The sequence below is a fragment of the Phallusia mammillata genome, chromosome 2, assembly GCF_965637545.1.
Source record: "Phallusia mammillata chromosome 2, kaPhaMamm4.hap1.1, whole genome shotgun sequence".
NCBI lineage: Eukaryota > Metazoa > Chordata > Ascidiacea > Phlebobranchia > Ascidiidae > Phallusia > Phallusia mammillata.
Genome location: NC_137253.1, coordinates 18,306,643 through 18,378,731, shown reverse-complemented (window position 1 = coordinate 18,378,731; position 72,089 = coordinate 18,306,643). Strand labels below are relative to the sequence as shown.

The window sequence follows — 72,089 nt, the reverse complement described above, 5'->3', positions numbered from 1 at the left end:
TGTTTCGAATGCCGACGATTCGATAAGTGAAATGAGTTTAGTTGAAATGACTTCAGGTGAACCCATGGCAAAACTTACAACTTTCGATGTTGTGTTGGTGGTTAAGTGATCTGTAAAAAGCTCCAACTTTTCGTAGTCGGAAACAACATGATACACGGTTTCATAGTATCCACTTCCAGTAGTCAAATCTGCGTCACTAACCAATATGCCCGACATTTCTGTGGTGAATTGAACAATATATCTTTGCCCACCGATAGTACTCGTCGTTTCATAACCAAACATCTCTTGAGTCATTCCGACAATTTTATCAAGTTTTTGCGATGGTGCAGTAGTAATGATTTTATTGGTAGCTAATGCTGAACCTTCAACGGTTGTTGATGTTTTTGTTGGTTCAGATTTGGATGTTGACGCGGGAATTTTTCGAGAAATGGCTGATGTTACATCTTTAATATCTTCTGAAGTTGAAGCTGCAGTTCCAACAGATGTGGAAATGTTATCAACAGCCAATCCGCTTCCGGTGGTTAATGCTTCTTCAAAATATTTTGTTTTGAACAATCCAGGGAGTTTTTTCGTCGTGGCAGTAACTTCTTTTGGTAAAGTAATGTTTATGGAATAAGATGTCTTTAAAGTTTCATCACGTTTCTTTGTGGTGATGGTTGGTAAAATTTGTGAGATGATTTCTTTAGTTGTTTCGAATGCCGACGATTCGATAAGTGAAATGGGTTTAGTTGAAATGACTTCAGGTAAACCCATGGCAAAACTTACAACTTTCGATGTTGTGTTGGTGGTTAAGTGATCTGTAAAAAGCTCCAACTTTTCGTAGTCGGAAACAACATGATACACGGTTTCATAGTATCCACTTCCAGTAGTCAAATCTGCGTCACTAACCAATATGCCCGACATTTCTGTGGTGAATTGAACAATATATCTTTGCCCACCAATAGTACTCGTTGTTTCATAACTAAACATCTCTTGAGTCATTCCGACAATTTTATCAAGTTTTTGCGATGGTGCAGCAGTAATGATTTTATTGGTAGCTAATGCTGAACCTTCAACGGTTGTTGATGTTTTTGTTGGTTCAGATTTGGGTGATGACGCGGGAATTTTTCGAGAAATGGCTGATGTTACATCTTTAATATCTTCTGAAGTTGAAGCTGCAGTTCCAACAGATGTGGAAATGTCATCAACAGCCAATCCGCTTCCGGTGGTTAATGCTTCTTCGAAATATTTTGTTTTGAACAATCCAGGGAATTTTTTCGTCGTGGCAGTAACTTCTTTTGTTAAAGTAATGTTTATGGAATAAGATGTCTTTAAAGTTTCATCACGTTTCTTTGTGGTGATGGTTGGTAAAATTTGTGAGATAATTTCTTTAGTTGTTTCGAATGCCGACGATTCGATAAGTGAAATGAGTTTAGTTGAAATGACTTCAGGTGAACCCATGGCAAAACTTACAACTTTCGATGTTGTGTTGGTGGTTAAGTGATCTGTAAAAAGCTCCAACTTTTCGTAGTCGGAAACAACATGATACACGGTTTCATAGTATCCACTTCCAGTAGTCAAATCTGCGTCACTAACCAATATGCCCGACATTTCTGTGGTGAATTGAACAATATATCTTTGCCCACCGATAGTACTCGTCGTTTCATAACCAAACATCTCTTGAGTCATTCCGACAATTTTATCAAGTTTTTGCGATGGTGCAGTAGTAATGATTTTATTGGTAGCTAATGCTGAACCTTCAACGGTTGTTGATGTTTTTGTTGGTTCAGATTTGGATGTTGACGCGGGAATTTTTCGAGAAATGGCTGATGTTACATCTTTAATATCTTCTGAAGTTGAAGCTGCAGTTCCAACAGATGTGGAAATGTTATCAACAGCCAATCCGCTTCCGGTGGTTAATGCTTCTTCAAAATATTTTGTTTTGAACAATCCAGGGAGTTTTTTCGTCGTGGCAGTAACTTCTTTTGGTAAAGTAATGTTTATGGAATAAGATGTCTTTAAAGTTTCATCACGTTTCTTTGTGGTGATGGTTGGTAAAATTTGTGAGATGATTTCTTTAGTTGTTTCGAATGCCGACGATTCGATAAGTGAAATGGGTTTAGTTGAAATGACTTCAGGTAAACCCATGGCAAAACTTACAACTTTCGATGTTGTGTTGGTGGTTAAGTGATCTGTAAAAAGCTCCAACTTTTCGTAGTCGGAAACAACATGATACACGGTTTCATAGTATCCACTTCCAGTAGTCAAATCTGCGTCACTAACCAATATGCCCGACATTTCTGTGGTGAATTGAACAATATATCTTTGCCCACCAATAGTACTCGTTGTTTCATAACTAAACATCTCTTGAGTCATTCCGACAATTTTATCAAGTTTTTGCGATGGTGCAGCAGTAATGATTTTATTGGTAGCTAATGCTGAACCTTCAACGGTTGTTGATGTTTTTGTTGGTTCAGATTTGGGTGATGACGCGGGAATTTTTCGAGAAATGGCTGATGTTACATCTTTAATATCTTCTGAAGTTGAAGCTGCAGTTCCAACAGATGTGGAAATGTCATCAACAGCCAATCCGCTTCCGGTGGTTAATGCTTCTTCGAAATATTTTGTTTTGAACAATCCAGGGAATTTTTTCGTCGTGGCAGTAACTTCTTTTGTTAAAGTAATGTTTATGGAATAAGATGTCTTTAAAGTTTCATCACGTTTCTTTGTGGTGATGGTTGGTAAAATTTGTGAGATAATTTCTTTAGTTGTTTCGAATGCCGACGATTCGATAAGTGAAATGAGTTTAGTTGAAATGACTTCAGGTGAACCCATGGCAAAACTTACAACTTTCGATGTTGTGTTGGTGGTTAAGTGATCTGTAAAAAGCTCCAACTTTTCGTAGTCGGAAACAACATGATACACGGTTTCATAGTATCCACTTCCTGTAGTCAAATCTGCGTCACTAACCAATATGCCCGACATTTCTGTGGTGAATTGAACAATATATCTTTGCCCACCGATAGTACTCGTCGTTTCATAACCAAACATCTCTTGAGTCATTCCGACAATTTTATCAAGTTTTTGCGATGGTGCAGTGGTAATGATTTTATTGGTAGCTAATGCTGAACCTTCAACGGTTGTTGATGTTTTTGTTGGTTCAGATTTGGGTGTTGACGCGGGAATTTTTCGAGAAATGGCTGATGTTACATCTTTAATATCTTCTGAAGTTGAAGCTGCAGTTCCAACAGATGTGGAAATGTCATCAACAGCCAATCCGCTTCCGGTGGTTAATGCTTCTTCGAAATATTTTGTTTTGAACAATCCAGGCAGTTTTTTCGTCGTGGCAGTAACTTCTTTTGTTAAAGTAATGTTTATGGAATAAGATGTCTTTAAAGTTTCATCACGTTTCTTTGTGGTGATGGTTGGTAAAATTTGTGAGATAATTTCTTTAGTTGTTTCGAATGCCGACGATTCGATAAGTGAAATGGGTTTAGTTGAAATGACTTCAGGTGAACCCATGGCAAAACTTACAACTTTCGATGTTGTGTTGGTGGTTAAGTGATCTGTAAAAAGCTCCAACTTTTCGTAGTCGGAAACAACATGATACACGGTTTCATAGTATCCACTTCCAGTAGTCAAATCTGCGTCACTAACCAATATGCCCGACATTTCTGTGGTGAATTGAACAATATATCTTTGCCCACCGATAGTACTCGTCGTTTCATAACCAAACATCTCTTGAGTCATTCCGACAATTTTATCAAGTTTTTGCGATGGTGCAGTAGTAATGATTTTATTGGTAGCTAATGCTGAACCTTCAACGGTTGTTGATGTTTTTGTTGGTTCAGATTTGGATGTTGACGCGGGAATTTTTCGAGAAATGGCTGATGTTACATCTTTAATATCTTCTGAAGTTGAAGCTGCAGTTCCAACAGATGTGAAAATGTTATCAACAGCCAATCCGCTTCCGGTGGTTAATGCTTCTTCGAAATATTTTGTTTTGAACAATCCAGGGAGTTTTTTCGTCGTGGCAGTAACTTCTTTTGGTAAAGTAATGTTTATGGAATAAGATGTCTTTAAAGTTTCATCACGTTTCTTTGTGGTGATGGTTGGTAAAATTTGTGAGATAATTTCTTTAGTTGTTTCGAATGCCGACGATTCGATAAGTGAAATGGGTTTAGTTGAAATGACTTCAGGTGAACCCATGGCAAAACTTACAACTTTCGATGTTGTGTTGGTGGTTAAGTGATCTGTAAAAAGCTCCAACTTTTCGTAGTCGGAAACAACATGATACACGGTTTCATAGTATCCACTTCCAGTAGTCAAATCTGCGTCACTAACCAATATGCCCGACATTTCTGTGGTGAATTGAACAATATATCTTTGCCCACCGATAGTACTCGTCGTTTCATAACCAAACATCTCTTGAGTCATTCCGACAATTTTATCAAGTTTTTGCGATGGTGCAGTAGTAATGATTTTATTGGTAGCTAATGCTGAACCTTCAACGGTTGTTGATGTTTTTGTTGGTTCAGATTTGGATGTTGACGCGGGAATTTTTCGAGAAATGGCTGATGTTACATCTTTAATATCTTCTGAAGTTGAAGCTGCAGTTCCAACAGATGTGAAAATGTTATCAACAGCCAAACCGCTTCCGGTGGTTAATGCTTCTTCGAAATATTTTGTTTTGAACAATCCAGGCAGTTTTTTCGTCGTGGCAGTAACTTCTTTTGTTAAAGTAATGTTTATGGAATAAGATGTCTTTAAAGTTTCATCACGTTTCTTTGTGGTGATGGTTGGTAAAATTTGTGAGATAATTTCTTTAGTTGTTTCGAATGCCGACGATTCGATAAGTGAAATGGGTTTAGTTGAAATGACTTCGGGTGAACCCATAGCAAAACTTACAACTTTCGATGTTGTGTTGGTGGTTAAGTGATCTGTAAAAAGCTCCAACTTTTCGTAGTCGGAAACAACATGATACACGGTTTCATAGTATCCACTTCCTGTAGTCAAATCTGCGTCACTAACCAATATGCCCGACATTTCTGTGGTGAATTGAACAATATATCTTTGCCCACCGATAGTACTCGTCGTTTCATAACCAAACATCTCTTGAGTCATTCCGACAATTTTATCAAGTTTTTGCGATGGTGCAGTGGTAATGATTTTATTGGTATCTAATGCTGAACCTTCAACGGTTGTTGATGTTTTTGTTGGTTCAGATTTGGATGTTGACGCGGGAATTTTTCGAGAAATGGCTGATGTTACATCTTTAATATCTTCTGAAGTTGAAGCTGCAGTTCCAACAGATGTGAAAATGTTATCAACAGCCAAACCGCTTCCGGTGGTTAATGCTTCTTCGAAATATTTTGTTTTGAACAATCCAGGCAGTTTTTTCGTCGTGGCAGTAACTTCTTTTGTTAAAGTAATGTTTATGGAATAAGATGTCTTTAAAGTTTCATCACGTTTCTTTGTGGTGATGGTTGGTAAAAATTGTGAGATAATTTCTTTAGTTGTTTCGAATGCCGACGATTCGATAAGTGAAATGGGTTTAGTTGAAATGACTTCGGGTGAACCCATAGCAAAACTTACAACTTTCGATGTTGTGTTGGTGGTTAAGTGATCTGTAAAAAGCTCCAACTTTTCGTAGTCGGAAATAACATGATACACGGTTTCATAGTATCCACTTCCAGTAGTCAAATCTGCGTCACTAACCAATATGCCCGACATTTCTGTGGTGAATTGAACAATATATCTTTGCCCACCGATAGTACTCGTCGTTTCATAACCAAACATCTCTTGAGTCATTCCGACAATTTTATCAAGTTTTTGCGATGGTGCAGTGGTAATGATTTTATTGGTAGCTAATGCTGAACCTTCAACGGTTGTTGATGTTTTTGTTGGTTCAGATTTGGGTGTTGACGCGGGAATTTTTCGAGAAATGGCTGATGTTACATCTTTAATATCTTCTGAAGTTGAAGCTGCAGTTCCAACAGATGTGGAAATGTCATCAACAGCCAATCCGCTTCCGGTGGTTAATGCTTCTTCGAAATATTTTGTTTTGAACAATCCAGGGAGTTTTTTCGTCGTGGCAGTAACTTCTTTTGTTAAAGTAATGTTTATGGAATAAGATGTCTTTAAAGTTTCATCACGTATCATTGTGGTGATGGTTGGTAAAATTTGTGAGATAATTTCTTTAGTTGTTTCGAATGCCGACGATTCGATAAGTGAAATGGGTTTAGTTGAAATGACTTCAGGTAAACCCATGGCAAAACTTACAACTTTCGATGTTGTGTTGGTGGTTAAGTGATCTGTAAAAAGCTCCAACTTTTCGTAGTCGGAAACAACATGATACACGGTTTCATAGTATCGACTTCCAGTAGTCAAATCTGCGTCACTAACCAATATGCCCGACATTTCTGTGGTGAATTGAACAATATATCTTTGCCCACCGATAGTACTCGTCGTTTCATAACCAAACATCTCTTGAGTCATTCCGACAATTTTATCAAGTTTTTGCGATGGTGCAGTAGTAATGATTTTATTGGTAGCTAATGCTGAATCTTCAACGGTTGTTGATGTTTTTGTTGGTTCAGATTTGGGTGTTGACGCGGGAATTTTTCGAGAAATGGCTGATGTTACATCTTTAATATCTTCTGAAGTTGAAGCTGCAGTTCCAACAGATGTGGAAATGTCATCAACAGCTAATCCGCTTCCGGTGGTTAATGCTTCTTCGAAATATTTTGTTTTGAACAATCCAGGCAGTTTTTTCGTCGTGGCAGTAACTTCTTTTGTTAAAGTAATGTTTATGGAATAAGATGTCTTTAAAGTTTCATCACGTTTCTTTGTGGTGATGGTTGGTAAAATTTGTGAGATAATTTCTTTAGTTGTTTCGAATGCCGACGATTCGATAAGTGAAATGGGTTTAGTTGAAATGACTTCAGGTGAACCCATGGCAAAACTTACAACTTTCGATGTTGTGTTGGTGGTTAAGTGATCTGTAAAAAGCTCCAACTTTTCGTAGTCGGAAACAACATGATACACGGTTTCATAGTATCCACTTCCTGTAGTCAAATTTGCGTCACTAACCAATATGCCCGACATTTCTGTGGTGAATTGAACAATATATCTTTGCCCACCGATAGTACTCGTCGTTTCATAACCAAACATCTCTTGAGTCATTCCGACAATTTTATCAAGTTTTTGCGATGGTGCAGTGGTAATGATTTTATTGGTAGCTAATGCTGAACCTTCAACGGTTGTTGATGTTTTTGTTGGTTCAGATTTGGATGTTGACGCGGGAATTTTTCGAGAAATGACTGATGTTACATCTTTAATATCTTCTGAAGTTGGAGCTGCAGTTCCATCAGATGTGGAAATGTCATCAACAGCCAATCCGCTTCCGGTGGTTAATCCTTCTTCAAAATATTTTGTTTTGAACAATCCAGGCAGTTTTTTCGTCGTGGCAGTAATTTCTTTTGGTAAAGTAATGTTTATGGAATAAGATGTCTTTAAAGTTTCATCACGTTTCTTTGTGGTGATGGTTGGTAAAAATTGTGAGATAATTTCTTTAGTTGTTTCGAATGCCGACGATTCGATAAGTGAAATGGGTTTAGTTGAAATGACTTCGGGTGAACCCATAGCAAAACTTACAACTTTCGATGTTGTGTTGGTGGTTAAGTGATCTGTAAAAAGCTCCAACTTTTCGTAGTCGGAAACAACATGATACACGGTTTCATAGTATCCACTTCCTGTAGTCAAATCTGCGTCACTAACCAATATGCCCGACATTTCTGTGGTGAATTGAACAATATATCTTTGCCCACCGATAGTACTCGTCGTTTCATAACCAAACATCTCTTGAGTCATTCCGACAATTTTATCAAGTTTTTGCGATGGTGCAGTGGTAATGATTTTATTGGTAGCTAATGCTGAACCTTCAACGGTTGTTGATGTTTTTGTTGGTTCAGATTTGGATGTTGACGCGGGAATTTTTCGAGAAATGGCTGATGTTACATCTTTAATATCTTCTGAAGTTGAAGCTGCAGTTCCAACAGATGTGGAAATGTCATCAACAGCCAATCCGCTTCCGGTGGTTAATGCTTCTTCGAAATATTTTGTTTTGAACAATCCAGGGAGTTTTTTCGTCGTGGCAGTAACTTCTTTTGGTAAAGTAATGTTTATGGAATAAGATGTCTTTAAAGTTTCATCACGTTTCTTTGTGGTGATGGTTGGTAAAATTTGTGAGATAATTTCTTTAGTTGTTTCGAATGCCGACGATTCGATAAGTGAAATGGGTTTAGTTGAAATGACTTCAGGTAAACCCATGGCAAAACTTACAACTTTCGATGTTGTGTTGGTGGTTAAGTGATCTGTAAAAAGCTCCAACTTTTCGTAGTCGGAAATAACATGATACACGGTTTCATAGTATCGACTTCCAGTAGTCAAATCTGCGTCACTAACCAATATGCCCGACATTTCTGTGGTGAATTGAACAATATATCTTTGCCCACCAATAGTACTCGTTGTTTCATAACTAAACATCTCTTGAGTCATTCCGACAATTTTATCAAGTTTTTGCGATGGTGCAGCAGTAATGATTTTATTGGTAGCTAATGCTGAACCTTCAACGGTTGTTGATGTTTTTGTTGGTTCAGATTTGGGTGTTGACGCGGGAATTTTTCGAGAAATGGCTGATGTTACATCTTTAATATCTTCTGAAGTTGAAGCTGCAGTTCCAACAGATGTGGAAATGTCATCAACAGCCAATCCGCTTCCGGTGGTTAATGCTTCTTCGAAATATTTTGTTTTGAACAATCCAGGCAGTTTTTTCGTCGTGGCAGTAACTTCTTTTGTTAAAGTAATGTTTATGGAATAAGATGTCTTTAAAGTTTCATCACGTTTCTTTGTGGTGATGGTTGGTAAAATTTGTGAGATAATTTCTTTAGTTGTTTCGAATGCCGACGATTCGATAAGTGAAATGGGTTTAGTTGAAATGACTTCAGGTGAACCCATGGAAAAACTTACAACTTTCGATGTTGTGTTGGTGGTTAAGTGATCTGTAAAAAGCTCCAACTTTTCGTAGTCGGAAACAACATGATACACGGTTTCATAGTATCGACTTCCAGTAGTCAAATCTGCGTCACTAACCAATATGCCCGACATTTCTGTGGTGAATTGAACAATATATCTTTGCCCACCGATAGTACTCGTCGTTTCATAACCAAACATCTCTTGAGTCATTCCGACAATTTTATCAAGTTTTTGCGATGGTGCAGTAGTAATGATTTTATTGGTAGCTAATGCTGAACCTTCAACGGTTGTTGATGTTTTTGTTGGTTCAGATTTGGGTGTTGACGCGGGAATTTTTCGAGAAATGGCTGATGTTACATCTTTAATATCTTCTGAAGTTGAAGCTGCAGTTCCAACAGATGTGGAAATGTCATCAACAGCCAATCCGCTTCCGGTGGTTAATCCTTCTACAAAATATTTTGTTTTGAACAATCCAGGGAGTTTTTTCGTCGTGGCAGTAATTTCTTTTGGTAAAGTAATGTTTATGGAATAAGATGTCTTTAAAGTTTCATCACGTTTCTTTGTGGTGATGGTTGGTAAAAATTGTGAGATAATTTCTTTGGTTGTTTCGAATGCCGACGATTCGATAAGTGAAATGGGTTTAGTTGAAATGACTTCGGGTGAACCCATAGCAAAACTTACAACTTTCGATGTTGTGTTGGTGGTTAAGTGATCTGTAAAAAGCTCCAACTTTTCGTAGTCGGAAATAACATGATACACGGTTTCATAGTATCCACTTCCTGTAGTCAAATCTGCGTCACTAACCAATATGCCCGACATTTCTGTGGTGAATTGAACAATATATCTTTGCCCACCGATAGTACTCGTCGTTTCATAACCAAACATCTCTTGAGTCATTCCGACAATTTTATCAAGTTTTTGCGATGGTGCAGTGGTAATGATTTTGTTGGTAGCTAATGCTGAACCTTCAACGGTTGTTGATGTTTTTGTTGGTTCAGATTTGGATGTTGACGCGGGAATTTTTCGAGAAATGGCTGATGTTACATCTTTAATATCTTCTGAAGTTGAAGCTGCAGTTCCAACAGATGTGGAAATGTTATCAACAGCCAATCCGCTTCCGGTGGTTAATGCTTCTTCGAAATATTTTGTTTTGAACAATCCAGGGAGTTTTTTCGTCGTGGCAGTAACTTCTTTTGGTAAAGTAATGTTTATGGAATAAGATGTCTTTAAAGTTTCATCACGTTTCTTTGTGGTGATGGTTGGTAAAATTTGTGAGATAATTTCTTTAGTTGTTTCGAATGCCGACGATTCGATAAGTGAAATGGGTTTAGTTGAAATGACTTCAGGTGAACCCATGGCAAAACTTACAACTTTCGATGTTGTGTTGGTGGTTAAGTGATCTGTAAAAAGCTCCAACTTTTCGTAGTCGGAAACAACATGATACACGGTTTCATAGTATCGACTTCCAGTAGTCAAATCTGCGTCACTAACCAATATGCCCGACATTTCTGTGGTGAATTGAACAATATATCTTTGCCCACCAATAGTACTCGTTGTTTCATAACTAAACATCTCTTGAGTCATTCCGACAATTTTATCAAGTTTTTGCGATGGTGCAGCAGTAATGATTTTATTGGTAGCTAATGCTGAACCTTCAACGGTTGTTGATGTTTTTGTTGGTTCAGATTTGGGTGTTGACGCGGGAATTTTTCGAGAAATGGCTGATGTTACATCTTTAATATCTTCTGAAGTTGAAGCTGCAGTTCCAACAGATGTGGAAATGTCATCAACAGCCAATCCGCTTCCGGTGGTTAATGCTTCTTCGAAATATTTTGTTTTGAACAATCCAGGCAGTTTTTTCGTCGTGGCAGTAACTTCTTTTGTTAAAGTAATGTTTATGGAATAAGATGTCTTTAAAGTTTCATCACGTTTCTTTGTGGTGATGGTTGGTAAAATTTGTGAGATAATTTCTTTAGTTGTTTCGAATGCCGACGATTCGATAAGTGAAATGGGTTTAGTTGAAATGACTTCAGGTGAACCCATGGAAAAACTTACAACTTTCGATGTTGTGTTGGTGGTTAAGTGATCTGTAAAAAGCTCCAACTTTTCGTAGTCGGAAACAACATGATACACGGTTTCATAGTATCCACTTCCAGTAGTCAAATCTGCGTCACTAACCAATATGCCCGACATTTCTGTGGTGAATTGAACAATATATCTTTGCCCACCGATAGTACTCGTCGTTTCATAACCAAACATCTCTTGAGTCATTCCGACAATTTTATCAAGTTTTTGCGATGGTGCAGTAGTAATGATTTTATTGGTAGCTAATGCTGAACCTTCAACGGTTGTTGATGTTTTTGTTGGTTCAGATTTGGGTGTTGACGCGGGAATTTTTCGAGAAATGGCTGATGTTACATCTTTAATATCTTCTGAAGTTGAAGCTGCAGTTCCAACAGATGTGGAAATGTCATCAACAGCCAATCCGCTTCCGGTGGTTAATCCTTCTACAAAATATTTTGTTTTGAACAATCCAGGGAGTTTTTTCGTCGTGGCAGTAATTTCTTTTGGTAAAGTAATGTTTATGGAATAAGATGTCTTTAAAGTTTCATCACGTTTCTTTGTGGTGATGGTTGGTAAAAATTGTGAGATAATTTCTTTGGTTGTTTCGAATGCCGACGATTCGATAAGTGAAATGGGTTTAGTTGAAATGACTTCGGGTGAACCCATAGCAAAACTTACAACTTTCGATGTTGTGTTGGTGGTTAAGTGATCTGTAAAAAGCTCCAACTTTTCGTAGTCGGAAATAACATGATACACGGTTTCATAGTATCCACTTCCTGTAGTCAAATCTGCGTCACTAACCAATATGCCCGACATTTCTGTGGTGAATTGAACAATATATCTTTGCCCACCGATAGTACTCGTCGTTTCATAACCAAACATCTCTTGAGTCATTCCGACAATTTTATCAAGTTTTTGCGATGGTGCAGTGGTAATGATTTTGTTGGTAGCTAATGCTGAACCTTCAACGGTTGTTGATGTTTTTGTTGGTTCAGATTTGGATGTTGACGCGGGAATTTTTCGAGAAATGGCTGATGTTACATCTTTAATATCTTCTGAAGTTGAAGCTGCAGTTCCAACAGATGTGGAAATGTTATCAACAGCCAATCCGCTTCCGGTGGTTAATGCTTCTTCGAAATATTTTGTTTTGAACAATCCAGGGAGTTTTTTCGTCGTGGCAGTAACTTCTTTTGGTAAAGTAATGTTTATGGAATAAGATGTCTTTAAAGTTTCATCACGTTTCTTTGTGGTGATGGTTGGTAAAATTTGTGAGATAATTTCTTTAGTTGTTTCGAATGCCGACGATTCGATAAGTGAAATGGGTTTAGTTGAAATGACTTCAGGTGAACCCATGGCAAAACTTACAACTTTCGATGTTGTGTTGGTGGTTAAGTGATCTGTAAAAAGCTCCAACTTTTCGTAGTCGGAAACAACATGATACACGGTTTCACAGTATCGACTTCCAGTAGTCAAATCTGCGTCACTAACCAATATGCCCGACATTTCTGTGGTGAATTGAACAATATATCTTTGCCCACCAATAGTACTCGTTGTTTCATAACTAAACATCTCTTGAGTCATTCCGACAATTTTATCAAGTTTTTGCGATGGTGCAGTGGTAATGATTTTATTGGTAGCTAATGCTGAACCTTCAACGGTTGTTGATGTTTTTGTTGGTTCAGATTTGGGTGTTGACGCGGGAATTTTTCGAGAAATGGCTGATGTTACATCTTTAATATCTTCTGAAGTTGAAGCTGCAGTTCCAACAGATGTGGAAATGTCATCAACAGCCAATCCGCTTCCGGTGGTTAATGCTTCTTCGAAATATTTTGTTTTGAACAATCCAGGCAGTTTTTTCGTCGTGGCAGTAACTTCTTTTGGTAAAGTAATGTTTATGGAATAAGATGTCTTCAAAGTTTCATCACGTTTCTTTGTGGTGATGGTTGGTAAAAATTGTGAGATAATTTCTTTAGTTGTTTCGAATGCCGACGATTCGATAAGTGAAATGGGTTTAGTTGAAATGACTTCAGGTAAACCCATGGCAAAACTTACAACTTTCGATGTTGTGTTGGTGGTTAAGTGATCTGTAAAAAGCTCCAACTTTTCGTAGTCGGAAACAACATGATACACGGTTTCATAGTATCGACTTCCAGTAGTCAAATCTGCGTCACTAACCAATATGCCCGACATTACTGTGGTGAATTGAACAATATATCTTTGCCCACCAATAGTACTCGTTGTTTCATAACTAAACATCTCTTGAGTCATTCCGACAATTTTATCAAGTTTTTGCGATGGTGCAGCAGTAATGATTTTATTGGTAGCTAATGCTGAACCTTCAACGGTTGTTGATGTTTTTGTTGGTTCAGATTTGGGTGTTGACGCGGGAATTTTTCGAGAAATGGCTGATGTTACATCTTTAATATCTTCTGAGGTTGAAGCTGCAGTTCCAACAGATGTGGAAATGTCATCAACAGCCAATCCGCTTCCGGTGGTTAATGCTTCTTCGAAATATTTTGTTTTGAACAATCCAGGGAGTTTTTTCGTCGTGGCAGTAACTTCTTTTGTTAAAGTAATGTTTATGGAATAAGATGTCTTTAAAGTTTCATCACGTTTCTTTGTGGTGATGGTTGGTAAAATTTGTGAGATAATTTCTTTAGTTGTTTCGAATGCCGACGATTCGATAAGTGAAATGGGTTTAGTTGAAATGACTTCAGGTGAACCCATGGAAAAACTTACAACTTTCGATGTTGTGTTGGTGGTTAAGTGATCTGTAAAAAGCTCCAACTTTTCGTAGTCGGAAACAACATGATACACGGTTTCATAGTATCCACTTCCAGTAGTCAAATCTGCGTCACTAACCAATATGCCCGACATTTCTGTGGTGAATTGAACAATATATCTTTGCCCACCGATAGTACTCGTCGTTTCATAACCAAACATCTCTTGAGTCATTCCGACAATTTTATCAAGTTTTTGCGATGGTGCAGTAGTAATGAATTTATTGGTAGCTAATGCTGAACCTTCAACGGTTGTTGATGTTTTTGTTGGTTCAGATTTGGGTGTTGACGCGGGAATTTTTCGAGAAATGGCTGATGTTACATCTTTAATATCTTCTGAAGTTGAAGCTGCAGTTCCAACAGATGTGGAAATGTCATCAACAGCCAATCCGCTTCCGGTGGTTAATGCTTCTTCGAAATATTTTGTTTTGAACAATCCAGGCAGTTTTTTCGTCGTGGCAGTAACTTCTTTTGGTAAAGTAATGTTTATGGAATAAGATGTCTTCAAAGTTTCATCACGTTTCTTTGTGGTGATGGTTGGTAAAAATTGTGAGATAATTTCTTTAGTTGTTTCGAATGCCGACGATTCGATAAGTGAAATGGGTTTAGTTGAAATGACTTCAGGTAAACCCATGGCAAAACTTACAACTTTCGATGTTGTGTTGGTGGTTAAGTGATCTGTAAAAAGCTCCAACTTTTCGTAGTCGGAAACAACATGATACACGATTTCATAGTATCGACTTCCAGTAGTCAAATCTGCGTCACTAACCAATATGCCCGACATTTCTGTGGTGAATTGAACAATATATCTTTGCCCACCAATAGTACTCGTTGTTTCATAACTAAACATCTCTTGAGTCATTCCGACAATTTTATCAAGTTTTTGCGATGGTGCAGCCGTAATGATTTTATTGGTAGCTAATGCTGAACCTTCAACGGTTGTTGATGTTTTTGTTGGTTCAGATTTGGATGTTGACGCGGGAATTTTTCGAGAAATGGCTGATGTTACATCTTTAATATCTTCTGAAGTTGAAGCTGCAGTTCCAACAGATGTGGAAATGTCATCAACAGCCAATCCGCTTCCGGTGGTTAATGCTTCTTCGAAATATTTTGTTTTGAACAATCCAGGGAGTTTTTTCGTCGTGGCAGTAACTTCTTTTGGTAAAGTAATGTTTATGGAATAAGATGTCTTCAAAGTTTCATCACGTTTCTTTGTGGTGATGGTTGGTAAAGTTTGTGAGATAATTTCTTTAGTTGTTTCGAATGCCGACGATTCGATAAGTGAAATGGGTTTAGTTGAAATGACTTCAGGTAAACCCATGGCAAAACTTACAACTTTCGATGTTGTGTTGGTGGTTAAGTGATCTGTAAAAAGCTCCAACTTTTCGTAGTCGGAAACAACATGATACACGGTTTCATAGTATCCACTTCTAGTAGTCAAATCTGCGTCACTAACCAATATGCCCGACATTTCTGTGGTGAATTGAACAATATATCTTTGCCCACCGATAGTACTCGTCGTTTCATAACTAAACATCTCTTGAGTCATTCCGACAATTTTATCAAGTTTTTGCGATGGTGCAGTAGTAATGATTTTATTGGTAGCTAATGCTGAACCTTCAACGGTTGTTGATGTTTTTGTTGGTTCAGATTTGGATGTTGACGCGGGAATTTTTCGAGAAATGGCTGATGTTACATCTTTAATATCTTCTGAGGTTGAAGCTGCAGTTCCAACAGATGTGAAAATGTTATCAACAGCCAATCCGCTTCCGGTGGTTAATGCTTCTTCGAAATATTTTGTTTTGAACAATCCAGGCAGTTTTTTCGTCGTGGCAGTAACTTCTTTTGTTAAAGTAATGTTTATGGAATAAGATGTCTTTAAAGTTTCATCACGTTTCTTTGTGGTGATGGTTGGTAAAATTTGTGAGATAATTTCTTTAGTTGTTTCGAATGCCGACGATTCGATAAGTGAAATGGGTTTAGTTGAAATGACTTCAGGTGAACCCATAGCAAAACTTACAACTTTCGATGTTGTGTTGGTGGTTAAGTGATCTGTAAAAAGCTCCAACTTTTCGTAGTCGGAAACAACATGATACACGGTTTCATAGTATCCACTTCCAGTAGTCAAATCTGCGTCACTAACCAATATGCCCGACATTTCTGTGGTGAATTGAACAATATATCTTTGCCCACCAATAGTACTCGTCGTTTCATAACTAAACATCTCTTGAGTCGTTCCGACAATTTTATCAAGTTTTTGCGATGGTGCAGTAGTAATGATTTTATTGGTAGCTAATGCTGAACCTTCAACGGTTGTTGATGTTTTTGTTGGTTCAGATTTGGATGTTGACGCGGGAATTTTTCGAGAAATGACTGATGTTACATCTTTAATATCTTCTGAAGTTGAAGCTGCAGTTCCAACAGATGTGAAAATGTTATCAACAGCCAATCCGCTTCCGGTGGTTAATGCTTCTTCGAAATATTTTGTTTTGAACAATCCAGGGAGTTTTTTCGTCGTGGCAGTAACTTCTTTTGTTAAAGTAATGTTTATGGAATAAGATGTCTTTAAAGTTTCATCACGTTTCTTTGTGGTGATGGTTGGTAAAAATTGTGAGATAATTTCTTTAGTTGTTTCGAATGCCGACGATTCGATAAGTGAAATGGGTTTAGTTGAAATGACTTCAGGTGAACCCATGGAAAAACTTACAACTTTCGATGTTGTGTTGGTGGTTAAGTGATCTGTAAAAAGCTCCAGCTTTTCGTAGTCGGAAACAACATGATACACGGTTTCATAGTATTCACTTCCAGTCGTCAAATCTGCGTCACTAACCAATATGCCCGACATTTCTGTGGTGAATTGAACAATATATCTTTGCCCACCAATAGTACTCGTTGTTTCATAACTGAACATCTCTTGTGTCATTCCGACAATTTTATCAAGTTTTTGCGATGGTGCAGTAGTAATGATTTTATTGGTAGCTAATGCTGAACCTTCAACGGTTGCTGATGTTTTTGTTGGTTCAGATTTGGGTGTTGACGCGGGAAATTTTCGAGAAATGGCTGATGTTACATCTTTAATATCTTCTGAGGTTGAAGCTGCAGTTCCAACAGATGTGGAAATGTCATCAACAGCCAATCCGCTTCCGGTGGTTAATGCTTCTTCGAAATATTTTGTTTTGAACAATCCAGGGAGTTTTTTCGTCGTGGCAGTAATTTCTTTTGTTAAAGTAATGTTTATGGAATAAGATGTTTTTAAAATTTCATCACGTTTCTTTGTGGTGATGGTTGGTAAAATTTGTGAGATAATTTCTTTAGTTGTTTCGAATGCCGACGATTCGATAAGTGAAATGGGTTTGGTCGGATTTACTGTTGATCCTTCAACAGTTGTTATAATTTTTGTTGTTTCAGATTTGGATGTTGATGCTTTTCGAGAACTGAATGATGTGATATCTTCCGTCGTTAATGCGGAAGGCACAACAGGTTTTCTTCGTTTTTGAAATAGCGATATGATAGTGATGTTTTCAGTTCTTGTTTCTGCTGAACTTTTACTGGTTAATGGTGATGGTTTATTGGTACTGCTGTACCGATAAGAGGGTGAAATGAAAAACGTTTTGCTGTCTGTTTTTGCTTTTAGTGGCTCAGTTGTTATGGTGTTGTTCCCAAAAATCGATTCACTTCCGGTGGCTAAAAGATTTTTTAGAGTTTTTTTGTTCAAAAACGTTTTTGCAATCTCTGTGGCATCTGAATCTTCTTTTGATATGATTGTTTTAGGATTTTTTGTAATTTGCCAATAGTTTTCAACAGTTGTTAACGTTTTCGCTTTTGGCTGTTCCGTCGCGCGAGAGGCACGTGAATCTATTGGGATTATTTTTGTTAAACTTTTTCTCTGCATGTTGTTACTGGAATGAGCAACCTTGTAGATCTTCGTGGTGTTTGACATGAACTGGGAAAAAGAAATAACCGAAGTTTTAAAGTTGTTTCCGGCATGTTTATATGTATCAAAACGTGTTATCGGTGACGGAGTGTGTAGAGTTGTTGGATCGTCTCCGATATACTGACTGAATGAAGGTGGATAAGCCGTCGGAAATACTGCATTGGTTTGTGGAATAAAAAAGATCACAGAAGTTGAGAGATCATGTGTTTTTATTCCATCTTTAGTTGAAAGTGAGTCATCTGCAATATTTGAAATCCAAAATTGTGTCTTGGTTTCAGTGGAATGCTCTTCTTTTTGTGACAAATTGACAGAGAAGTTATTTCTTGAACTTTGGACGACTTTCTTGGTGTTTGTTGATGTTTCTGCTTTCGTATGATGTACTGATTGCGGAGCTAAGGATTCACCAACTAAACTTCCATTTCCTAATATTTGCGTCGGTATTGTTTGGGGGGAAACTTTAAATCTGTAAGCAGTCGTTTGAGCCAAAATGGATCGGCCGGACCAAGTAGTAGATATTTTGTTGTCAGAAACTACTTCCATGGCCTCAGTAGGAAATGAAAAAAAGTCATGCGTAGTGTTTCGATAATTATAATTACTAATTGTTGCAACTAATTTGCTTCCAATAGATGAGCGCATTTTTAACGTTTTGGTAAGTGACTGAAGTGTAAGAATATCGCCAATGACATTGGAGCTTTTAATGCGTTCTTGAGTAATGCTGAGAAAACTTGAGACAAATGGCTTGTTTTCGTGAGTTGATTGCAGTGTTTCCTGTAAAATAGGTTTTGTGACAAAAGACAAACTTGAAAAATATTCAATTATTGTGACAACTGGATTTATAGTTACAACGTTAAAATCAGAAATCGCATAAGAAATCAGTACTTTATCAGAAGCAGAAGCTGATAATGTAGAAGAAAAGTATTTTGTTGTTTTACCAGTTGTTTGCTGTACAGTCACTATCGTTGGTTGGGTTTGATTTTGTATTACAATGCTCGTTTGTAAAGTCATTGCTTCCATTGTCATCAGCGATTTTTTATCATTCAATTGCGTTTGGTAGGCTGCTGTTTTCATTGTTACGTGTTGTGATAATTTATATTCTGTAAATGTACCAAGATGAAATGCAGCTTTGGACTTATGTACTAACATATCAGTAGAGAATGAACCTGGCCCAGCAGATACTTCCTGGTTTGTTCCAAAAAGCACGAAGTTGTTTATTGGCTGGCTCTCTGCTTTACCCGAATACGATTGAGGTATATCACCAGTTTTAGAAACAGCTTCATGTGTGAACATCTTTCCAATATCAAGGAATTGTACTGAGGTTGATATAATTTCTTCACTTTCTGTCCTACTTCTAAGTGTTTGTTTCATATTTCTCGACACAGTACATGGAATAGATCCAAGTAGACATAACGAATCCGTGATTACCAATACTGTAGTTTCATCATACGAACGTATTGTGGAAAGCCACGAGGGGTGAATAGATTTTGTTGTTGAAAAGTATACTACTTTACAACCTTGAAGTTTGATTTTTTCTCCATGTTTGTACACTAATTTGCTCAAAAGATTTGGATCTACAATTTTTGAACACTCGTCCAAAGTAAATTCTAAACTCGTTTTTGTGTGTGTTGTAGTGGTCATTTGTTGGGTTGAAACAAATGATAATGAACCTAATGAGGTCAATGTCATTAACTTGTAGGTTTGTCCAGTAGTTGCATGGACATTGTCGGAATGAAGTAACGAAGACAATTTATCTGTTAAGGTAAATGTAAATCTTTTGACTGAAGTGGATATTACTCTGCTTTTTATCGTTGAAGGAGTAACAGTAGATAGGATATGATCGATGGTAACGTTTTTCCACAATTTTACTTGACGTTGCGTTGTTGTGTGTGCAATTGTTTTCTCAAATTTTCCTACAAATCGCAAAAACAAAATTATTTCTAACAGTATTAAGACTTGTTTTAAACACAAACTCGTAGTAAATTGAATATGTAATTTTGTTCAAAATTGGAGCACAGATAAAGCGTTTTAGTGAGCAAATGGGTATTTCATAATACAAATATGGAGTACATCTTGTAAACAAAACACACAACAAAACCACTGACCGACATTCAGGACCACAAGACCGCTGCTTCTTTGAACTCCAACCCTAACTTCGCAGACATATGTACCAGAATCGGAAAGTTTTAACCGTTCAATAACCAACGAAGCATTTCCCTCTTTGGGTGATAAGGATACACGGTTCCTTAATTCGCAAATATTGACAACATTTATTTGTTGTCAAAGGTAATCTAAGCAAAAACTACGTCGGCTTGTGTAATACAATCTTACCTGTATGAACCAAAACTTTGATCGATAATCCATTCTTTTCTTAAAACTTTTGTTCGGATTTGTTGTTTGTTAATTTTATGCCACTCAACACGCTTAGAATAAAAAGGAAGTTTTGTTTTGGGTCTTCGAAAAGAACACGGCAGAAGAACTTGACCATGTTCCACTCCCCTTTGTGGACTTTTTGTCTTTACTTGAAATCTGTAGTTTTGTCCACACAAATCGGGAAATCTTCCACAATTGAAAGGAAAGATGCACACCTAAAAACATTTTGGACTTAACAACATTAACCGAGCTTCTTGGCACATGTCGCAAAGTTGACATGAGCATGTGAGCTCGTTGGTAAGTACGCTTATAAACAAAAAAAGCTGAAGGACTAGAACTTATAGATTGCTATAAAAGCCTGCATTGATTTACCATCCCAAAACTGCTAAAATTCATTTAGTTTAGAATCTAAAATTGAAAATAATTTTTTATCGCTAAGAAGAATTCATTTTCAATTTTAGTCTATGCCTTTTCAAACATTTAGTTCGGCCAGTGCTCCGCAACCGGTGTGCCGCGGCAAACTGGTGTGCCGCAAGACGATGCTGGGTGTGCCGCCGGTGTGGCCCGCGAACTAACTTTTAAATTTTAGGGCAGGAACTTAGTAAATTTTAGGGCAGGAACTTAGAAGGCCGAATGGTCCGGCGCGCCTGACGCACATACAGACATAAAAAAAAACCTGATCGGGATTCGTCCCCGGGAGAGTCCTGGGTTCGAACCCCGTGAAGAAAAAAAAAAAAACTTTTAAATTTTAGGGCAGGAACTTGGCCGAATGGTCTGGCGCGCCTGACCCATATACAGACATAAAAAACCCTGATCGGGATTCGTCCCCGGGAGGTTCCTGGGTTCGAACACCGTGAAAAAAACAAAAAAAAAACTTTTAAATTTTAGGTGTTTACCTCAGGTAGAATACCCTGTCAGACCACTGATTTAAAGAAACGATCATTCTTTATTAGTAATAGCTAGAAATAAATGCGACGTTTTAGTCGTATGATGGAAATAGTCCCTCCTGTTGAAAGTCAGCAATTTCAATTGTTGCATCATATTTTTCAGTTGTTTCGTCATTGTATGGCATTGTTTTCACACATAGCAGTTTATTGCACTTGTTTTTTAGTTTGCTACACTGTATATCTGTTTCTTGCATTACAAATGTTTGATGTACATGAAATGGCATAAACGCACAACATTTTTAAGCACATAATACTTTTGTTCATATTACTTTTACAAAAAAGTTCCAATAGTACGGCCCATTATTAACGTAAAAATGTTTTTGGCCCCAAAAAAGTTTAAGACCCCGGGCTTAATGCTTTTTTTAATCTTTCGAAATATTTCAAATCGCATTTTTGGTTCGGGTGTGCCGCCGAACATTGAAAGCTTGTATGGTGCGACGTGCGTGAAAAAAGGTTGCGGAGCACTGAGTTACGCGGACTCATTTTCGTCTGTTTCGTAATACTTTTGAATGGTATGTTACGTACACACAATATACGTGCATACTTTGACAAATATTATACAGGCATAACATTAGTTTGTTTTTTCGTGGCCGGTTTAAAACCATTGCGCGAAAATGGCACCATTCTGTTAAATGAGGAAGTCAATTAACGCACCGAAAACCTTTTTCACAAAGCAAGAAATAGTAGAACATCTGGTACCACGCCACTGTCGGTCGTCGTATGGTGTCTCAGAACCTTCATAATAACGTTGTAATCGCATCGTTTATTTTCAACCCCAAAACGAGAAAACAAGCCTGAAAAACCGCACATTTTGAAAAGACCTAAATATACGAGCGCGCATATTAGTGGAAAGATTTCAGGCCTTAGTTTTAAATAAAAATACCGGGCCTAAACCCGACCGAGCTTAAAATTTATTGCAATTTTTCATGGCGAATTTTTGACAGTTTGATCACTATACATTTGGCCAGGGGTGCACAACCATTTTGTTATGACGGCCGCATTGTAAGTTCTTATTTCACCAACGGCCGCCAGTGTGTTCTTGGTTTTGTTTATAAATTATTGATGTAAAGAAACGGGTTTGTCTCAAATATGTATATATACCATCTAATGACAACTGATCAGCCCAGATTAATTTATAACCTGATGTGCAGCTTGATTTGAACAGTCTGACGATCGGTCTTAACTGCATATGACGTTATCATCTATATTGTGACGCTTATGGTGCCTGCTTTTTCGCTTTGTTTGCTTATAATAGGCTTACAAAAAGTCTGACGCATATGGCTTCTGGGCTGTTAATATTTTCTCCAGCCCCACATAAACTATTCAAAGGGTTGTTAAGTTTACATGTTCACGGCCGCATAATTTCGTCCCTGCCGCCACAAGTTCTGCACTCCTGCCGTAAGCCATGGTTCAACTAGAACAGGGGTGCACAACCTTTTCGCTATGACGGCCTCATCGCAGATACTTATTTCACTAATGACCGCCAAGCGTTTGCTCGTTTTTGAATATTACTTGTAAAGAAAATGATTTATCTCATATATATAGATACCATCTAATTGCGCCTGAAAGTTCAATTAAATTTCTAACTTTATGCATAAATTAGGCAGAACGGTTTACATAGCGATTAGTGTTAACTGTTTATGACGTCATCACATATATTGTAACGCTTGCGGCTCCTGCTTTTTCTCATTGTTTGCACACAAAACATCTAACGCATATGCCTTTTAGGCTGACTTTACTTGTTCCCGTCTCACAAAATCTTATTAGGTCTGTTTCGAAATTCATTGAATTGGCAAGAGTTTTATTCACGTCACGGCACGTATTTTGATATACAAGTCAACGGGCGCATAAAATCGTCTCTGCGGCCGCAAGTTGTGCACCCCTGAACTATACTAGAACATATGCCGCCGTGCCATCTTTTGTTTTAAAATTTACTCGCATGTCAATTTCGGTTCGGAATTATTTTCTACGGTGGCCCACAAGTGCAATTCAACAACTTTTTGGCAGACATTTATTTTTCAGTGCAAACATTTATTTTTCGATGCAAACATTTATTTTTCAGTGCAACATTTATTTTTCAGTGCAAACATTTTTATTTCAGTGCAAACATTTATATTTTAGTGCAAAATTTATTTTTCGATGCAACCTTTTTTAAGCAAACAATTATGGCTCCATCACCTAAGACTTACACGGCGTGTCAAAAATTGCAAAATGACATAACAGGCGTTGTGCAAGCTACAGTCGGAGCTTAAGGATGCCGTCAAAAACTACACGCCGGCTTAGCCCTCGCTCACTAAGACCCTGCTTAGTTTGTTAAGTCATCGCTTAATCAGGCTTTGCCCGGGCCAAGTGTGCTAAGCGATGGCTTAGTGCGGTGTTTCTCAACCTTTCGTAGATCGTGGCCCCCTTCAAGTAACCTTCAGGACCTGTGTCCCCACTAAGTAACCCCTTAGGACCTGGTGACCCCTGCACAAAATAAACGCAGATAAAAAACTCACTTAAATTAAAGTCCAGGATTTATAGGGATAGTAATAAATTTCTAAAAATCAGAAAAACGGCATAAATATTAAGACATGGGCCATGCGTACCTTAATACGGACAGTGCTCACGTTTCACAAATTGCTATGGCCATGAAATTAGGTAAAATCCCGAATCCTAAAAATAGGTAACGGCAAATCAACTTCTTAGTTCCAGAATCGTTAAAGTTTATTGTTGCCAATAAATTCAGCCTTAATCACATCAAATAAAGTAGGTTCGGTACTTGGTGGCCCCAATGTGTCACGAAGACGGAGTGGCAAATTGTTGATGAAATCAAAAATACGAATGAACATCCACATGTGATAAATCCAAAGTCAAAACATTTGTAACATATCCTTAATTCTGTGCATTGCGAAAGAAAGGGGTTACGCCACGACGGAAAAATGACTTAATCACTGACGTAGTTCATTGAACAGGGGCTAAGTTTAAGCGGGTTAAGTCTGGGCTTAGCGAGCTAAACAAGGTCAACCAATCGCTTAACAAAATCAACACGGGCTAAGTAAGGGCTATGTGGACAGATTGGGAGCGGGCTAAGCTGGCTGTGGGAGCGAAGCGGGAGTACAGTTTAGGCGTAACCGGGAGGAAGAAGGTTTCTAAAGGACTACTTACTAATAGGGCGCAAATAAAAGCGATTTTTTAATTGAATTTTCGGGATTTGAATTAAATATAGGCTATGTGTCGGTACTTCACTTTGACAATATGAAGCAAAATAGCAAAATACTTCACTTTGGCATTATAAAGCAAAATAGTTCGATGTGACGGACAATTTAATTTTTTTGAGAAGTTAACACAAGGGGTAGTTGAAGTATTGGACCTTTATTTTAAACTAAACAATAATAGGAAGTGTGATGCACATTGCTTGACAATGAAGCCTATTAGCAAGCTTTAATTAAAAACAACACAACATTTTGCATGCCCTACAGTGCAGCGGCTAAGACAAACAACTCCAGCGTTTTGGTCTTTGGCATGGTGTACAGAGAGTAGGCTAGAGACAGAATGTAAATGTGGACAAGTGCAAAAAAACAATTCATCTTAACTTTAAATGCACAACATACTTGTTATTATAATTTTTACTAACCATAGAAAATACTCAATTGTTTAGTGGCCAAGGTTTACAACCAATTGCCTGTGTAATGTACAGGTTTATCACGTTTCCACAATTTTACAAATTTTGACACACCCTTTTCGACACAATGGAACACCAAAAAAAGTTTCCTAAAAAAAAAATTTCACTAAACAAATTTTTTGCACTGAAAAAATAAATGTTTGCATCGAAAAATAAATTTTGCACTAAACAAAATGTTTGCATCGAAAAATAAATGTTTGCACTGAAAAATAAATGTTTGCATCGAAAAATAAATGTTTGCACTGAAAATAAAATGTTTGCATCGAAAAATAAATATTTGCACTGAAAAATAAATGTCTGCCAAAAAGTTGTTGAATTGCACTTGTGGACCACCGTAATTTTCTAAACCTGTCATAGTTCGGTTCGCAATTGTTTGACTTTGCGCATGTAAATCTTCACTACAGTTTGTAGTCAAACTCACGAATTGTGTACTATTCTTACCCTTTGCCTTTTTTCCCAGACAAAACCGAAGCTTGTCTAATACTTCTAGTGATACATCGCCATCTAGTGATACATCGTACCTTCCTCTAATGTTTTGGCTCACTCCGAATATACAGTCAGTAGACTTTATCAAACTTTAAAACGACCCGACCTATTAAATGTTCCGAAAATAGTCGTGTCGTCCAATGCAACAAAGCTGTAGTTTACGATACTCCAGAAACGTTTCATTAATTTAGCACAAAGCAGAAATAGTTAGTAGCGGGGCTTTTGTTTTGTAGAGGCAAAGATCGGTTGATTTAATGTTTCGTTAGTCACGAGCTATAGGACTTGAACCAAACTAAGTAAAGTTACATGCATCACAAATAGACAATGTTTTGTTAAATCTTCTTCACTTTAACGAACATTTTTGCACTATTTACGAAAGCTAATCCAAAAAAAAAACATTATATACATTTTACATAGCAAAATGGTTCCGAATTCGAACAACAGGTTTTTTTCAGCCAATCACAACAGCGGAAGTCTGCGGGTTGTCGTTACGTCACGTCTAGGTTGCTAAGTGGTGACTTTAACTTCACTATTGTCGACGGTTCAAAGTTCTTTGTCAGTTTTGATTTAAAAATACGTTTTGCGGGTCAGAACAAGATAAAGACTGATGCATTTGGGATGTTTGAACTGAAGGTAATGCAAATTAGGTTATGAAATATGAATAGCAGTAAATTATCATTTTTATTGAATGTAAAATGGCTTCTGTGCAATATATACTTTATGAATTGGAAATTATACACTTATAACTTTTATTAAGTCTGAAATAGCTTTTGTGCAAAATATTTTCTCTTTTAAATGGTATGTGTTTGTTTAGGATAGCAATACATCCCTTTCAATCAATCAATGTCGATTTTTTGCAATGCATATGATGAGCAATGCACAGCAAAGAAGTTTGGATGGCATAATAAAAGCGTATTGTGCCACATTGTCTCTAGTGCAAGCACCTATCAACGCAATTTATCACATTATGCATGTGTTACGAATAATATTACTAATTCCTTTATTGCACTGTTTTGTCACTCGTTTCGTTTATTGTTTTGTTACTATATGTTGTTCGCTTTTCATAATATTATTGATTGGTTTACTGCACCGTTTGGTTACTGTTTTGATTTGTTGTTCCATCAACATACGGTCATACGCTATTCATTTCCGATATGTTACGAATAATATTATATTTGTTCATTTGTTGTTTGTACAGGCACTACGTTTGTTTGTTGTTACGTAACTGTATGTTATGCATCTTCTTTGTTTTTGTTTCACCTTTGGTTTTGTTTTACTTAGTTATAACAGTCTTTTATTTTATTGTTTTTCTTCTTCGTTTCAAATGCAACCCACCGCGCTGCCTTGGCATTCCAGCGCGTTGCTCTAATTATAAACACCCTCCGGACTCTTCTCAATTAGCCTTTCGAACAACTTCGCCGAAATGATAATGAAGAAAATTGTCAATAAGCGTTACGCATCACTGCGTGCTGTTTCCAAAATTTGTTTTTACATTTTAAAAAAAAAAGGAAACGTAGACGTGGTCCAGGTACGTAGGCCTACTAATCGACATTGTGAGGTATGGGAGAAAACATCCCATACACAAACGTATAGATAGGGTGTACTACAACGTGTTTATAATAATGCCCATACAATGCATATACAGCATTAGTGTCCAATGTTCAGAACAAAATATAAATACATTCCGCGCCTAATATTTTTCTATAAATTGGCACAGATGTGTGTTAGAGCAAGTAGTTTCAACTCGTAAAGCCCAATTTGTGGTCTCTTTTCGTATTTGCCAACGAAATGACTTTTACCGATGTATGGTCGCAAATGTCGCTCACACATAAACGTATATACAGTATAGTGTCCAATGTTCAGAACAAAATAAAAATACATTCCGCGCCTAATATTTTTCTATAAATTGGCACAGATGTGTGTTAGAGCAAGTAGTTTCAACTCGTAAAGCCCAATTTATGGTCTCTTTTTGTATTTGCCAACGAAATGACTTTTACCGATATGTATGGTCGCAAATGTCGCTCACACATAAACGCATACAGTATAGTGTCCAATGTTCAGAACAAAATAAAAATACATTCCGCGCCTAATATTTTTCTATAAATTGGCACAGATGTGTGGTAGAGCAAGTAGTTTCAACTTGGAAAGCCCAATTTATGGTCGTCCAATCAAACAGCGGTTTACGAAGCATTTGTTGTGATGGCGATTGTTACGAATTTTGCACGAGGGGGCATGATGATTCATGATCCAACTTAGTCCTCACTTGCTACTGAATGCTTTGGTAAGTGGAGGTATTTTAAGTTTCTTATGTACATATTTTTTAAATTATCTATGTTAGTGTTTTAATCTGAAAGTTTTTTTTTTGTTTGGTTTTAAATTTTGTGTTATGAATTAAGCGTTACTGGTATTACATTTGAACCACGCCAGTTGTGTTTCATATGACGCACTTTCATCTAGGTTACCGTATTTGTTGATAAACAATCCCCGACAAATTTCCTTCAGTTGTGTCAACCTTTTTTTAAACCAAACACTTCTATTACGGAATAAATTTGGAATATTGGACGGCGACATGAGAAAACCTTAGATACGATACTCTAATCCAGGGGTGTCCAACACGTGGCACGCGTGCCAAAAGTGGCACGCAGAGCATTTAAAAATGGCACGCAAGTTTTTGCACATTCAGATGGTAAACATTAGGATTTGTCAGGCAATTAATATTTTTCAATTGCTTCTTTTTGGCCTTTATTCTAACTTCAGTATCAAGGTTACACAAATCCACTAATTAAATTAGTCGTTTTTAGACTCGATCCGTCTACTTTTAGGCGCATGAAACTGTCGAATTCCGAATAATCCAGACCTTTACGCTGTCGTATTATATTCCATGTTATGGATTCTGCGCTTTAAGCGACATGTTATGCTATAAAAGGTTTCTGGAGTATCATAAACAAGTTTACTCGCGTTCGACAACATATTTTTTCTACCGTTAAAACGTTTAAGACATGGTTTGGAAAAAGTACCAAACGTTGGCACGCGAGTATATTTTAAAACCTAGATTGGCACGGCGGTGCTTTCAAGTTGAACACCCCTGCTCTAATCCTTGTCAATTACCTTTCTACTTAGGCTTCTGTTTAGTTGACTACATTAGACTGAACTCACTACTCTCACTATCCTTCAAACAATCAGCACATATATCAGGGATCGCCAACCTTTACCACTGTATTAGGACCAATTTCACATAGTAAAACCAGTTAAAAAACACTGGGAGCTACAAGGATGTTTTAAATTTGAAATAAAATGCCACTGTAAAAATGTTTTTATGTCTCACGACATTCGACTTTTTGTTGTTATTTGCTTGACTTAGCAAACCATTTTCGTCAGCAGTGAAAGCAAATGAAACTTTTCACGTAGCATTGAACGCTGTGTTTTCTTTAGACGAGGGTTTTTATTTCTGTATTGAACACGTATTGTTAGACAACCAGTAACAAACAGGTATTGTTACGCGCGCACACACTACAAAACAAAACAGTAACCTTGTGTGTTAACATGCGCGCCGCCAGTTTACATCGTTACGTTTCATGGTTGCTCTACCACACATATGTGCCAATTTGTAGAAAAATATTAAGCGCGGAATGTATTTTTATTTTGTTCTGAACATTGGACACTATACTGTATATACGTTTATGTGTGAGCGACATTTGCGACCATACATCGGTAAAAGTCATTTCGTTGGCAAATACGAAAAGAGACCATAAATTGGGCTTTGCAAGTTGAAACTACTTGCTCTAACACACATCTGTGCCAATTTATAGAAAAACATTAGGCGCGGAATGTATTTTTATTTTGTTCTGGACATTGGACACTATACTGTATGTGTGAGCGACATTTGCGACCATACATCGGTAAAAGTCATTTCGTTGGCAAATACGAAAAGAGACCATAAATTGGGCTTTACGAGTTGAAACTACTTGCTCTAACACACATCTGTGCCAATTTATAGAAAAATATTAGGCGCGGAATGTATTTTTATTTTGTTCTGAACATTGGACACTATACTGTATATACGTTTATGTGTGAGCGACATTTGCGACCATACATCGGTAAAAGTCATTTCGTTGGCAAATACGAAAAGAGACCATAAATTGGGCTTTGCAAGTTGAAACTACTTGCTCTAACACACATCTGTGCCAATTTATAGAAAAACATTAGGCGCGGAATGTATTTTTATTTTGGGGCATCACTATAAACACGTTGTAGTATACCCTATCTATACGTTTGTATATGGGATGTTTTCTCCCATATCTCACAATGTCGATTAGTAGGCCTACGTACCTGGACCACGTCTACGTTTCCTTTTTTTTTTTTTAAATTGAAAAAATATTTTGGAAACAACACGCAGTGATGCGTAACGCTTATGACAATTTTCTTACTTATCATTTCGGCGAAATGAAAATGGAATTGTGGCAGGCTCCCTAACGTGAGGGCTGTGAAAACTGCGATTCGGCAGACTTGGTTGGTCGGCCTTGGAGTAACGTGCTGATTTGCTTGTGATTACTTTTGGTACTTATTTGTCTGTTTTTTTATAGTGCTTTTAAGTGTAGCTTTAGCCCATTGTGTTTTCTAAAACCGTGCGTATTTTAGTCCGCTTTTATAACAAGAACAAAGGCCGGATTGTTTATTCGTTACTGTGTTGCAGAAGTGTTAAGAGTAGCGCGCGGTCTATTCATGAGAAAAATTACTTTGAGCGTTTTTCTTATGAGATTGAAATAATAAATATTTTTACCAAAAAATTTTGTACAGAATAACTACCACCTAAAACAGTCATGCAGCAGTCTTAGAAATTTGATTTCCTTATCTCACCTTATGTGAGCAGATTTTTCTCAGTTATTTAATCTTTTCTTGTTTACACTAGTTTTGGTTTGATTTATTTGCAATCCCATGAATGGATCCACAAATAGTATAAAAGCCCCTTCCACGAAGGGGACACATATTGTTTTTGTCCGTATTTTTTTTTCTGTTTAACGCTGGTTTGTGAGATGCGTTTGGTCAAGAAAGAGTGCTTTAAATTTATTCAAATTTTCAGAGATGTTACTTAATAATCCAAATTTGATCCTCCTGAAGTTTCACCCCAATTGACCCAGCGGTTCGCATATTTCCAAAATGTTTCCGAATTCGAACAACAGGTTTTTTTTATTTGACAAAAATGTCGTTCAACTGGTGTTAATGTTAAACAAAAACACTAGTTGTTTCCATCCATAACTTGTATTTTCGCTGACGTTTCGTCCACCAGAACGGTAAGACTTCTTCAGAGCAATGAATGACGAATGCAAGCAACTAGCCAATCACAACAGCGGAAACCTGCGGGTTGTCGTTACGTCACGTCTAGGTTGCTAAGTGGTGACTGGTGACTTTAACTTCACTAATGTCGACGGTTCGAAGTTTTTTCAGTTTTGATTTAAAAAAGTTTTTGATTTAAAAATACGTTTTGCGGGCCAGAACAAGATAAAGACTGATGCAGTTGGGTTGTTTGAACTGAAGGTAATGCTCATTAGGTTATGAATAGCAGTAAATTATAATTTTATTTGAATGCAAAATGACTTCTGTGCAATATATGCTTTATGAATGGTAAATTATACACTTATAATTTTTATTAAGTCTGAAATAGCTTTTGTGCAAAATATTTTCCCTCTTAAATGGTATGTGTTTGTTTAGGATAACACACATCCCTTTCAATCAATCAATGTCTTTTTATGGGACACATATTGTTTTTGTCCGTATTTTTTTTTTCTTTCTGTCTAACGCTGGTTTGTGAGACGCGTTTGGTCAAGAAAGAATGCTTTAAATTTATTTAAATTTACAGAGATGTTATTTAATAATCCAAATTTGATCCTCCTGAAGTTTGACCCCGATTGACCCAGCGGTTGACCCACAGGCCCCCAAAACGTAAATTTTTTAAAACGGCTGTACTGACTAAAGTACAGCATCTTGGAGTTTCATGCTTTGTTGTTTGGTGCAATGTATGGTTTTTTTAAAGAATTTTGTATCTTTTTTTCGGATTCACCCAATTTTCACACTTTAAAACCCTGAAATAATCGGTTTTAGTTTTTAGGCCAGAAAAACAAGCCCTATGATACAGAAATATTTTAAAATTTTAACAATTGTTTAAGCAGGGTATTCGTTTAGTATTTAAAATTTTGCCAGTTACCTTTACAACCCGCAATATGTGTACGCTATCAGTCAGATATAAGTCCCAAGGGAGGAATTCACTGGTTTACGATTAAGGCGGCAGAGCGGGAGTGCTCAGCTTGACGTCCGGACAGACGTTTTACGAGACAGTCGTTTGGGTGATTAGAAATCAGCTGTTTTTTGTGTGTGTGCAGCAATGCTGTGTCATTTTATTCAGTTATCACGCGCATTTTCAGTTTTGGCGAAGGTTTTACACCTAAGACGTAATTTAAACTCGATAAACGTACTTCGGTTTCGTTTATGTCAGGCAAAACGTTGTTAATCAACATAAATATGAAAAAATAAACTTATCTTTTTCGAACGCCGCGATAAGGTCTTTAAATTCTCTTTGTCAGCTTGGCCGTCGCATGACCACGGGTCACTAAAGGTCAACTTGTAGGCATTACAACACAGTTAAGAATTTTTCGTCATAACGTATCTTCTTTATTTTTGACAAATCAATTCAATAATCAGTACTTAAAACATGTATAAATTAGGCTTAACGGTATTGTTGAACACTGAGGACTGCATGCTGTTAAAAACAGTGTAAAAAGGTCATTAAACAAAGTTTGCGAAACAAAGTTAAGTGAAAAACAAGTTGTTATGTATACCTTTGTAGCAAACGACTTTTTATATAGTGTCTAATATAACAGTTAAGGCTTTCTAGGAAAATTTATGTTTTAAAACTGAACTTGAACGGCAATATCAAGTCAAAGCAAGAGATTAAATTGAAAGTATTTTTCCCGTTCTTTTTCACCGATTTTTTGTAATTATATGGCAATAATGATGCAAAAAGAATACGGACAAAAACTTTTAAAGTTAAGTTAATGCTTTTATCTACAAAATCTCAAAATAACCGCAACATAGGTTTACCGTAAATCCGCATCAACGCGCGTGTGGGGACCCATTCGTTTTTGCTTGCAAAAACAATCATATATATAGATAAAATTGCGTACAGTAGAGTAAGTTGGTAAATGTCGTATAGAATATATAAAATGGAAGTATATCAGAAAGCCACTTTCTAGTTTCAGAACAATTCACATCGATAACAAAAAGACAGATTTTCGATTATTTTTGTACGGTATTACTTGGCTTCAGGCGTATAAAACATAGAAACTTGTTGTCAAATAATACCATTGCATTGCTTAAACACAGAGCTTTTACACTTTTTATCAGTGTGGGATATAATTTTAGTACAGTAAGATTCAGACAAACCTATACTATTCAGATACATTGCTTTTATCTTAAACTTTAAACACACAAACAGTGGTCGGCAACCGCCGGTCCGCGACCTGGTACGGGGCCGCGAGGAGTTCGTTACCGGGCCTTTTACTCTTCCAGATTTGATGCGTTAAAACATTTTGCCTATGTATCCCGAGGATGATGAACTAATTTATGCGTTTTTATTGCTAAATAAGCTTATTTGTTTTTATTTTGTAGGCCGGTCCGCGATAAAATTTTAGTTTAAAAAACGGTCTGCATTAATAAAGGCCGACCCCTGTGTATAAAAGTAAAGATTTTTTTCAAGACTTGTTTGGCAAATATGAGAAAGTGATCAGTGCTTTATTTGTGACGCAAAATTAGATATTATATATTATTATATCATAAGATTTTTTTTTAATGTGCGCGGCATCAAACGCATCGGTGGCCACACGACTACATATCTTCGGTAAACTGCCGAGTGGTTTGTTTGTCTCATCCACTTTAACTGCCTAATACTATCGGCAGTTTGGAAGCTACATTATTAATTCTAACGTCAGGTAAATACGTTACTTGTTTTTCACTGCATTTTCCAAAAGGTGCACATTCCCAATCCTTTTTGCAACGTTTCCGAAGTCGACGCACTGTAAAAAGCAACAAACACTTGCATATGCGGAGATTTAAAAGCAATTTACAATGTGCCAGTCAAAAACAATGTCATTTGATGAGAGTGACATAATTTTTCATCAAACATTAACAGTTTTGAAACAAATTACAACTCAAAACTGCCAAAATGGTTGAAGAAAAATTACATCGAGGGGTGACTAAACACAGTAACATTTTTACCTCTTGTTGCACAGCAAGATCGTCGGTTGTCCTCAACCAGCAGCAGAAACGCCACAAGATACAGACAGAAAAAACAGCCCATAGAATGACTGCATCTTTGATGAAAAATCAGCGTCATTGCGCAACAAAAAACAAAATACTAGTTGCATGAACAGACTAAACATGATCTGATCGAAAGGTCCCTCCAATTAGCTTATATACCTTGATTTGTTTAATCAGTAAATATTATAGTTTGGCGACAAAGTTCGCATATGTGCGTGTAAACTCGCACATTGGTGTAAATCGAGGCATGGTCTTATTTAAACAAAAAATTGGTGTTATGCAGCGAACTATATTATTTAACAAAGCAGAGACTGGGCTGCGCGCGTTTTGTGCAAACGGAAATGTGTGTTCAATTATAGAAATGTTTTTAGAGAACTTTACAGGTATTTACAGTTACGGCTGGTATCATGGTTAGGCTTAAGTATTATTAACCGTACCCAAACTCGTTGTTCCGTAATTATGATATCTCTTTACCCTCCAAGTGCAGTGCTTTTTAAATTGTGAAAGGCACTCTTAAACTAGCCACCCTAATTATTCCATGACATCGATATCGGCGACTACCATGTATGGGTTGGCAAAGGCCATTTCATATGAAGCTGCTGTCAAAAGTTATACTCCTGGTTTTTAAGGGCCTGGAGCTAGTTCTGCAAAAGAATTAACTTAATTAATGATTCGACTCCTTGGTGGTAATTTTTATAATGGTCCTAGGCATTTTTATCGAGATATCGCGGTCTCAAATATATACATTGTTGAAGCTAAGTGTATATAATATAAATCCCGAAAAACAAAAGTTTGTGTTAACAATTCAAAGATAGATGTATTCTTACAAAGTTTTATCTAGTTTTGCATTAACACCCCGCTCACATTGGTAAAATCGTGAGCAAACAATCGCTTTATTCTTTATCTATAGTAATTAAACAATAAAGCATTTCCGAAACTAGAAGATTAATGTACATTCCGTGCAAAGTATTGCCAATTTAGTATTTTAATTCCAAAAAGATGGTTTACTAGAACTATAATCAAACTGCGGTCCCGTCGCTTGTCGGACCCCAGTTTGGAGCCGGTATCACGCCAGCCGCATATTTAGTTAATTTTCGGTAAGTGGCGCAGAGAGCTTAATTATTAATTTTGCAGCTAAAGTGGGGTAGAGTTGGGTAGTAAGTTCTTACAAATTTTACATTAGAATGTAAGCTAATAGCCCTTACCGTCAGCATATTTGGATAGATTTCCATTTTTTCACGGGGTTTGAACCCAGGACACTCCCGGGGACGAAACCCGATCAAGTTTTTTTATGTCTGTGTATGGGTCAGGCGCGCCAGACCATTCGGCCAAGTTCCTGCCCGCATATCTGGATATATACCGTTTTTAAATGCGTTTAGTGCGCTTTGCGCCACCTATCGAAAATTAGCTAAATGTGCGGCTGATGTGAGTTATGCTGTTAGTAGACTTTCCGGAACCGCTAGTATCATCTAATCATCGATTCATTTAATCATATTTTGCCACAATAAATCGACATTAGCAATTGCTTAATGACAATGCAACACATTCAAAAGTAATGGTTGTTACAAGACGACACTGTAGTGGTGCGCTTCCATAACATCACAAAACTCAAGCAAAAAGGGAAAAGCAGCGAACAGGTGCGTTGAGCGAAACCTATCATTAAATAAAAGGATTTTTAAACAGGTTTTGTCTGTAATGTGATGTCTGGTGTATTAATATTTTGTGCATTTTTATACATTTTTTAAATGTATTTTGTATTTGGAATCAATTTTCGGCATCACAAAATACAGCCTCAACTATGAAAAGGGTTAAAATTATCTACTCTTCATGTGTCTAAACATTGGAAATACTTTACTCTTTACGTTTTTTTCAAATTATAATTCTTCCCCAAAACTGCATCCGGTACCACATTTTTAGTCACTTGAGCAATTTCCTTTTTTTTAGTTTGCGCCTTTCAGCCCGAATGGGACAAATAAACCAAGTTTTAACCGTCACCATAAATATTTTATTTTGACGACTCACAAATAATGAAGGCAATGTTGATCGAAAAGGTATTTTTGGTTGGTTTTGCAAATTAGATTTGGAAAAACTGTAAACACAGAATTCACAAAATACAGTTGCCTTGGATAGCAAGAAACGCTTAATATGTGCAACGAAGTAAAATATTTTTTAATTTGCAGGCTATTTTTTAGATCACATGAGTGGCCGGCAACCGCCGGTCCACGAGGAGTTCGTTACCGGGCCGTATACTTTTTCAAGTTTCAAAAAAACAAAAAAACACTTAAAAACATTTAGCCCATGTATCCCAGGAAAGATCAACTAATTTAAGCGTTTTCGTTGCTAATTATTTGTGTTTTTTTTGAAGGCCGGTCCACAATAAAATTTCAGTTTCAAAAACGGTCTGCAGTAAAAAGAGATTGCCGACCCCTGGGTTATAGTAAGTAAACAAATATTTAAATTTGTTGGTTTAGGAATTAATTAAGTTTCTAAACAATTAATCTTTAATTACTTTATACCTGATTGTTTTAATTTACGAAAAGCTAAATAAAGGTTTAACAGTTTTTTTTCAAAACAGCACTGCTGACGATTTAAGTTTCGAGCCGTTGTAGATTTTGTAAATAAACAACCACTTAGTAACTATTGCTATAATTACATGACAAAAATATGACAACACAGTTTCTTTATTTCGAGGCTCTGAGTTAAAATCGTACCGTTGAAATTATACAATTTTGAAACAAATTCTTTGCCTCATGACATACAGAAAATATCAATAATCAACAGAAAATATACCTTGTCCAAAAAGCTTAATGTTTGAGCAAAAGTGTCCGTCGTACTACGTAGGTATTCAATCAAGCACTCATACGACGTGGGGACTCCAGGGATGTCCCACGCGTTTTGAGAAGGTCACACTTTTTTAGACAAATTAGTTAGTGTAAAACACCCACATAAAAGTAACCTTGATGGTCCGAGAATTGTTGCAATAGCCCCTTTTATGACTATAAGAATGCGTTAATCTGCGTTACAAATAAGATTATACTGTTCTCATAAGTTGGATTTGTATTTTTAAGCGGTAGAGGTTAAGAAAGCTCGTTTCGTTTTGCTTTGGACCTCACCCATGTATTTATGGATATAAATGCATGTCACTGAATGACCAGAATGTGGGTCGAAATAACCAGGGTTGTAGTTTTATCAAAGATCAAAAATTCATCAAAATCAAAAATTCACCAAAATCAAAAATTCATTAAAATTGGTATTCAATGCTCATTATCCAATCAGCGTAGTTCGGGACAGAAATTGTTTAAACCACCAGCACTGTTGGATTAACGCTGCACATTTTGTACAAAATAACTTCTAGCCAGAAACGATTATTCTATAAAAAAGGTAATAGCCAACTATTTTTTGCAGTCGACCTCAACCTAGCAATTATTTTGTTTAGGCAGACATTTCCATAAAGAACAAAAAGTTTTTTACGTAATAAATGCTATAACTAGATCAGCGGTTCTCAACCAGCATTTTGATTGGGCCACAGATCAATCAATAGGAAAGCCTTTTTTAAGAATTTTCTTCTATTCACTGTCACTACACTCAATTTTACAAGAATAATGGCTTGGGGAGGAATTAAGAAGGAATGTAAATTAATTTAAATTATTCTATTTATGGTATACTTTTAATTTCTGCAACCCCGTATGTTTATGATGTAATAAACTACTTTGTGATAGAGATGTACCGAATATTCGGTTTGCCGAATTTATTCGGTTTGCCGAATTTATTCGGCCGAATCGGTCATTTTTGCAAAGATTCGGTTTCGGCCGAAAAATTTGTTGCGATTCGGTTTCGGCCTTTTACGAACACAAATTTAAAGCATTAAACATGTCTTTTCTGCTCATTAAGGTACCACGGAATCTTTCAAAAGCCCAAACATAACGAAAATCGCATCAATTTTTATCTTTTTCAACACATTATCGTTTTTCCCACTGTAGTCAAAAAATTAGTAATTCATTGTCAGGTTGCCAATCATGCTTGAGGCAATTTTAAACCCCACAGAACTGAAATGAGGACGAAACACGACTATTCTGCACTAGTTGCCTGGTAGATAAACATTTTTTCATGTCTAACGCGTAGCGTACGACTTCGCGTGACGTCATAATTGATTCGGTTGATTCGGCCGAATTTATTCGGCAAAACCGCCGAATATTCGGTTTCGGCCGAATCGAAATTTAACCGATTCGGTACATCACTACTTTGTGATTACAATAAAGTCAGATAATAGCAGCATATTCATTGTCCAATTACTTGGTCATAACTGAAAGTGCTTGATTAAAGGGAAAGTGCTGTTTTATAAATTTTTTTGCATTAAGTTATTTTAAACTTATAATCTGTTTGAAATATGGTCTGCAGTTTTTTGGGGGGTTGAACCTATTTTGTTTTGTTTTTTCTCGAAACGAAAGAAAAAAGGTTGAGAACCACTGAACTAGATGCACCGAAGGTTCCGTTCGCAGAAATATTTTTGTCAATGTTTCGGTTTCGACCAAACCGGTTATAAATATTTGTGGTGGTTTAAATTCAATGCCTAAGTTTGTTTTTGTACGTATACTGTTCATAAACTTATATTTAATCAATGTCGTTATTAGAACATTGTTTCCCAACCTTTTTATGCTTGGTCAACACCAACAAGAATTTTGTTCGCAGAATATTCGATAAAGTAAAAACACAAAAAAATCGTGAAAATAAATTCATTTGCAACTTTTATAAATGTCCCTACTTTTCATAAAAATACATCCAAGTGGGGTTTATTCTTACACTGTAGCCTTTTAGCAGACTTAAATATTTCGTGGAAAACTTGTCAACTTTTCACGGGTCACGGCACATTGCTGGTGGTGCTATTTTGTTCAGCTCGCACAGTTCTATTGTAGAAGCTTCTTTGGGGTGTATTAAATTAATCCAATTGCATTACCAACATAAGGTTTAGTTAATTTAGTTTATAACATCTAACAGAAAATAGTTTTTGGGTTGCTGATTTACGCTCATTTTAAGCTGTGGACGCAAATGATTTAATACTTATAAATGCATTTGAGTTTTCACTGGCAAATAAACGGATCAGCAATTTGCTTTATCACAAGAAATGTTAGTTCATCTACAATCAATCAAATCACTTTACATTATTCGCAAATCAGTGTTTTGTAAAACATTTTCCGCACTCTGCAGGGATATAGATTATGCCAAACAGGAAACAAAAAAACAAGTAACGCTAACAGAACTTTCCAAGAAAGGTTGTCGTGTGCCTTTAAATCCCCTGTAAGATCAGTAATTTCTGACAGCCATATGGAAAAATCGCTCAAAAAAACTTTGTTGACTTAACTATATCTTGGTGTGTTTATTGTTATTATAACTGTAAACGAGGATAGTACACGTTTCTAAGATTAGAATTTCGGTGTGACGATTTTAATTAGAAATTATAAGACAGCTATTTCTAAGATTCCAAATTAGCAGTAACACTCAAGTGGCCCGCGCAATCATTCGTAAACCGCATGTGGCCCTTTGGCCAAAAAGGTTGGACACCCCTGTCCTAAAACGTTTCTATTTGGTTACCTAATGAATGCCTGTTTACAAGAAGAAAACATGGTTGATATTACCCTCATGCTTGTGAAGTCGACGATGAAGTTAGTACTGTTAATAATACTAACATCCCCGCCGTCAACATAAATTTAAGGGTTTCATTACATGGCAAATTCTTTGACAAACGTTTATCTGTGCCCTCTCTCTCTGTTGGTTACGATAAACTCACTTGCTAACTTACATACAAGAGCGCAGCAACACAGGAAGCAAATGTTCTCTCACAGTAACTAGCGCAGACTGGCACCAACTGATCAACTGCCACGTCAAACTACTCATTAAATTTTCTGACATGCTTTATCTCAGCGTACCTTCGATTATGGTTTTACGCACAGAACAAGAAATAATAATTATATCCGAACGGCCGAATGACAAAATGCCGACACTTCAATTAGGCCAAGTGTTCTTTTGCCTCAAGGCTTAGAGGAAGCTAAGCGAGGATGTGGATGTCTTCATATACCTATTACTTAATGTTTAAAGTTTGGGACAGTCCGCTAAAAAATATTTGTTTTGTTTTAAAATTTTACTTTGCTAGTTGTTTGTGCATTACGCAGCCATTATTACTGAAAAAAATGTCAATGAAATTATTGCAACTGCTTCAGAACAAAAGCTAAACATCATTGACCTCATGTTATTTCAGTACATAAGCTTATACCCGTACTATAAAGCGGAATTAAGATGCAAAGTATGTGAAAAAAACTTGACATATATTACTTCAATCACGTTGCAATTGGTGTAAAGCTACACAAAATACTCTTTCTTTATTGTTTAGTAAAATCTATTGCTCTATATCTATGATATTTCGCGTTGTTTGCTGTGCGACTTCACGGGACGCGGAGGCTAAGAGCTATCATTGCAATTTATAACGTTCGACCCATAAGTTAATCAGGAAACTTTCAAAAGAAGTCGCTTAGCCCAATTCAGACCCTGTTTAAAATTTTGGCGCTGTTAGAAACAAAGAATGTGACAATGGAACATGTCCACTAGAACAGTGGTTCCCAACCTATGGGTCGCGACCCAAAGTTGGGTCGCCTGAACATTCTGTTGGGTCGCTTGTTTTAGTGACAATTACAGCATCTACTTTTTGACGCCTCGTAGCATTACTTTTATATTACCCAGGGCTTCAAATTGTTGCCCAATAATAACTTCATCACAACTTGTCGTGATAATGGTTAAAACTGTTTGTGACGTCATAAAGTGATGTGTTAGCTCACAGTAGAGCGTTGTCTGGCTAATAATGCCTCGATTCAGCTCCAAGTTCGGAATAAATGGAAATGTTTGGTCGTAAAAAACAATAGCGTTTGTTCGTTATAAGCAGGGTTGCCATCGACTTGAAACCAAAAATAAGGACAACCGAAAAATTAAATTTTTATGCGAAATAAAACAAACGTTTTTGAACAAACGCCGTGACATATCATATGCAATATTTTGGCAGAAACGATCTGTTCCAGCCACTCCTTGTTCGTAAAAAATACTTCGTGCATCTCGCAACAGCTCAGATCTAGGTTTACTTTTACTTGTAGCAGGGATTTGACCAGTAATTGTTGAAAATAAGACAAAAGAAGGACTCAAGTCAAAAATAAGGACATTTCTTAGAAATAAGGACAATGAACTTTTCTAAGACATAGCCCTTGAAAATAAGGACAAATCTTAGAAATAAGGACGGTATGGCAACCCTGGTTATAAGGTTATTGATTTGCTAGCGTAGTAATTTTCAAAAAGCTTTCCTAACTTACAGACAAAAATGCAGCTAAAGTAGCATGTCCATGGGTCGCGAGAAACCACAAAACTAAATTTTGGTAAGTATTTGGGTCGCGTTAAAAAAAGGTTGGGAACCACTGCACTAGAAAGTACACGCCACTTTTTACACAGCGGTGGCTCGGTAAGTAGATGGTGAATCCGAAAAGTTTACTGTTGCTGTATAGTTGCAATATTTGCATTTATGGGACATACAGTGTTAAATTAAACGTGCGGAACATATGAATACTGAAACACCACCAAAAGTTCGGCGATGTAAAAGTATGGTCCCCCCTTCCCTCAATGCCTTATGCACGTAGCAAGTTTGCTTAAGGGTCCAGCCCATGTAAATATCAGAAAAAAAATATTATTTCTTTAACATAAGGTAAACTAGTACCCTGCATACCATCAAAATCTAATTACCGCGGTTGATGGGTTGATATAATTTTACAGAATCATTTTTTTCTATTTCATCGCTTAAGGCCCGTTTACACTATGCGTATCGCCCTCGCTCAAACCTACGTAAGTTTGTTTGTTTCATTTTTTCTGTCTGGTTTCGTGCTTGACTGATTTCGGCCGTTCAAGCCTCGTAGAAATGAGCGAGCGATCGCCTGCCGAGCGTTTTTCTGCGTATCAAGCTGCTTGAACCTGCGCAAACGGTTTGTGTTATCGCTGTGTGTGGGTTTCTGATTTGTAAAAGTTGGTTCATTTGCCAAAAATAAATGATGACATGCTATTTGCCTTCAATTTAAGTATTTATTACATGGTTATGATTGCATGTTGTGTTTTATTGTGTTTAAATATTGTAATTAATTGCATTTAAAATGTACATTTACCCTAGCACAGCGGACTACATGTTATAGAAACATGAAAGTGAGATAAAATGTCACCAATTTATACAACAACATCCAGAACAATCCTGTATGATTACCAAGATGCAAAATCATATTTACTAACAAAATATGATTTAATTTAGATTGATACAAAGCTTTTTCGATCTAAAATGGGTAACAATAAATTTAGGTGGTGATTTATGGTCATCGACATTTGCTGTGAGTTAAAAATACGTCTTCTATATTATTTAGTAAGCTTAGGTACGCACCGATAATCGCAGTGTAAACGGAAGGGGTCGCAAGGTAAGGTTAGGTTAGGCGCCGCTAAGCATAGTGTAAACGGGCCTTTAATCAGAAGCAAGCGCCGACTTCTGACAGAAACTATAAGAAACACAAAATTCCAATTATTATTTGCAAGTAGCGCCAAACGATAAAGGCAATGCTGTTAATAACATTTCCACATAAATTTTTTTAGAGGTAAAGGGACCTAGAACCTTATCGGTGGTTCTAGGATGGATGAATTGCCGAAAGAACCATTTCACCTGTCCTTTTGACGCTGCAAAAGGTTAGTCGTCACATGGCAAACAAACTCTGGTCGCTAAAGAAACGCTTGTCGCGCGAAGCCTCATCAAGGGCCAAGTTCGTCAAGAATATACAAAATTACATCGCAGAAGAGATCGCGAAATAGAAGGTTGCGAAGTTCGAAATTTACCATTTTTCGGATGCGCGATGTGACATCAAATATTGGAATAAAGACTCCAATCTATTGGCGGTGCCCGCAAAACGGGCCCCTAAGCAACTTTTACGGGCCCCAAAGTGACTGCGGAACCAGGTTTAAAAGCCGCTATTCATTGGCACACAGCAAACTCTGAGGTGTTTCTCGAAAGAGTCCAAAGTGTGTGGTAAAGTTCTAAATCGAGTTGGCGAAATACTACAGGTGCAGGAACTGACCAAGGGTAACATAACTTCAGGTGATCAAATCCATTTATAATTAAACCCCATTGTGGAAGCCAACCCCGAATCTGCAAATTAGAACCACGTATCTACAAGTTAACATCATTGAAATAATCAATTCAGTCAGGAAATGTTTTTTCGGACATATAGGGTTTTATAGTTTTTTACCTTGTACTTGTACTTATTTGCGCTTTTTGTAAAACAAAATCCGGAAAAAACAAATCCGATTTGGGATTAAGCGATCCGAAGTTATGGAATCCTAAAACGTGTTTTAAAAGTTTCGAAAATTTATTTGTCGTTTATACTCGTTTGTACAAACCACTGATCTCTATAAACGCTAGATTGCGCTACTCCATTGAACGGTTGGGTGATTTTTGAAGCAATTTGAAGCGTAATGGCGGCTGCTCAAGGAAGCCCCAAAAATGCATTGCGGGCAATGGGGATAGAGTGGAAAAATGTCGATAAATCTCGTTTTAAGCAATTGCATAGCGATTTTTGCATGTATGATCAGTATTCTATTGAGAGCAATGTATTCCAGTGTGTAATAACCAATAAATATTAAAAATGCTATGAAAAATAACGTCTTACTTACAATAAATCAGCTCTATATGCTTGAGGTTTCATCATTTATGTTCAAGCATAACAATGATATGCTTCCATCCGCATTTGCTGATTACTTCAAAATTAACACTCCAAGCATCACCACGCGTGCCAACTCTAAATACCTTACCATATTATGACACTTATACAAATCAGCAATCGATGCAATCAACACATTGGCCCAAAAATATGGAATAGTATTCCAGAAGAACTTAGGAATGCAAATTCTACAAGGCAATTTATTACAATTATTACTTCTTTTTTCTAGTTTTTAGTTTTTCTAGTTTTCTGAGATGCCTCCACTCCACAAAGTCTCACTTATCACCGCACACTTGATAAACCACAATATTTTTTTGGCCAATTGCGGAACGTAACCATGTATTTTCGTTGCTAAACTTTTCGACGTACCACAGGCTTACTTTGTTTTGTTATCTATTGTTTGTTTATTTATTTATCCCTTTAAACCAGGGGTCACCAACCTACGGCCCGCGGACCGGGTCCGGCCGTCGAGGTCATTTCATACGGCCCGCGACCACATTTTTTGGTTTGTCAAATCGTATTGATAACTTTGTAACATTCAAAAATTAATCTATTACTTGTTTTCCTTTCTCGATATGTTGAATTGACCTAGTTTCACAGGATTACAACGCCCAGGATTGATCCAAAGACGGTCTGTTAGTCGCTTTACCAGAATTAAATGGGATTGTAGAAAGACCATATCTTGGCGCCTCTATCAAAATATATCTTGGCGCCCCTATCAAAAAAGTTTGAAAGCATGTAAACACCGGCAAGCATGTAAACTATCCGGCCTGCGCGAATCATTATTAAACTTATCTGGCCCGCAGTGAAAAAAGTTTGGTGACCCCTGCTTTAAACTATTATCTTTAATGTCATTTAATGTGTCATTTAAACTCTATTTCAAACACATTCCCTAATGAACAATTTAATAATAGTCCTGAATTAGTATTTAAATTATTATCATCGTTGTGTGTGTTCTTCCTTCCGGCGCTTGAAACTATCCGACAGGGTTTCTTTCGGTGGTTTATTTTCCTGTTGAACCCCATCCTCTTTCCCTAATGCGGTTAGTTAGGTAATAGGGCCCCCTCGACTGGTCCCACCAACGTTCCCTCCCCAGTCGTGTTTACCAACACTACGCCAACCTCACTTTCTTATGAGCCCCAGTCACATAACGCTTTATAATACCATATACAGCGCGGCGCGTTTTGGTATCATCCACCAATTGTGTCCTTTACTGTTTAGCGCTTAATAACCTTTTTAACGTTGCGCAGTCCGGCTTGGTGATTGTTTTTATTTCTTAGTGCTATTGTGTTGCTATGTTTCTTTCACCAAGCGAAATAAACTTAACTCAACTCACTCAATATGCGTAGATTGACTGTGAGGTGTATTAGGTGTGGTGTATCGGGAAAAAGGAAAAGTTAGTGTTGAAAATGGCTGTATTGTAATCTGGTAGAGCTACTAACACCATAACTCACTTGACACCCAAAGTCGATTAGGGGGCGTAAAGAGCTGAATTTTTTATTTAGCGGCTATAAATGGGTTGGGTTGGGAAATAGGTTTTTAATTTTTTTACATTAGTAACTCATTTTTTGGGTTAGTTTTATTGAATTTTAAATGCTAATACCTTACCCCGACCCTAATAGCCCTAACCGTAAGCATTTTTGGAGATATAACCAAATCGACTTTGGGTGTCAAGTGAGTTATGGTGTTAGTAGCTCTACCTTGTAATCTAGTGATGCACCGAAGTTTCGGTTGGCCGAAACATTTCGACCGAATACGCTGTTTTCCGAACTTGTTTATTGCATGGAATTAATGCCCAAACTATCATTTTCACCAATACGAAACGTCATAAATCAATTGTTGTATCTATAAAATACGAGCCACGTTGTCTGCTAAATATTACAAGTTTAGTAAAGCTTCCGCATTGTGGAAGTGATTTTGATTTGGCCGAAATTATTCGGCCTCGTGGCCGAATATTCGGTTTCGGCCCGAACCTTTTTAGGTGGATTCGGTGCATCACTAGTCGCCACCATGGGTTTGTAAAGCACGGTGGAGGCTACCGAGAACATTTTGGTTTGTTTGTGGCGGTATCGCACGAAACATCGTAAAATCTAAAAAAAAACTTGGGAACAATTTGGCTTTTTAACAAGTGTGCTGGCGAAAAAACAACAAAACGTACCGAAACTGCAACCAGTTTTGTTTAGTGCCTTTATGACGTCAAACACACAATTGTTGGCAGTGAATGTTTGGCAAATATTGTGTAGGCCTACAAGGCAATTGCCGTGTGATAAATGGTTAATTTAGGTGATACAAGAGCGTTAACTTGACAAAACATTTTCTAAACGTTGCTAAACCAATAATAACGCTAAACGGTTAAAGCAAAGTGTTCAAAATGAATATTATTTTAAAAATTCATTTTTTAAAGAATTTGACGAACGTTGCATTCTATTAAAAGTATATTGGGCTTTGAGGTGGAGCTGAGGTTTGGTTGCACGCTTTAGTGGCATCATAAAAGTGACATCCTAATTTACGTCCGCCACCTTTCATTTTTGTGAAACTCAGCGCCTATGCCCAAAACAATTAATAATTGGAGAAACATAAACCCTATTGTGTCCAAAATATTCGGAAACAACTTTAATATACTTGCAAAATGATTTTGTAAAATTTAATAATAAGTTAATAACACCATGGCAAGATAATAAATGTCAAATACTGTCAAAAATATTTTAAGCAAAATAGTTGAAAACTTGAAATATTATTTTATGTTTTTTTTAAAAAAACGTTCAAACTAGTGATGTACCGAACCGGCGAAATTTTGATTCGGCTGGAACCGAATATTCGGCGGTTTTGCCGAATAAATTCCGCCGAATCAACCGCATCATTTATGACGTCACGCGAAGTCGTGTCCTACGCGTTTGACATCAAAACATAAGTTGTTTACCAGGCAATTAGTGCAGAATGGTTATGTTTCGTCCCTAATTTAGTTCTGTGGGGTTTAGCATTGCCTCAAGCATGATTGCCAACCCGACAATGAATTATTGATTTTTTGTCTGCAGTAGGAAAAGCGATAATGTGTTAAACATATAATGATTGACGCGATTTTAGTAGGTACCAAGCAGAAGAGACATGTTTAACGCTTTAAATGTGCGTTCGTAAAAGATTCGGTTTCGACCGAATCGCAAGAAATTATTCGGCCGAAACCGAATCTTTGCAAAAGTGGCCGATTCGGCCGAATAAATTTGGCAAACCGAATATTCGGTAGGCTACATCTCTAGTTCAAACCCCTTGCTCCTCAGAATTTCCTGTAGTTTAATGACAGTCAAAAACAGCAGTTTGGATCAGCACAATGTAATGCCACACAAAGTAGTCTATCACAGTGCTTGTCAACGTTTTTCAAAATGGTACACCCTTTTAACGTTTACGTAAATATTGTACACCCCAGTCAAAAAAGTAAAAAAACAACAACATTGTAATACCCCAAATCTGTGGTCCCAACAGGAATAAGAATAAGCACAATGTAAATCCATTATCATAAATATTTTTTTGTAGAAAACAACTAAGTGACCCAGGATACTCCCGGGGACCTATGACTGCAGTGTGCAATACTGTATCTCAGGTGTACTAAGCTTGTAAGTTACAATGTATATGTCACAAATATTCTAGACCGCCCAATGACAATATCCTGCGACCCAATTACCATGGATCATGGGCAATGTCGGTTTGTCTAGATTCTAGAATCTATCGTTGCATGCGCTATTGTGTTGTCATTGTTCTAGGGTGCCAGTTTTATCCATCGCCATTGCCCGTTGCAGTGTTCATTGTTTTATTTATAGGAAATGGTCACAGCGAGTTAACGCCTTTTTTCCGATCATTGTAATGTAAGATGTATAAGAGCCCTTATTTAACGATTTAACAATAAGAAGATAACATAGAATGCAATAGAAATAACTTGAAGTAGCACTGGGTTGTTGTTTTTGTTGTTTTTAGTAAGTGTGGTTGGATGTGAATAAATGTAAAAGGAAAGGTTTGCTGCCGATCAGAGTACACAAGTGTTAGCTGTAAAGGAACTTTCGATAGTCAGTCCCAATCTTTTGCGTACCTGTGAAAGCGGAACGTGACAGCATACTATATTGTATCATTGAAACTGGAACACCCCAGTACACCCCATAAGAGGGGTACACCCTTTAAAAATTGTAGTACACCCCGGGGTGTACAATACACCCAGTTGAAAAGCACTGGTCTATCACATCATCTTGTGTGAAGGAAAGAGCCATCTTGTTGGGTTCATGTCTAAAATACATAAAAAAAGCACGAAAACTACTCATATTGCACAAACACAACTTATTACCACTTAGTAATGATTTATTTCAACACTAACTCTATTACGTTTTACTGCTACAGTACACTTACACCTTGTAAGTTTTAAGGCCTTCGCGTTGCGTGTTCACACCTTGGACCGATATAACACCGTAGAACTTTGTTGGTTTTGTTTATTGATTCTAAACTGAGCAAATTCCAACAGCAGAAATACGTTTGAGAATTCAACGTTGAGTAAATCCGATGGTACAATAGGATAGCAATATGGAATGAATGCTCGGGGCCAAGAACTTGCTAATATACCACACCACTGACGTTACGTTTTAAGTACCCTTGCTAACGCACACAGAATGCAAGACTATTGTCCACGGAGCGGAATGCAACTGGGCAACCGCAAAAGGATCCTTGTCCGACAACTAATTACATGAATACAAGTGACCAGAGGACTATTGGGCCTTGAGGAGTTTACCAAAATAACACAGTAAGCAGGAGGACAAACAGCGTTGCGAAGTGTTCCTTGCGTCGTGTTTGGCAGTGGAAATTAAATGAAAACAACACACAAACAACATTGCACTCATTAAAATACCGATGATATCTGCAAAAATCGCTGTACAATTGCCTAAAACAAGATTTATCGACATTTTTCCACTCTACCACCATTGCACGCAATGCATTTTTGGGGCTTCCTTGGGCAGCCGCCATTACGCTTCAAATTGCGTCAACCGTGACAGCCACAGTGGCACAATCCAGTGTTTATAGAGATCAGTGGTTTGTACTCGTTTGTACAAAACTTGTGTAATAAAACTTGGGATTCTAAGTTCATTGAAAAGATATGCAAGTCAAATGCCTTGGCTTGTAGTGAGAATGAAAAAAAAACGCATAAAAGTTCTATATTACTAACTAACCTGACGATCTTAAATGTGAAACGACCACAGAAGGAGCAACGAAAAAGCAGCACAAAACCTCATTTATTCTAACGTCTTGTGACGTAACAGCTTATTGTTTGTAACAAAGGTCTTCCTTACATGGGTCTCTTTTTGAACAAGACCAACTGGTTTTCAAAAGACGTTTAATGTTTATTTAGCCTTACAAGCTTAAATCTACAAAATTTGTACAATTTCTGTAATTGGTTTTTCCATTAATATAACAGTTCTCTTCAGGATATAAGTGGGACAAAAACGGATTTGCTTTTAACGGATTTAAATTAATTTGGCTTACCGAAGCATGGAAATGAAAAAGAGAAACGACAAGGTGCATCTAGTAGACATTATTTCTGAAACTGAAACGAGGAATATCATTGAAAGCGATGCACAGAAGTTGCTTGTCATACAACGGGAAGGGCATTTTACTTTCAGATGTGTAGATTTTTTGTATAATCCCAAGCTTTTCTTGCAAGCATTATTCTTGCCTTGCGTAGTACATGGAAGAAATGCTGAGCAGTTGGGTAAGTTGAATTTGCCTAATAATAGTTACCTAACTATTTTGCGTTTGGCGTAAACGGCAACAAAGCTAATGGGTGAGTGGCAGTAAGTAGAACTGCGGAACACATGCAAAAATGTCTCCATATTTCCAATGCTCAATGGTTCCCAACAAGGGCGCCTAAATTTCATTAGCGTAGGCAGCTTTTTCTATTCAGTCAGACCTTTTCTGACATGTTTATTGTCATCATTGGAAAAAAATTATGGAAAAAAGTCCTACCATACGTCCTCTTTCTGGAGGACATGTCCTCTTTGTAACGAAAACAAATTCGTTAGCACTTAGCGGCCGGCGGCGCCCAGCGTAAGAACCACTTAGCCCCCTAGAAAGAATCAAACTTGGAGGATTCCAAAAATACATATTTTGGGATTGTTCTCAGTTTTGTTCAGGGTTGCTGTAATGCAGTGGTTTTCAACTCGTTTCAGGCCATGGACCACCGGCCCAGTAAAACTAATATCGGGGACCATTTAATTTTTGAGCAAGATTGAAGTAAGCATAGGAAACAGCCATTTGGGCTTGAAACATATTTTTTTTAAACCGATTTTCAAGATGTGAGATACAATTATTACCAGCTAAAATTTAGTGAACGTCCTGTGGACCACCCGAAAACTTATCGTGGACCACTAGTGGTCCATGGACCACCAATTGAGAACCACTGCTGTAATGATTAGTCAGGACGGATTCATGAAAACGCGTCACTGACTAGGAGCAATTAGAATTTTAATAAATTAAGTCAGACACCTTCACTTTGATTCGAACTACAATTATCAAACGAAAATATATGTGGAAGACCCAAGTCAAATCCTCATTAACACAACACGAACAAATTCGTTTCATGTTTGTTTTAGGAATGGGGACCTTTGTCCAACATAGCTTGCTCTGTCTTTTATCGCCGCTGTGGGTCGGATCTGTCCTCTCTGTTGGAAAAAGCAAATCGGTTTATCGCACTAAAAACAGCATTCCAGGTCTCAACGGCGACGACTGGTGCGTTGGCTGCGTTTGTCCCTGGTGTCTAATCGTGCAGTTACGTAATGTAAGTTCTCTGAAATGTAATGGTTTGTTGCATTTGTTGAGTGTGCTGTGGGCGTCCTTTAGGGTTACCATATTTGATGATACACAATCCGTGACAAATTTATCTCAGTTGCGTTTTAACCTTTTTTGTGATCCAAACACTTCTATTACGGAATAAATTTAGAATATTCGAAAGTCACACGGACAGCGACACGAGAAAACGTTAGGTTAGTAGATACGATACTCTGATCCTTGTTAATTCACTTTTTGCGTATGGTTCTGTTTAGTTGACTATATTAGGTTAAGCTCACTAATTTCACTATCCTTGAACCAATAATCACATATACAGGGGTTGCAACTAGGGTTTCTATCCCGGGATTCCGGGATCCCGGGAATCCCGGACAATTTCAGCAAAACATTCTATCCCGGGATTTTCTCTTTGTCCCGGGATATCCCGGGACAAAAATTGAATGCTTTTTAGTTGCACTCTTCAACCAGAGGTGCGACATCCGCTGGGTTTCCGTGAATTAAAGTGTTCCCCGAGGTTTCTTGCAACAATTCAAACAGGAATGATAAATAGTTCTGTTGTTGCGAACAATACGACAGTGTTAGAACCCACGTTATAGCTCTCCAGTTTGTCAAATTCGCGCTATGGCTCTTCAGTTGGTAAAAATCTGGCAATTTGTAAAATTCCAAGACGGCGGTGTGGTTATAGCGCCATCAACTTGTGTCACAAGGTTGTGGGTTCTAATCCTATTTCGGTAGCTGGAACTTGATGGGTTGAACTAAATTGGACTTAAAAACTGATTTCAACTTAAAAAAATAGTCAATTAACTTAGAAAATAACAGGCTGCTCGACGGTGGCATTCTGGACATATTGCATTTATGCTTTGCCGGCCCACTAAAAATAAAAATGAAACAAACAAACTAATATTATAAATTTAACAAAAATCGAATAAAATCCCGGGATCCCGGGATTGAGGTTGTTTTTGTCCCGGAATCCCGGGATAAGCCAAAGTGACAAATTTGAGAAACCCTAGTTGCAAACTTTACCACTCTAGGAACCATTCGGACCAATTTCACAAAGTAAAAAAAGTGTGAGCCACAAAGACCTTTCTAAATTTGAAATGCCACTGTAAAAACGTTTTTATGTCTCACGACATTCGACTTTTTGTTGTGAGTTAGTTTCTTGCATATTAGGTGCACTTGGGAAATCAGTCTCGTCAGCAGTAAATGCAAATGAAACTTCCCACGTTCCCACGTAGCATTGGAAGCTGTGTTTTATTTAGGCGCGGATTTTTATTTCTGTATTTAACGCGTATTTTAAGACAACTAGTAAGAAACAGGTATTGTTAAGCGCGTACACACACTGCAAAACGAACCTTATGAGTTAACCTGCACGCCGCCCGTTCACCTATTTACGTTTCATAGTATAGACGCGGTTACTAGAAACTTTCTCCGTTTGTACATTAATTTCATAAAATATAGATATATATTTTTTCTTAAATTCCGGACTTTTAAGTACATTTTAACATTTCTCCCTGGCGCAGATTTAAACAACAAATTCCCTGACATGTCAGGAGAAATCCTGACTTATGGCAACCCTAGCATACTTGCCTTGGTTTTATTATATGGTAGGCCAAATCTTTCAACATTTTATAACCTAAAACTTTCATTTTATTTCTTAATTGGAACTGGTATACATTACAACGAATAAATTTGCAGGAGTTGGACGAGCAACAAATTGAAGAAAAGAAGATAAATGACCTGAAGCAACATGTTAGTGGGAAAGGAATGACAATTGAGCGGAATTGACGGTTTGATTCAACACCTTAAGTTTAAATTCTTTGGACTGTATTTCTACGTTTATTTTTCTGTATGTGAATTTTACATCTAATAAAACAAGTTATGGTTTTTTAGTCAAAAAATGTTATCATTCCTGCACTAAATTCAAATTTACTCCACGTTTGCTTGTCTGGCACATCTGGTGAATAGGAGAAGACACAAAGAAAGCAAATTTGCGGTTTGTTTAAGATATGATGCAATACACACACCCATGGAACCTAAACCTTTTGAGAGCTGGTGGGGCTACAAGTGGCCGGCAAACTTTCAAAACTGCGGCGCAAACCATCGTTACATAACAACCTTTTGTTGTGCGAAATACATCAATGACTTTAAATTGTTTTCAAATGTAACCCTGGCGATAATTTATGGCCGACGTCGTGGCCCAATTAGAAAAATGTTGCGCGCCCCCAAAAATTACGGCGCGACCAACAACTGGATGGCGGTCGATAGTTTGCGACCACTGGGCTACAGAGTTAAAATAAAATTATGTTACCATGAGTCAAGAACATGTTGCGACGTGGTACTGTGCAAACGATTATGTCTGTTTCAAGAAAGTGTGGCAATAACGCATGCACACTTTATAACAGGGGTGTTGCGGGCCACAACCTATTTAGTGTGGCTCTCACCAACACTCTGAATCAGAGAAAAAATGCAAATCTTCTGGGAATTCAGCAAAATTTTTCACTAGTTTCTGGTAAATCTCCTAAGTTGCTACACTCTACGTAACAAGTAGAATCTAAACCAGCGTTTTCCAACCGGTGGGTCGTACAGCAATTTGCGAGTACTTCACCGAATGTGACGTAATAATTCCCTTCTAGTAAACAACTACTTGTTGTGAAAGCCAGTGTTGCGGCGAAACTTTGTATGTTTTAGAAAATAAATGTATTGATGCTCTGGTTTTAAATTTATTGTGTACATGAAAATAATTGTACGGCCCTCGCTTGATGACCGAAATTGGCCCACCAAATAAATATGTTGTACACCCCTGCTTTATAGATCCTACTAACATAAGAACAGCGGATAAAGTTTGCCAAATATCAAAGAACACAGCGATTTAAATTGACATTGGGACTGGGATAGGTTTAAAAACTAAATGTAGGGTTAGGAACTAGGCCTACGTTCATTAGTTGGATTTATTGCTATTTTTATTATAAACCCTCTTCCCAACATCAGGGAATCGGCTTTTAGCACTTTTTATAAACAAACGTTTTCTCAATAAATGTTTGTCTCTTCAAGGAGTCGAAATATTTTCCTGAGTCCCATTCCTCAGGCAAACTTAAAACAAGTTTTATACATGAATAAACTCAGGGTTTGCCTGAAAAATATACTTTTAAGCTGCCGTAGGTTTTGTACTGTTCTGCACTAGCCAAACAGGTGATTGTGTAACATTACGCCAGAGTAAGGTGCCTCGATATGTTTACAATCCGCAACTAAGCTCTCATCTAATGGGTTTTGGAACCATTTAAGCTTTAGGGCAAGATTATAATTTTATACATTTATCATTTCCGCACCTCCCTCTTCGATACTTGCACATAGTTTGCTTGAAGAAGATGGACACCACCAGGTTCTTTCTCCAATGAAACACAACGATGAGTACACCAATCATTCCTACCACACCTGATCGGTCGAGGCTTGGGTCAACAACGGCTGCGTCTTCCATTAGTGACCAATGTGGAGTCGAAAGGTTTGGCACTGGCAAAACAATTCGACTCAGAATTGCTAAAGAGGAGTTCGCAGTTGGTACATGGAAAATTCGCCCTCTACATCAAGATGGCAAACTAACCAACTGCAGCACGAAATGAATAGATACGGATAGCAAGCTGAGAATATAAGAAATGAGAAGGATACCGGTAAAATCATTACTGACGAAGGTCGTAATCTGTGGTTCAGTGGCGAGGAGAAATATCATCGGAACGGTGTTGGGTTTCTCGTCCACAAAGAAATTGTCAATAGTGTCAGGAAGTGTGAGCTAATCTCAAGCCTTCGCATTTCTCAAGCCATTGTAATTCGCATTCGACTGAATTCACATCCCGGAGACTTGTCTTTCGTACAAGTGCATGTCCCCACCGGCTGCGGCTCGTGCCTATAAATACTGGGGGCATAGGCGCCGAGTTTTACAAAAATGCAAGGTGGCGGGTAGAGCTAGGCTACTAACACTGGAATTTGGCTGACGCCCGGTCTGGGAATTTTTGATAGGTGGCGCTAAGGAGTATCGGCGCCAAAAAATGCATTAGTGTAGTGCGAAAAGAATGGCGTTTGCGATGGTGTAGTAAAACATCTAATCAGTATTACTTAAGCATTTTAGAAAATGAATATCGAATGTGTTTTTTTTCACGGGGTTCGAACCCAGGACTCTCCCGGGGACGAATCCCGATCAGGGTTTTTTATGTCTGTGTAGGCCTATGGGTCAGGCGCGCCAGACCGTTCGGATCGAATGTAGTAACTGCCGCGTCGGGCAAATTTCCATGCGCCAGAGTGGCGGCACTGGCATGGGCAAGGTAAGTTTTTATAAAGGATAGAAGACTTACCTAAAGTTGTTGCTTTTTTTGTTTTCAGAGAACAAAAAAAACAGAAAGAAAAAGGGTAAGAAAGGTTTACCAGTAAATACTATATTTCTAGGCTATAGGTACTAGGCCTACATGGTTTAACATTATTTCGTATTTCTGCAAATTTATTCCCTATAACAAATTTAAAATAATGCAAAAGTAAGTAGGCCTAGGACTAAACAAGTGTTTATGATATGTTTTATAATGCATTTACAGACCTTTTTTTCACAGACAGAACAAAATCTCCAAGAAGGCAAAGTTAGTTGTAGATGATATAACAATTTAGGACCAACCATTTAATGCATTACTAACTTATTTACAGATGGTTGCATAAAAAACAATTAATACAAAACAGTAGGCTAAGTTTTTTACAAACAGTATGCAATTCACAAAATTTAGGTAATAACAAGAGGATGTTTTATAGAATAGCTTATAAGCTTAACACCAAAATTGCCTTTTTTGTAGTTTCAGGATCAACCCTCCCAACCAATATTTACCCCGCCATAGATAACTTAATGGTTCAGATACAAAAAAAATTGGTGAAGATAAGAAGAACGCGCGTAGGGTGCGTCTACTGGAGTTTTGTAAACTAGCCTAAACAAGTAGTCACGAACACTCTTCGCCAACACAAATTCTCAAAAAGAATTACGTGGACATCACCTGGTGGAATCTTGAAGAATCAAGTCGATTAGGCTACATATTAAATGACCAGAATTGTAAAACCTGTATCAATGTCAGCAAACCAAAAAGTTTCCCTGGTGCCGATATAGGCAGTGATTACAATCTAATTTTGACAACCATTAACGTAAGATTGAAGAATATGATTGTAAATGATGTGCAAGAATTAACATCTGAGTTCTCTAAAATCATGAATGAGACCGACATGAAAACTTTGGGAACAACCTTGGATGACACAAGAGATCATGGATGCATGACATAAAAAGTGCAAGTTAAGGGCCGCAAAGTATAACGACAGTCAAACAAGAAGAAATATAGAGATGCTAACACCAAGGTTCGAAAGCAAATTGCAACAAAAGAAGAGTTTCTAGAACAAAAATGTGGAGTAATACAAGAGAGGTTTGAAGGAAATAATAGCAAACAGGCTTTTGACAAAATTTTACAAGAAATCAACAAGACAGTCAGTCATAAGATGAAAGTGGTAATCTCCTAACAGAAAATATAAAACAGAGAACGATGTCCCCAATATTTAAAGAAACCTGTCAAATTCAGACCGTACCACAAATTGTTAAAGGATTTGAGGAGAGAGGGCCATAAATCACCGAAGATGCTGAACCATAGCCTAGAGATCACCAGAAAAGAAGTGCAAAATGCAATTTCGAAACTGAAAAAAACAAAGCCACAGGTGTGGATAATATCCCAGCTGAACTCCTATAAAGCGTAGAATCAACTGTTACAGTACTTCATAAGATCTGTGCACCGATTTGGAAGACGAAAGAGTGGCCCCGCAGTGGGCACAATCTTTGATAATCCCGAACCAAAAAAGGGAACCTAAGAAAGTGCAGCAATTACAGAACCATCAGTCTTATTTGCTATGCAAGCAAGGTAATGCTATGAATAATTGGTGAACGATTAAAACCCCATATCGACAGTGTGTTAATTGAAAAACAAGCCGGTTTCCGTGAAGGCGCAGCACCACCGAACTGATCTGCAATATTCGAATACTGGGTGAAAAATTCAGAAACCACCATCGAGAACTTTATCACAACTTCATTGACATCACAAAGGTTTTTGATTCTAGTCTGGAAAAAAACCTTTGCAGTACCACGGAGAAACATGGCATCAGTCTTAACTTAATCCTTCTGATCTAAGCACTGTATGATGAGGCGAGCAATGCGGTGATAACCGACGTAAGTGCACTGAAATGGTTTGAGACGTTTGTTGGAGTACGACAAGGCTGCATATTCTTTTTGACTTGCTGAGGACCCTCGTGATTTTGCTATTGGTCACTAACAAATAGGTCAAGACCGTGTTACAGCACCCTGTCCATAAAATGGGCTGTTGCGTAAACAGGTTATTTCCAAATAGTTGTGCAATCTAGTAGATTCTTATTATTTCGCAAACGTTTAACTTTTGCAAACCAATAATTGATGTGAGTACAAAGGGTAATGTTTCGTAATAATCACAAGTTCGCTGATCTTTAATGATTTTCTTTTCCTTTTTCTATTATCTTGAGATAAATGAGACTTGACGTGTGTTGCGTAACCAGAATAAAATACAAGAACTAAATTGATCTTTTGTGGATCATTTCAGCTCTTTGCAGCCAGCTTTAGGAATCGTGATAATGAACTTATACTCGCTACTGCAGATGACCGATACGAACCACGAGAAGTAGCAAGGTTCGAAATAAAGAATAACATAGCCCAAGAAGGTCAGCAGACGCAGGAGAACATTTTCATACCAATAATCAGTCCAAGGCCATTGTCAGGTAAATTGGTAGTTTTTTCCAACTTAAACTGGTAAATCTGGTATTCTTTCCATGTAAAAGCTATTTTGTGCCACCTTTTGGAAATTAGCTAAATGTGAGGCTAAAGTGAGTCGTTACGTGATTAGTCGGTACACATTCATTAGTTTAAAATGTGCTTTTTTATTTTTTTATTCACGCAGCATTCGATGATGTTCAATATTTGTTGCCCTTCAAATGCAATAATTAAATAAAAAGAACGTGGCCACAATGTTCAGCAACGGCGAAGACAAAAATAAAACTTGACAATCGTTTCCCCTCTCTATGATTTCTGCAACAACAATATTGTATTCGGACAAAGCTGTTGGTGTCACAAACAATTTTACAAATCAATAGTTATGTATCGATTTAAAATGATTGAGCTAAAAATCCGGAGTAATGACTTGTATTCCTAATCCTATTAGAGTTTCAAAAATAGGCTACTTATTACTCCTAAACGTAAATACCGCAATGTCTTCCGTAAAATCCTCGAGGACAAACGCAACTGCATGTTGTTGTGTCCAAAACCCCGCCGTTGTTACACAAACGCCCGTTGCAACACAAGTTTACTGTATCATTGTATATTCCGTCTGCAAAAAAATGAACAAATACACCAATTTTTTTAGTTTTGTAAAAAGTATCGTTTGTATAATCCAACCGCAAAATCCACAAGATTTTCGACACTGGTCTTCAAGTTGTGAAGGACATGTTGTAGACCGTTGATTGGGGGGTACCATGCGAGAACAACCGTCATCAAGATCCAAACATTTCACTGTCAAGTAAAACTAGACGGTGAGGTTAAATATATTTCTAATCCATTGATACTGCAATCCTACAAACAAGGGGAGCAATTTGTAGTTTGGTACTGCTGTGTAGATGACAGGTAAAATTTGAAGTTAACAAAACCTGAACCCATATGACAACCGGCTTGAATCCCTGGTTACAACACAATGAAACGTTCTGCAATTGTTCAATGATTTATTCAATCCAATATGCTGGAACCCGACATGGCAATAAGTCAAGCAGACTGCTTTATGCACATTGCAGCGAAAACTTTTATTTGAGGTAAAAATAGAAAAAAACACACATTAGAAGTGCCATATACGGTTATAACCTCATGCCGAGGCTTAAATGAGCATCGGTTGCTTTACCGTTGCTTTACTGCCAACTACACATAAAAATAAAATGCCTGAAAGTGAAACCGTTAGTATATTACCTCCGCAGTTCGCTCCATCCCAACCGGCGGGACATACACATTTGCAATTAGTGCTCTCAAGTGTTCCACAATTGTAGCAATTCGTGTTGCAATCTAAAATATTATTACATAAAGGGGCTGAATTATCGTATTTGAACAAGAAAAAGTGTATTTTTGTCTCGGCCTTTTTTTTAAAATGCACACATCTGGACATAAAACTTTTTTGTCTTTTTTTAATTGTGCGCATATACCCATGTTAGCTTTAGCAGGGAATTGCCTGTTTTACTGTGACCAGTAACCATGGATATACAGTAAAGATATCAGCCTCAAAGAATTACAAATACCACTACGAATAATGAAAAATTAATTAGTTTGATGTCGGATTTGGACTAAATCAATAGACCTATATAAACATTATTTTGAATTTTTTTATCACTAATTAATTGATCTCAAACCAAACAAAATGCTTGTCTCACCTAAGTTGTTGAAAACACATGGCGGCGATTTAAAGGAAGCTTTGTAAATAGAGTGGATTGGACTCATGCAGTTAGCTGCGTTATAAATCAAAAAAGGATAATTTTACGTTTTTATAATGTCTGAGGAAACTTTAAAAAACAAAATAACTAAAACTCTGTTATGTCTGTTACCACACGTGACTGATCGCACTGTACCAGAGTTTGAAGATGTCATGTCAGGTATTTGGAGACAAAAAAGAGGGATAGTTTTCTCTTACTCCTATACCACTTCTGTGAAATAGGACTAAACACTGTGGGTGACAAAAAGGGCCTTCTCCTTATTTTACAAAAATAGGGGAAATCACATATTGAACCGGAAGAGCAATACTATTACCTTAAAGATTGCGAATGCGTGTGTGGCGTTTTGTAGGGTACATGCTGTCGGCGTTGCTAATCGTTATAAAAACACGCGTGGCCGACTGTGCCTTACGACGATTAGAAACTGTTTCGTCATACTTTGTGTGTTGTGAAACAGCTACTACTTCTCATAGAGCAGGTATGGCGAACCACTGACCCGCGGGTCACGAAGTTACCCGCCACATGAATTTTAGTGACCCACTTGTAGTTTTTAAAATTTATACTGATTACTATAGTTAGGGTTACCAGACTTCCAAGATTAAAAAGCAACACAACAGTTAAATGAAAGCCCTTTGCCAGATTGCCTAATGTCTTAAAATACAGATTGTTGAGTCAATTGTGAGGCAACAGATATGTTTATTTGAACGTACAACTTGAAAAGATTTGTTGTAACTTTGTTGACGCTGTTCGGTTCAACATATTCATGCGTGTAACGGACAGTAACGCTCCCCTACAACAAAAACTTTTCCCGCCGTTGCAATCATTACACCATACATGCATTGTTACGTCACAACTACTGACCTTGTATGTGTCCCACTTTAACAGTTTTCTTTGTGTCTACACGTGCAGTGCAGGTAGTGTTACAATGACATATGAGTTAGTTGTGAGCGTATTAACTTGTGTTATGGTGCATACTTTTATGTGCTGCAAGTAAGATTGTTTGGACTATTTTGTAGTTATTACGTTCTTTATTCTATTTGGTTTAGGTGGTCGAAAATCGTTTTAAATCACTCTTAATTTCAATAAAGTGCATGTGAAACTGACCGCTCTTATTCTGCCAGTCGAGAGACTGAAAGGTAGAATTAGCAGCAATGCTTGAATTCTACATCATTTAAAACGATTTGCTTTGGTTTTCTCAATTGTCTTGAGAAAGATGTCAAGCGAGGAAGAACATATCCCCTGCACATCCGGCATGAACAAACTAACGGCGGTGACCCGTCCGTTAAAGGTTCTGTGCTAAGTGTCAAAAGTACTGCCAGCTCGCGTGCTCGCCGTGAGCCCGAAGCTGCAACGTTAATGATGGAACAACTAAAACGTCGATGCGCCATTAAGTCCAAAGTGTTGGAAATGGAACTGAACGCCAGAAAACAAAATTTGGAAATGGAACTCGAGCTTGATAAAGCCCGACAAGAGATGGAATTGGCAGAATTCGCTGCTGAAACTTTAAGAGAGTTTGACTCGTGTGAGCCTTCGCATGGGGACGATAAACACAAGACGAATGTGAACCCGACAGACAAACCACTTGCACCAGCCAAGTCACAGGTTCCTGTCGGGCCTTCTCGAACCCTCCGAACTAAGGCAGAAGGTCCAGTGGTTGCCACCAGCGCAGAGGCCACTGGGGCCAGCACATTTGAAGAAAAACATCTAAATGTAACAATAAAACCTCACCCTCATGGTCCACCAGCGACTACCGAGAATTTGTATGTAATTGCAGAAACTATAAAACAAGGTTTCAATTTACCGAAACTGCCTTTAATGAAATACGACGGCGATCCTCTTGACTATCACAAGTTTATGAACGACTTCGATCGGCAGATAAATAAGGCGTATTTGTCTGATGCCGAGAAGCTGGGATATCTCTGTGAATTTTGCACTGAAGATGCTCTGACCAACATTTTGGAATGCAAAAGCATGCCCCCCGATTTAGGTTACAAGGAAGCATTAGATATACTCCAGAGGAGACATGGGAGATTAGACCTTGTTGTAAGAGCACACATGGACCGATTGACACAACGCCCGCAATTGAAGGATAGCGACTTCAAGGGCTTACGACAGTTTCGTGCACAAGCTGCAGAAAGTTACAAGTTATTCAGTCAGTGGGACTGTAAATACACGCTTGATCTGCCTCAAAATATTGAGGCTGTTGTACAGCGCTTGCCGCATACTGCAATCAGACGATTCATCACTAAATCCTCGGAACTTCGTTTGCGAAATCAACCAGTGACCTTTCAAGCGTTGTTGGATCTTTTGGAATTGTTGGTAGAGGACACTCTATCGCCATTGATGAGGTTTATTTCCGACGAGGAATGCAAGTCGCAAGGACAAGTTACCAACAAAGGCAAGTTCCCAGATCGAGTCACAACTACACACACGGTAGTGTCAGATGAAGAGTCTTTTGTGAATTACGACTCACCGGGACGGACGCCTACATGCCCCGAATGCGGGTCGTCACATTTTTTGTGGAAATGTGAGGCCTTTAGGAGCCGACCAGTAAAAGAACGTTTTCAGCTAGTGCGTCGTAACAAACTGTGCTTCAATTGTTTTCGTCCCGAGCATTGTGCGGACAAATGTTTGTCCAAATATGTATGCCGTGTAGACTCCTGCGGGAAAAGGCATCACACGCTATTGCATTGGGCGCACCCTTCGCGCTTATCTGAACAATCTTCTAGCGATCCAACGGAAGTTGACGGGGCCGGTTTGCCAGGCATATCCGCTGCGACACTACAGACTCATTCTGTGCGACTTAAGGTCGTGCCAGTTACTGTTTTGGATATGAATTGTAAACCCCATTTCACGCATGCCTTTCTTGACGACGGATCAGACACGTCATTGTGCTCTGCGGCATTGGCTAAGAAACTAGGGCTAAGCGGTGTGGAAGACAACTTGACAATTACTACCGTAAACGGAACACAAACATTGCGCAGTCGCAAAGTTTCGCTGTCCGTACAAGGCCTGAACGATGGCGCTTGTTTTATGTTGAAAAGTTTAAGGGTCGTCCCCAAGTTACCCAACCTACAAGGCAGCATTCCTACTGTTGATGATATTAAGCGGTATCCGCATATTCGAAATCTCAAATTCTCTGTAATAAACTGTCCGGATGTGGACTTGCTCATAGCAGCCGATGTTTACGAGGCTCACGAGCAACACGAGGCTGTACGTGGCTCTCGTGGCGACCCTGTTGCTATTCGCACTGGTTTGGGCTGGTGTTTGTTCGGCCCGGAAAGAAAACATGACATTAGACACACGAGTGTAAATTACATACACGCTAACACAAAACTACCTGATCAGTTATACAGTATTGACTTTCAAGATAGAGGTTCAAGTGACCTTGGACTTTCACTTAAACACAAACGAGTTCTTTCAAATACAGAAAACAGTGTCACTAGAGTGAACGGACATTACCACATTTTGCCTTGGAAATTGCCCGTCCCGGTTCTGTCCTATGACAGTAGCTTGGCAAAACGACGCCTGTCACACTTAAAGCGTCGCTTCCACAAGTATACCGAACCGCTTGGAAAGTACTGGGAAAAGATACAGGATTACTTGAGACAGGGATTTGCTCCAGGAATCCTTTCAGGTAGTTTGAAATGTACAAAACAAACACGGAATATACCACACCACGCGACGGGTGGCAAATTTCGAATTCTTTTCGATTGTTCCGCTTCCTACGATGGAACATTATTAAACGACAAGTTGCTACAAGGGTCTTACCGTACCAAAGGACTTGTCGTAGTGTTTTCGATGATTAGTAAGGTCTCCGACCCGCTTGGATTTATCCAGCCATTTCTGCTTTCTATAAAACAGCTAATGCATAGTCTGTGCAACCAGCAACTGGATTGGGACAACCCACTTTCCGAAAGTGCGATCGAGCATTGGAATCTTTTGATACTGCGTTGTTACAAACCTCCCAACGTAGTCTTCGTTTCAACACAGCTGCTCTGTTTTTGCAGTGCTTGCAAGACCGGGTTCGGTGCGGTGTGTTATCTTTGCTTTGTTGATTCAGTCAGGTATATTCTCTATTCATTGATGTTTGGAAAATCTGGTGAGGCCCATGTAAGGCCTGTCGCATTGCCGCATCTGGAAGGCGCTGCGGTAACTGCTGTTAAGATAAGGAGAATGATTGTTCCAGAACTGGACCGTTTCCTTACCCCGGACAAGTTCGCGACTGCCGACGGCTACCGGAGATCGTGGCGCGCGGTCCAGTGGCTTGCAGATACGTTTCGGAAGAGGTGGCTTCGCGACTACCTGCCAATTCTTCAGCTGCGCCAAAAATGGGAACGACCAACTAAGAACTTTGGGGTTGGTGACCTGGTCTTGGTCGTGGACGAGATGAGTCCCCGGGGTTTCTGGCCAAAAGGCATTGTCGAGGAGGTATACCCTGATAGTGAAGGAGCTGTCAGAAGTGTTCGCGTTCGCACCGCGAGAGCTGTATATACGCGCGATATTCGCAAGCTGTGCTTACTTGAGGCAGCGTAACTTTGTTGTGTTTCGTTTCTGTCCTCCTGTTGTTGTGTAAATAACTTTGTTTCCACGTTCGTTATTTAGGGGCCGGTATGTAACGGACAGTAATGCTCCCCTACAACAAAAACTTTTCCCGCCGTTGCAATCATTACACCATACATGCATTGTTACGTCACAACTGCTGACCTTGTATGTGTCCCACTTTAACAGTTTTCTTTGTGTCTACACGTGCAGTGCAGGTAGTGTTACAGTGACATATGAGTTAGTTGTGAGCGTATTAACTTGTGTTATGGTGCATACTTTTATGTGCTGCAAGTAAGATTGTTTGGACTATTTTGTAGTTATTACGTTCTTTATTCTATTTGGTTTAGGTGGTCGAAAATCGTTTTAAATCACTCTTAATTTCAATAAAGTGCATGTGAAACTGACCGCTCTTATTCTGCCAGTCGAGAGACTGAAAGGTAGAATTAGCAGCAATGCTTGAATTCTACAATGCGAATCCTTGTTTTCACACATGAATTTGGTAAAATCAAGTGCCAGGAATCGTCTCAGCTCACATATGACTGCTGCGTGTATTAAGCTGAAAACTAGCTAGGATTGCAAGACTTGCAGCAACAAGCTTCTCATTGACATCTACATGTAATAAAATATGTGACCCACTTTCCGAATTATGATCTCATATATGACCCATTCAACTAAAAAGGTTCTCCATCCCCGTCATACAGTAATTAATCCTTTTCGATGTTGCAAAAAAAGATAAAGCGCTATGCCAATCAATGAACTGTAAATTATTACTTCTGTGTAGAACGTGTAGACATACAGTTTGTCCAGGCAAGTTAAATATGCGATTACCCAGATTCAAGCTACTTTTGAGGCAAATTAGGCTTTCCAATAATGAAACAAACAAATTCTACGTGTTTTCGCTTAAACTATTCTTGTAGCAACTTAACAAACATCGTGCTGTTTACCACATAAACCTGCATCACACCACCCACTTCCAGATTTGCAGAGCGAGCATTGCTCCCCTTGTTTGTAGGGTTGCAGTATCAATGGATTGCTCCTGAAAATCGTCACATATAAGTGCGTTGATGCGTATAATTTAAAACAACTGAGACATTTTCACCGTACTGAGGCCGTTGATATTCGCAAACAACTATAAGTGCACGAACTTCCCTGTCAGTACAGTCTGTCCAACCACAACCTACAAACACCGACTCCGCTGTACATACCTGTCAGTAATGGCAACGTAACCTCTCAAACTTCTGAACAAGCATTCTCTTTAAGTATTACTTACTTGCAGGTAATGTCCACATATCTTGTCGGGTAAACAAGAATTGTTGGAGAACGTATAATAGTATATTTCATCCCACCAATCTTGTACAACAAGCTCGGTTAACGGTCTGTTCTACAAAATTAGAAAAAAATGCTAGTTAAAGATTGTGTGGTGCTAATGGTTAAAGAAATGACATGGTGTCTAACAGCGTGCACGCTGTCATAACTGACAAAGTAGAACAAGAATTTCCAGACTTGAAGTTGAAGCCGAAAAGATATGAGTATAAAAAGACAAATTTTGCCTGTACAGCCCTGTGACATGCACAATCAAAAACACCTAAGATCTACATGCAAATCAAAACAAACGTGACTGGTGTATTAGCCTACCCACAAATAATGTAGCCTACAACTTTGGTAACCACCTGAGATTTTGTTCCCATCCAGATGTTTTGACCGAGGTAAGAAAAGGGCAAATCTTTTTTCTCCTTAGATCGCCCGTGTTCAAAAACGCACTTTTCTGACCACTCCTGAGCCATTTGAGCTAGCGTTTCGTCCCACATCTGTTACATAAAAGTATACACTGGCCAGTGTATCTTAAACGTTACATGCTTGTGACACAATAACATTTTATTCCCTGGTAGCCTACAATAAATGCTTGTTTTCGACACAGTTTAAAAAACAAAACGTCCAAAGAAATGTTTTTGCCACTGTAATGTGATAGACGTCATTGCCTTTGGTTACAAACTAGATTAAAATAGGGTTCTCTACGACAAAAAAGCATAATTTATCCACATGTATTTTTTAACCGGGATAAAAGCAACTCGTAGGCTACATTTATTCTCTTTTTGTAATGACGCCTACCATCTTTTCCATATTCGCAGCTGGTGGAAAAACTTGGGTCCTGAGAAAATTGTGACGATCAAGGAGTTCTTGTTGCTCGTTTAACGGAAAGTTGCTACCGATTGAAACTGTCTGGTAATTGAATAACAGTAATATAATAGCGTGACAACGCAACAAACCCATTTTCCTTGCTATCAAAACGGACTGATGGGTAATCAATGACTTATTAAATACAAGTAGCTGTTGACGTTACTGTGAATTGGTTAAACGTACTTCAGTTATTATTTCCGTTAGCTTGATCGATATTGTACAAAATCTTTTTAGCGACAGTAACAACAATCTTTACAACAAAAAGGGTTGACAACAAAGTTTAAACAAGTTCTTCATTTTACCATTAATCTGAGATCGTATTACGTTCGTTTCCTTTCAAAAACGGATTATAGTAGGCCATCATTATTGTCATAAATCAGGATCCTACAAGAGAAAAAGTTACATTGTAAAACATTACACACACAATTGGCACAGAATCAGGAACCAATTCTGAAACTTCAAAGTTGAAAATGTGCTTGCAGCGAGCTACTAAGCAATTTACGCTCGTGGGCTCCGCTCTGTATTTTGCTTATTCTTTGCCTTAAGGGTTATTTGCCTTCTTGCGTAGTTGAATGACATCCCTTAGTTGCGCTTAAAGCCTCCCGTTTTCTTGTTTCTTTCCTCAGCTGTAGTTTTTGCGTTTACTTGACATTTTGTGTCAACTTTTTTACATTACAGGACTTTACAGGATAACAGGACTAGTGTCGATCTCTGTTTAAAGCTAATAAACCTTATTACGTTTATGTAGCTAGTCAATTACTGCAGTGCTAAAATAAAAATAGATTTGCAGACATGATAGTCAGATTGCACAGGCATGGTTAAAACTTCCACACGACGATAAAATAGGTCTGAGGGGGAGTGGACGGCTTGTGTATCTTGAGAAGACCATGCAGGGTGAGTGTGGTCACCACACTGTGGTGGCGCTAGAATGATAGATACGCAAATAGTCTTCGTCGCTTAATGCCTCTGCCTTCTTCAGGTAGCGGATGTGGTTTTGGAACTTGCTTATATTAGCATCTGACGAATAGGGTTGGAAACTTTTTGTTTCCAAGAAAGTCCATCATTTTCGAAACATAGGCAGTACGATTCATCAAAACTACTCCGTTGCCCTTATACGGTTTGCTGATGACAATATTCTTGTCCGCTTGCAGTGAGTGCAGGGCATCCCGTTCTTCATCGGACAAGGTAGCTGCATGCCATTTTCGCTCACAAAGAAAATAAGATATGTAGGGGGAGAGTGGGGTGGGTTGTTACAAAATTTGTTTCGCTGTAATTTTGGGGTTAAATTATTATCCTGGTAATCCTGATTTTGTGTGTGTGAAGTTTGATATGGTCATAAGTCAGGTAAACATGGTAATGACAAAATTAATTGGTACTCGTGAAAAAAGTTATTTTATGTTTTCTGGTTTATGCTCTGTTGTAACAACTCACCCCATGGGTGGGGTAAGTTGTTGCAGTACTTTAGGTAGGTTTCCACATCCACAGTTGTGACAATCTCCTTTTCTTCTATTGTCTTTTTTGTAAAAGAAATGTAATAAAACCACTTTTACTCATCTTAACTATTTATTTTGAGTTATAATCAAATTATACAATTTTGTTCATCACGATTCAGAAATTCCAATCCAAATTTGCCAAATTGGTGACATCTTTATTTCTGAAGCGAACAAAATAGTTGTTTAGAGTCCAAAAGTACACTTTTTGGAATGGTTGCAATAGCAAGTATCTTGTTTTGCACCAACATTTAAGTTTTTTTTATAAAATAGAATTCACAACACATGCTTCCATGTACAATGTAAGTATTGTAATATCAAGTATCATTGTATGTCACAAAGGAATGCACAGCACAAACTTTAACTTTTGACATAACTTTATTAATGGAATGAATGACATCCTATAGTCCAGGGGTCACGATCGACTGGTCGATCTCGGACAGATTTTAAGTCGATCGCGAGGGATGCAGACATAATAATATCAAATATATAGTTGTTTTGTAACACGTTTTTTGAGGAGTGTCCCTTTACATCAGTGGTTCCCAACCTTTTTGCAGTCACGGACCCCTTTTATAAATTGTATAGATCCGCGGACCCCCAACGTAATTTAGTCTTGTTATGTTTTTCGTTTCCTGCATTATACGTTATTATAATTTCGCTTTTCGGGGCAGAATTTTAATCAACCTTCACAGTCCTTCAATCTAAATAAATTTCTGTACCGCAGCAGTCAATGCAACGAAGAGACAAATTTTCTGGAGTACAATACTTGGAACAAAGCACAATAAGTTCTATTGTTAACGTGTGATGTGATGTCACAATGGAGGTAACAATACAAGTTTTCCTAGACCAAGGGTTTGATGAATAGTTTGCACTCATAAGCAGGATTAATAAAAACAGTTTGGGAACTTAAAAAAATGTACTGTTGTTAATGCTACTAAAAATGTTTGCCTCCACGGACCCCCTGAAACCATCTCACGGACCCCAGGTTGGGGGTCCGCGAACCCCAGGTTGGGAACCGCCGCTTTACATGAATAATAACCTTGTTTTATATTCATCAACATATGTTCACACTACAAATGCTCAGAAGGCTCTTTGTTACGTCACAAAAGTGATAGTTGCAGTGGTAATTGTTACTTTGTACTGGTAGTTGCTCTCTTTATTTTGATTAAAATAAGTGGTTTGGTATTGTATTTTAAAGATTAGTATTTGATCAAGTATACAAATAGCGCTTATATCACTGGAAAACAAATCTATTCCAAACCACGATAAAACGTAAACCTTGGCAGGGAAAAATGCGAATTATGCTTGGCTAATCAACACATATGGTCTTGTATTATTTTGCTAATTTGTATTGGAACGTAGATCCCGAGAGTTTGAATACCTCAAAAGTCGATCTTGAGGCAAAAAAGGTTGAGCAGTCCTCACAGCTTCTTGTCCTCGGTGTAGTAGTAAGTTCTCAAACTTGGTCCAAAACCTGGATTTACACACACAATTAACTTTTTTAGAAAATTAAGAGTTTGCAATAACAAAATATTGTCACCGGATGCCTTCGAATACTACAGGTGCACTAGGTACCCCGCTTGGTTACCTTTTTTCGTGCAACGTAGCTTATAAAAAGTGCAGGTAACTCTCTTTGGTGCGATTAAACTCATAATAGGTACGACGTAACTCGAAAATACTGCAGCTGTCCTGTTTTTATGCGACAAATCGTAAATACTGCAGTTAACGTTAAAACACGCAAAAAATGCTGGAAAAGTGTTACGATAGTCCCAACACACACACAAAACCTTAAACCAAACCCTAACCTTAAGCCAAACCCTAACCTTAAACCAAACCCAACCTTAAAACCAGTACCTACAGCATTATTATGTTACGTCGCAATAACTACGAGATTCCTCGCTTCAAAAAAGGTTACCTGCACTATTTATGGGCTTTGCTGCATTTAAACGAGTAACCTGTAGTCAGTGGCGTAGGCAGCCGAAAATTTTGGGAGGGTCTTGGTAACAAAAGTCATTTTTGTTAATTTATATATTCCTTTGATAGTTGAGAGACGAAGCCACAATGATGAGGGACAAAACTACACTAAATTAAAGTTTATCAATGTACAACTTTCAAAAATTGGGAGGGGCCATGGCCCCTCCCTGGCTACGCCACTGCCTGTAGTATAGGCTATACCTAGCGGACTAAGCGCACCAAGCGGAACTGCTGTATTCGAAGGCACCAATTGTCACCAAACAACATTTTAAGCACATTATTAATTAACAAAAGTTAAGTATTACCTTTCTCAGGTTCAGATGATAATCGTTGTTTCAGATGTGGTACACCTTATAACAACTCACCCCACCAGCATGGTGGAACATACACCAATCTGGACTGGACAAAACAATGGCTAGAAAACGAGAAATGACGTGGCTTTTATATATATTGCCAACTTAGCCTATATATATATGTTCAATAAAGGCTAAACCAACTGTACAGACTCATTAGCTTTTGTTTCAAGAGAACTCGATTTGCCTGATTAAGGTGTAGATCAGTGGTTCTCAACCTTTTTTACTATGCGACCCCCTTTAGAGATTTTCTAACACCACGCGACCCCTTTACACACGCACACACACAGGAAGTTTAACTACCAGCATGTGTTGATTGTGTTCATCACACATTTGCAATCTAACGTGGCTGCAATAGTTCGGCGTTTTGCTGTATTCCGGAAAACGCCTATTTTTCACTAACTATTTCACTATTTCGTGTTTTTTTTTATGTTAAGAAAAACCAAAACCCGCAATTATAGAAGTATACAATCGCAAATATTGTTGCGCCCGTTCTAAATCAAACGGTCGTGTGAGTTACTATATGCTAAACAAAAGTCACAGGGAAAGTTTTTTTGATACAGATAAAATAATTCCGTGTTCGGTTGCGTCTCCGCGACCCCCTCAAAAGTGCTTGGCGACCCCTTGGGGGGTCGCGACCCCCAGGTTGAGAAACACTGGTGTAGATGCAGCTGGTGGTAAATAGGCTATGTTCAAATTCTGTTCTAATAAGAGGTAGGCTACCCTGATTTTAGTTTACTATTCGACTATTTCTTTTCTGTACATCACGTTTAAGATAGAGCGGTGATTCCCCTAATATTGTTTATTATGGGTCCCCTTCCCTGAAGGGGACACATAGGCTATTGTTTTAGTCTATATTTTTTTTCTGTCTAACGCGGATTTGTTCCCACGTTACGGTCAAGAAAGAATGGTTCTAACTTTTTCAAATTTACACAGTCTAAAGATGGCCCATGTGAATTTTGCCCCCGTTTGATCGCTCGGTTCACCCACAGCCCCCCAAAACGTGACATTTTTGAAACGGCTATAGGCCTACTTGCTAAAGCAGACGATTCTGGAGTTTCATACTTTTTTGATTGGTACTTTGCAGCGTATTTTAAAGTATTTTGTAACTTGAAGTTGTATATATCCATTTTCACTCCTTTACCCCCAAATTACTCTTACAGCCCCAAATGTGTTTTTTACATGCTGTTGTATCGGACCTTACACTGTCTTTTGTCAAATTTGTGCTTGCTCAGTGCACAGCTGACGCAATGGGAGTGATTGACGATAGCATGGAAAAAAATGCCTCTGCTTCACGCATGAACGCAGTCGTCACTTGACCATTTTCTCACTGGTTGGAATTAAGATGTTACGATGTTAGTTATATTGCGCTGTAAACGTTAATGTAGGTCAACTTATTTGTGTTTCGAAACACAGAGCGACAACGCAGCACGATTTGTTACACCTGTGTAACGTGACTTCTCAAACTGAAAGCGTTAATAAAACTGTTTCAGAACAGGTTTTGGACATAAAAAGCCCAGCTAAGCAATCGTATTGTTGGTATGTAGAAACTTAACGGCGCCAGGGAATGCTATGTGCGGATTAAAAATCATAATTCAACAAACAAAGGGCTATTGAGGGAAAAAAATGTTGAAACTTTTTTAAAAGTTTAAATAGTTGGACTCATCCATTTTCCACCTCGTGAAAACAACGCGCAACTCCATGTCGAAAAAAGCCCAATTGGGCGCAAAAAGCGCAAACCTGCCCACTGAAAAGCGAATATCTCGGCCTCGCACATAACTGGACGTGCTATCAGGCAGTCTTTGCACTGTGCGATTAAGATCTGTTTGTAGATCATTTAAAAACGTTAGTTATGCAATTGTTGTATCACGCAGTTTTGCGTCTTGTGGTGGTTGACAACAGGCCCCTCCTGCCGCAATATCTTTATCTAACAACATTCGTTCGCCGCGAGACAATGATCGCCGACGGAAATGAAACCGTGAAAAATCGACGCTAACCTCTGTTGTCTGGAGCTTTGCATTGACCCCAACCACGGGAAAAAATGTTGCCCCTATATAACATTTGATAAGAATCTCCTACACAAGTTTACGTATGGGACATCGAAACGTTGGCATATTAAAATAAAAAAACTGCCGGAAGAGCTGAAAATTTTTTTGATACGTTATGCCTGGCAGCAACAGTGTAATCACAAGTTTACTTAAGTAGTTTATTGCACCATTCATCTTGTTACGAATTCAAAATATATGTGTGTGTGGAGACCCATTAGATTATGCTTGCAGAAACAATTATTTTATGAAGTGCCAGGAAAAAGATAGGGACCCGATAAAATGTAGGTTCCAAATATATATCCATTATAAATATAGTAAATGGTGTATGTGATGCATCTCTGTAAAGCCGATTTCAGCATACACCAGCAAACAAAAGCTTGAGTATTTCCGAAAATATTTCCTTCTACCACAACAACATACACGAATTACTTTACATAGTTTTGCAGGGAATACACATACACTGTAGCATTAGACAAAGGCAAGTTTCTTACATCACAGACCAATTTGAATAAATTTGATTTTCTCGTGTTGTATGTAATTAAGGAGTGTTTGTTTATGGAGTCTTATGTCCACACACATTTACACGCATACAGCGGCACAAAACCAACACTGCTAAACTACATAAAAGGTTGAACAAATATTACAATGCAAAAAAATAAGTTTGTATATCATAAATACTTTCTTCAATATACTTTACAATCCAAAGTACAGGAAAAATATGGCACAAGTTGGTGATAAGCTGATTTGAGTATCTTGATTGAGCTCAAACTTTCTCTATTATGCTTTGATTTTCCA

The 72,089-nt window shown here is 37.9% G+C and overlaps 3 protein-coding genes and 1 long non-coding RNA gene across 6 annotated transcripts in view; 1 reads left to right on the top strand and 3 right to left on the bottom strand.

The window, feature by feature from the left end:
* Positions 1-28,448: 28,448 nt before the first annotated feature.
* On the bottom strand, positions 28,449-33,700 carry LOC145214567 (uncharacterized). The gene is made up of 2 exons (XR_013857068.1): positions 33,526-33,700; positions 28,449-33,323 (listed from the first exon to the last, which is right to left on the bottom strand). It is a non-coding gene; the product is annotated as an uncharacterized LOC145214567 (long non-coding RNA).
* Positions 33,701-48,869: 15,169 nt separating this feature from the next.
* Positions 48,870-51,941, top strand: LOC145213099 (uncharacterized). Its single transcript, XM_080081336.1, has 3 exons — positions 48,870-49,083; positions 49,964-50,148; positions 51,852-51,941. The coding sequence occupies exons 1-3, from the start codon at positions 48,870-48,872 to the stop codon at positions 51,939-51,941; spliced, it is 489 nt and encodes a 162-aa protein (XP_079937462.1).
* A 5,490-nt stretch (positions 51,942-57,431) lies between these two features.
* LOC145213098 (cysteine-rich venom protein pseudechetoxin-like) lies at positions 57,432-65,522 on the bottom strand. The gene is made up of 9 exons (XM_080081335.1): positions 65,361-65,522; positions 64,922-65,059; positions 64,522-64,632; positions 64,356-64,456; positions 64,196-64,287; positions 58,650-58,724; positions 58,195-58,287; positions 57,637-57,750; positions 57,432-57,568 (listed from the first exon to the last, which is right to left on the bottom strand). Exons 1-9 carry the CDS (start codon positions 65,520-65,522, stop codon positions 57,432-57,434), a joined length of 1,023 nt encoding a protein of 340 aa, XP_079937461.1.
* Positions 65,523-71,701: 6,179 nt separating this feature from the next.
* Positions 71,702-72,089, bottom strand: part of LOC145213603 (protein PHTF2-like) — a 21,910-nt gene continuing 21,522 nt past the window's right edge. For all 3 annotated transcript variants that reach the window (XM_080081962.1, XM_080081961.1, XM_080081960.1), the window contains one exon: positions 71,702-72,089. This exon is cut by the window's right edge and continues 523 nt beyond it. The gene's annotated coding sequence lies outside the window, so the exon portion shown is untranslated.

Bases quoted from the DNA above. Each gene is read 5' to 3' on its own strand.
- LOC145213099 (XM_080081336.1), top strand. From the start codon at position 48,870: ATGAAAAAGAGAAACGACAAGGTGCATCTAGTAGACATTATTTCTGAA. The intron at 49,084-49,963 runs GTAAGTTGAATT...TGTTTGTTTTAG, and splicing joins AAGAAATGCTGAGCAGTTGG to GAATGGGGACCTTTGTCCAA. The intron at 50,149-51,851 runs GTAAGTTCTCTG...ATAAATTTGCAG, and splicing joins TAATCGTGCAGTTACGTAAT to GAGTTGGACGAGCAACAAAT.
- LOC145213098 (XM_080081335.1), bottom strand. From the start codon at position 65,522: ATGGGTTTGTTGCGTTGTCACGCTATTATATTACTGTTATTCAATTAC. The intron at 58,288-58,649 runs GTGAGACAAGCA...ATAATATTTTAG, and splicing joins ATGTGTTTTCAACAACTTAG to ATTGCAACACGAATTGCTAC. The intron at 57,751-58,194 runs GTAATATACTAA...TTTACTTGACAG, and splicing joins GGATGGAGCGAACTGCGGAG to TGAAATGTTTGGATCTTGAT.